Source organism: Chenopodium quinoa, unplaced genomic scaffold, assembly GCF_001683475.1.
Source record: "Chenopodium quinoa cultivar QQ74 unplaced genomic scaffold, ASM168347v1, whole genome shotgun sequence".
Taxonomy (NCBI): domain Eukaryota; kingdom Viridiplantae; phylum Streptophyta; class Magnoliopsida; order Caryophyllales; family Amaranthaceae; genus Chenopodium; species Chenopodium quinoa.
In genome coordinates this window covers 1913936-1986024 of record NW_018742412.1, presented here as the reverse complement: position 1 = coordinate 1986024, position 72089 = coordinate 1913936, and the positions used below count along the sequence as shown (strand labels likewise).

The 72089-nt window shown below is 39.2% G+C and overlaps 3 protein-coding genes and 1 long non-coding RNA gene across 5 annotated transcripts; 1 reads left to right on the top strand and 3 right to left on the bottom strand.

Moving 5' to 3' along the window:
- The first annotated feature begins 33422 nt into the window (after nucleotides 1-33422).
- Nucleotides 33423-35653, top strand: LOC110706427 (F-box/FBD/LRR-repeat protein At1g16930-like). The gene is made up of 2 exons (XM_021884351.1): nucleotides 33423-34284; nucleotides 34692-35653. The coding sequence occupies exons 1-2, from the start codon at nucleotides 34249-34251 to the stop codon at nucleotides 35424-35426; spliced, it is 771 nt and encodes a 256-aa protein (XP_021740043.1). The 5' UTR covers nucleotides 33423-34248; the 3' UTR covers nucleotides 35427-35653.
- Nucleotides 35654-42985: 7332 nt separating this feature from the next.
- On the bottom strand, nucleotides 42986-46240 carry LOC110706414. 2 transcript variants are annotated; one of them, XM_021884337.1, is made up of 5 exons: nucleotides 46047-46240; nucleotides 44316-45604; nucleotides 44012-44218; nucleotides 43597-43828; nucleotides 42986-43495 (listed from the first exon to the last, which is right to left on the bottom strand). In XM_021884337.1, exons 2-5 carry the CDS (start codon nucleotides 44832-44834, stop codon nucleotides 43413-43415), a joined length of 1041 nt encoding a protein of 346 aa, XP_021740029.1. In that variant the 5' UTR covers nucleotides 44835-45604; nucleotides 46047-46240; the 3' UTR covers nucleotides 42986-43412. The 2 variants fall into 2 exon arrangements, with proteins under 2 accessions (XP_021740029.1, XP_021740036.1); XM_021884344.1 differs by having other exon boundaries at nucleotides 44316-44422.
- Nucleotides 44947-45543, bottom strand: LOC110706588 (putative F-box/LRR-repeat protein At3g18150). The gene has a single exon (XM_021884527.1). It carries the CDS (start codon nucleotides 45541-45543, stop codon nucleotides 44947-44949), a length of 597 nt encoding a protein of 198 aa, XP_021740219.1.
- Nucleotides 46241-59222: 12982 nt separating the features above from the next.
- LOC110706405 lies at nucleotides 59223-63015 on the bottom strand. The gene is made up of 3 exons (XR_002508341.1): nucleotides 61375-63015; nucleotides 59858-59979; nucleotides 59223-59650 (listed from the first exon to the last, which is right to left on the bottom strand). It is a non-coding gene; the product is annotated as an uncharacterized LOC110706405 (long non-coding RNA).
- Between the last annotated feature and the right edge of the window lie 9074 nt (nucleotides 63016-72089).

Here is a 72089-nt window from a genome sequence, read left to right as displayed (position 1 = left end):
CCACTTCCTCCACTCTCTTTCTAACCGTCACTTCTCCTCTTTAATTATTGCTACACGCTTCCCGCTTCCCAAAATTACCACACAATTCTCGCGCTCTCTCTCTTCTTTTTCTTTCTTGTGCAGAAAACTCCGGCGATCTTAAGGTGGTGTGCTGGTGATCTTGAGCTCTTGATAACTTCTGTTAACATGTAATTACTTCAATTTTTCCTTTACTTAGTTAATTTGGGCGAAATGTCAAGCAAAACACCCAAAATTAGAACTAGGTTTTCTCCTCGCGTTGTTGAAAAAAAGGGGAACGATTGATGGCTGGCTTTGCCAAGATGGCGGGTTTTCTTGACACTACTTTTTCTTATATTCCAGGACCGGGGAAGACGGTGGAGGACTGTCCTGAGGGTTTCGTTATATTTTTTAGATACCCTTTCTTGGAAACCGGGATTAAATTTCCATTTTCGCCCCCTAGTTCACTCTTTCTTTGAAGTATTGGGTTTGAAACCTGGGCAATTGATGCCTTTTAGTTGGAGGATTTTTTCGGTGATAGAGGAAGTCACCAAGAATTGGGACGACCCTTTTACTTTGGCGGATTTGGCGGCGGGTTACGAGATTAAGTTGGCGGAAAATGGGTTCGTTAGCTTGTGTAAGAAAGGGAATCGGTTGGTACTGAATACAGATGTAAATGATAGGGGTTGGAGACTTGGAGGAAGTGGTTTGCTTTCGTAAAAAGGGTATCCCTGGGTGTCGAAGGAGAGTGGTTGCCAGAGGGATGGCCGACGAAGGGTAAGTGTTTTCTTTTAGTGTTGACTTCTTAGGGTTAAATTCGGCTAAATTGTTTGATCTTGGTTTTATTTATGTAGAGTTGGACTTGGGTTTTTCTTGAGGCATCGGATGCGTCATTGTCAAAGGTAAATAATTTCTCGCGGTCAACCCTTCATTGAGGACATTTTCTAGGAAGAAGCAAATGATCGGCGAATCGTCGGGGCAAAGACAGGGGACGTCGACGAGCACATCTCAATGGGTCGAAGATTCCGAAGAAACAATGTCAACTCGTAAGCTTGGCGTTTTCTTTTGTCGTTGTTCTTTCATTTATACGTTTGCTTATTGTGTTTGCATTCTTTCAGATTCAGCTGTAGGAGTTTATAGGTACTACGCAACGGAAATAATATGAATCATATTCAATTAAGCACCTAATCCCAAGAATCACATGCATAACACACAAGACACATAATCATACCTTTGAAGCGTGAATTCCACGTAGCTATTCAACAGGCAAATCAGGGAGAGAATAGAGCCCCAAGTGTTGCTCCTCTACTTAGTTCACGAGATTCGAACGAGCCGTCCACCAATACTAGATTGGTCAAGTGATTGAGGAACTGAAAACCGCGATCACCACCTTTTCGGACAACCGACCACCACGAACCACCACCACCACAAGACACCACTGGCACCGAGGAGGAGGAGAGAGCCGTGAGAGAGAGGACTTTAAGAGGGGTTGGGTTTCGTGTTTTCTAATTAGGGTTTGATCAATAGATCAGTAAACTGCATTCATGCAAACCTAGGCACCTAGTCTATTTATAATCTCATTATAATTAGACTAGGGCACGAAGCCCAAAACCCCTTCTAATCCTCCATATGGCCGGCCACCTAGAGTGATGAGGCCCATGATGGGCCTCGTCTCTAATGCTCGATCTAGCCCCTTTGTGTGACCTTATAGGATCCGTCCAATTGGGCTTTGGCCCATTTTACTAGTCCAAAGATCGTTAGTACCTCTAGCTATGGAAAAACGACGACCCAAATGTCCGGACTTAATTATCTCCATAATTTGATCCATTTATATATCTAGCTAGTAATTGCACACGATGAAGACATAACTCCTTCAATCTCCCACTTGTCTGAGACAAGGGTGCAATATTCAAATTCCTTAAGTCAATATATGTGTCGATTTGATAATATGATTGCATCACATGTCGAGATCATATTAATCTACAAATATTTTCTTAAAATCTGAGTTAGAATTACAAACCAAATGATTACTGTGTAATGCATTTGAACGCGGCCATGTATTTTCTGAATTCTCCCTCTTCAAGCGGCTATGACACATTTCCTAATTTAATAGGTAGACTCTATCCATCTTGTGGCAACAAGGCTCCTACTCAACTTTTGAAATAACCAGGAAACACCCTTTATAATCTCTAGTTACGGCTAGAGGTTTGAGTGTACCATAGTCATAACATCCATTGAATGAAATCAATGTTCCACTCATGTCAAAGGAATCCACTAAATATATCCGGAAGCTCTATACTTGAACTTCAAAGTAGGTCAATAGTTCGATCATGCATCATTCATGCATATCCAAGTGATTGACCGAGCATCATTATGCCCCTATAGCCCATGAAACTGCGCTATCCAATCAATCTTACATGCTAGTTCATTTATTGAAATCATTTATGTCCACTTTAATGATCTCGAACTAGGAAATTTAATAATGAATTTTTGTTCATCTGTGGGGTTTCAATTCAACAGGTCATTAACCTGATGAGCCCATCAATTCATAATTATTTTGGACATTTTATTTAATTTCCAAAACCAATAATTAAATAAGAGAAATAACAATTTCTGTTTAAACATAATTTTTGCAAATTGATGCATTTCTCATGTAATATGTTTTCTCAAAAACATACACAACTTAAATTACATAACTTGCTTCAATCCTAAGACTTTAATATGACTCTCACACTTTAGTCTATGGAAGGGGTTTGGTGATTTCTCACTCATAATAAAATTTGCACAACATGACCTTCCACTGGTCAATGATCTCATAATTGAGGTGATATCTCATATCCTTTGTTTGGATTTGTGATGTGACCCTGACTCCTTTGTTCTTGGGCAAAGGTGATCTGTTAGTTACATGACATTCTTATCCGAACTTCCTCTCTAACTATCTTACTATAGTTTAATACACATATTCAGATATTGGGTATGCAACAGTGCTCTGCTTTGAACTTTTCAAGCTCACTTTCCTTCTCCATCCAGACACAAGTATGCATTTAGATCATCATCTAAAATCATCTTGCCTGTTTGGAAAACTTGCATTCGTGTAACCTTTTGATAATTTAAATTACCTTTTAACAGAATAGCTAGAATAATTCCTTTTAGCGCTTCTTAAGTACTCAAGGATATGTTCTTGGTAACTCTCCGTATGCTTATTCTGTATTTGCTTGAAACTTGTCACATATACACAAGTCATATGTAACAACTTGCTTTGTACATTTCATGGCACATATAGTGGACATACAACTCAACTCTATTAGCTTTTGAGGCACTAAGTTTTACTGAGTGTAATACCATAATACATGGGAAGATATCCTCTCTTAGAGTCTTGCATCTTGAACTTGACAAGAACCTTATCAACATAAGTCTCTTGATTAGGTCCAATCATTCTTCAAGATTCACTTCGTGGATTTTGATTTGATTCCCAATATATACTTAACATCTCCTGAGTCTCTCATATAGAAACAATCTTTCTAACCACTGCTTGACTTATTCAAGCATTGATATATCATTTCATATGATCTGTAGGTCAACTACATACAAGACTAGAAGACCAATTGCTCCCACTAAACTTCTTGTCTCTATAAGATTCCTTTTCGTTCTTCCAAGGGAAACAAACTGTTTGATTGCCTAATCAAAACGAATGTTCCAACTCCCTGATGCTTATTTCAATCCTTAAATGAATTTCTGAAGTTTGCAAAACTTTCTAGGAATTTCTAGAATTCAAAGCTCTTAGGTTGTATCATATACATACCATCCATCAAGAACATTTCATGAAAGTGATTTTGATCTCTACACCTAGAATAATCCGAATAGGCTTACACAACTAACAGGTTTGATCCCATTTGTAAGACTATCATGGACTAACATATCTTTTACAGACATGGAGTTCATCTTGGATTTTATGGCTTTAAGCCATTTCATGAGTTAGCACTTGTCCGAAGCTTGCTTGTAGGGCATGGGTTCCAACCATTTCAATAGGAAAATTTTAAAATCCACCCTTTACTAGAATTCCAACAAACTATTTGTTTAATCCTAAGTAATCTACGATAGGTATAAGCAACAATAGAATTATTCTCTTCAACTCTTTGAAGCCTTTCATTCAAGTAGGACGATAGAAGCCTCGCTAGTTGAATTAGCTTGCTTTGACACATGTTTTATCAAATTAGCTGATTTCATGCGCATTCGTCTCTGATGTAGTGTTATCCACATCCTTTTGTTGCTCGTCTTGAATCTCATCGAGATCTAATTTTACTCTCACTTGGCTTTGTAGGAAGACATTTCTTTATATAAAGACACTATCGCGAGCAACAAACATTTTGTTTCTATGCGATTGTAGGAATAATACCTCTGATTTAGGGTTTATTATGCCATCTTTGTAAACATTTTACATAGATTTTATATTCCCTCTATCCTGTTTAGAAAAGATAACATTGGAACATTTCCAGTCCATAACTCTTATGACATCTTTTCAACTACTTTGGTTAAGTTTCTGTTTAGTATATTCGCAACTGTTGTTGTTCTAATGCATATCCTCAAAACGATATTTGTAAATCATTCAAAACTTGGATCGAACCATGGCAAGCAAAGTTTGATTCCTACTTTCAACATACATTTTAATTGTAGTGTTTCTGGATTGTGAATTAATTCACCAAATCCTTTAGATGATCATTCCTTTTGAGTTAGATTTCATCACAACAATCATATTGTGGTGTTAATTTGTTCATCTCAAACTGATTTTACATTTCATTTTGGAATTATGAACATTTTAATGATTCCGACCTTTATTTCATTAAGTAACTATCAACATATTAACTTAAATTGTTAATAAAAGCAATGAAATAATTAAATATCTTGCTAATTCTTGAACTTATGGTGCACACACATCATATGTTTGTGTTTCAAAAGGTCATTTTAGCTATTTTACCATTTCAACTAAAAGGCAACTTGGTCATTTTACCTTATCAAGCATGACTTCTAATTCTCAAGTGATTTATAATTGTTTCGGGGTTTTCTGATTTCCTGCGGGAGAGTTACAATTCCGAGACTGGAACTGGACGCCTGTACCTGCAAAACAAACGGATGCTCCGGATGGTTGGAGATCCGCCTCCGACGGTCAAGTTAGTACTTGATTAAGGAGTAATTAATGCGGAAATTAAAGTGATTGGGTCTCTCTAGGTGAGAGTGTTTAATGTGTGTAATCTGCGTTGTTCGCGTCCTCTCCCTTAATGAGGATTAAGGGAGGTATTTATAACCTCGGGAAACGTGCCAATCTAGGTTTAGATTAACCTTGGGCTGATTGGGCTTCCCTCGGAAGTTGGGCCTAGGTGACCGGCTTCTCCATTAGGCATGGAGTATGCCACGTGTCATGACATAATAAGTCCAGGGTGGACGAATAAGCGTGTGCCACGTGGCAAGCCCTGAGATGTCCAACTGGGGGACACTTGGCAGGACCTGATTGGCCCACGTGGCGCATTCCGATTGGTGGGAGCAAAATCCCCTAATCATTTGCCCCTCACAGGTGGCACATGACTGGTCACGTGTTACCTGTGACAAGTATCGCCCTGTAACAGGCGACGGCCTGCTACAGGTGTCACTCGGCGAGAGGCCGAGAGATTCTCCCGCCAAAATTTTGAATTCTGAAGTGACCCTTCGCCTTCTCACTTCGCCTATATAAAGGAGTGTTGACTTCGGTCATTTTCACACTTGAAAACTTTGTGAGAGAACATTCGGACCCCTGAACTTGCTCTGACATTTTGGACCCTTTCTGCCTACCGCCTGCTCTAACAAGCCGACTGCAAAGGATTTTCAGAACTTCATCAATCGTCACTCGTTCAGGTAACCGTCGGTTCTCTTACTCTTAATTTTCTCTTTACTTTATTCTTTTTTGAAATGGCACCACGGAAGCACACGACACGACCTAGGTTAGTGATCAGCCGGTCACCGGGGACGGCTGAATCTAGGACTAGGAGTGCCGCCTGCCCTTTTCTGGACCCATCTTTGCCCTTTATACAAAGTCCGACTGTATCTGTGTCTATGCAGAACATGATGGCCAGAACAAAAAAGACTGCCAGGATCTCAAACTCAGACGGCTCCTCCCACAGGGTGCCGATTAGTGAAACATCTGACCAGGCGTCAGATGTGGAAGTGAAACAAAGCGGCTTGAAAGCCGGCAGTTCTGAGGGAGGAGTCAAAGTGACCCCTTCCCATTTTACAGTTGACAATTCTACATTCTCTCCTTCTCCTTTTAAGGAGAGGAGGCGGGCCCCTCCGGGAGAGGGGAGAAGTCGTCCTCTTCGGACTCGTCAGAGGACGATTTCGAGTCTAGCTCTTCTGGCCATGCTTCTCTGGACACAGAAGAGAAAAACAGTCGCCTACAAGAGGCGAGGCTTTCTCACGCAGTTGAGAAGGGGACGATTGGGCGAAGCCATCCGCCTCTCACCGAGAGCAAAATACCCCCTACTACTGCACGGTACCTCGGGGCCGGATCACGGCCATGCAAGAGAAAGTGGAGAGCTTTATCGCAAACCACACAATGGGCCCCGACTTTTTAGTGTTCGTGCCGGATCCTGAAGACACAGTCGTCTGGCCGGCTGGTACCAGTTATGATGGCGCCTGCTTTGGCTGCTACGAGGCGGCCATCAAGGCTGGGCTGCGCTTCCCACTACATCCGGCTGTTCAGCGGATCTTGGATGGGTATGAGTTGGGGTTATGGAAGTTAGCCCCGAACTCTTGGGTCAACGTACTCGGCTATGTGGCCGGGTGCGAACTGCACGGGGTGGAGCCGAACTTCGAGGCTTTCGCCCACATTAACTACCTCAGCCGGACCCCTAAGGCAGGCGGTACCGGCTGGTATCAATTGACGAGCCACAGGGTCTACCTCATGACGAGAGGTAAAGCAAACAAATGGAAGGACTAGCGGAGCACCTTCCTTATCATTGAGAGTTCAGACACAGAGCTGAACAAGCGCTTCAACAGGTGGAACAGGGATCTGCCCCTTCTTGCAGGCGGCCGCAGCATGCCGCCTGTTCCCCCGAAGGCTAAGAAAGAGATCCTAGATAAAGGACTCTTCAAAGTAGAGTCGAAGGTGAACTCTACTTCAGGGGTACGAGAGCAAGTACCCCTGCACTGCGTCCCGAGCTTTAAATGGCTCTACGACAAGTACTTTTTGGCCGTCTGTGGCCTCAGCAGTCGGTGCTTAAGAGGTAGCCGGCCTGTCGAATACTCTGTTGTTCCATGCATTTCTTGTTATGACTTTTATTAACTTTGCTATTTGTTTTTGCAGCGGACGCCATGAGCAAAATTACCGCCTCCAAGACTGCGGCGGCCATGTTGCGGGCCTCCATCATGCAACAGTCTTCAACCGACTCCCCAACAAGGGGGCACCCTTGGTGGGCTTCAAACCTTTCACCCTTTTTTTGGAGTTGTGTTTATGCATATACTGACTCTTTTCTTCTTTTTTAGACGGGCGCTCCAAGAGCTTCTTCTTCCCAACAGCCGGACCCCAAGGCCCGGAGGACGACTGTTGCGAGCTCTCCTGGTTCTGCCAGGAAACATGTGGCGGCTGAGAATAGCCGGCCACTTCTTCTAAAACTCCAGCTGGGCCACCTAGAAGTATGAAATTGTCCTTGTAAATTTTAGACTTGCTCCCTCCTTTACTAGGTCTAATCCGTTTGTTTATGCTTGATGCAGCCGGCCCTCAGGAGCCTGACTTGGTCGAAGTGGCCAAGTCTATGATCAAAGCCGTTCCTCCAGCTGAAAGGGAGGCGGTCAGGGGTGTCGGCACCCTTGACCTAGACGGGATTGCAGGGGTCCTTGCTGAGGTATACTTAGCATATTTTTGAGTATTTGAATTCCAGGACGCCTGTTTTCTTTTTTGTTTGGAAACTGACGCCTGTTCCCCTTTTTACTTAGGCCCTGCTCCGAGTGAACGGCCTTTGTAAGCCGCTTGACCGGAAGAACAAAGAGGTAAAGGCTGCAAAAGCTATGGCCGCCTCTGACTGTGATAAGGAAATGTTTCAAATTGCCCAAAATGAAGTTCTGACCATTGATATTCTTTATTATCAGGCGCAGGCTACCGCCGCTATCCGGGCTCAGTTAGAGGCGGCCCAGAAGAGGAATAGCGAGCTGGAGGCGACCATCAACAACCTCAAGGCCGAGCTGATACCTCTTCGCCAAAAGATGTCCTCATACGAAACCTTGGAGAAATCCTTGGCGAGCGTAAAGGTACGCCTGGTGACCCAGGAGAAGAGTCTTACTCAGGAGCTCTCGGAAAAGGCCGAGCAAGAAAAGAAAGAGCTGGTCCGGGAGATGATGGAAGACTCTGCTCAAATCCAGCGCATGACTTGGGGCCGCTTCTTCCCCAATGCCGACTTCGCCTCCTGGGAAAAAACGTACCGCCAGTGTTCTGATAGATATAATCAAGAAATCCTGGCGGCTGCTGAGGAAGAGGCACTGGAGGAGGAGGAGCAGCCGGTGGTGGCGCTTGTGCCTCTTGGGGGTAATACATCAAAGAAGGATGCAGCTGAAGCCGAGTTCAGCAAAAAGAGTGCTGACCAGGAGGCAGCTGCTAATATTGAAGATCTGCCCCCTTCATAAGCTTTATGTCTTCTTTCCCCAGCCTGCGTGCCGTTTGTTTGTATTTACCCGGCCAGGGGGCCGGGGCTCTGAATATTTTGCCGGTCTTTAATGACCGGCTTCTTTTTAATGAATTTTTTTGTTTTGCTTCAAATTTGTTTAAGTATTGAATATTCTGATATCCAATTGTACACTATACCGACTGTTTTACATGGCCGATAGTTGAAGACAGGTACGGACAGTTAGTCACGCCGCCTATGCCCCTGGACGACTGGTTGTCTGTTTCCAGGCTAGACGATCAGTCGGCCATTTATCCAATCGGTATTCGAAACATTTTAAAGACTGAATCCCCTTTAGGCAGGCGGTCCTGTCATTTTGTAAAATTAACCAAGTAGGAAAGTGGTTTCCTACTTGTCATGCTTTTAGGCTAGAGACTTTAGGCCGTCTAGGCCGACTGTTCCCCGTCATATTTAATCTAGTGTGACCAAGTAACTGAGTAGTAGAGGTATCAAGCGGTGAGTACCGGTTGTTCCCCTTTATTCGCCAATGTTTGTTGGCTTTTAACTCATAGGTTGTTAACCTAGCAGGAGTAGTGGTTGAGAGCCCCTGTTTGCTAAAAACAGGCGGACGACTCATACCTTTTAGGCTCCATACTAAGTTTGAGAGAGTGACTATGAGTTAACTTTGGTGTTACTCAGTCGCCGTCACTCCTGCTTGAGTAGTAAAGGTACCGGGCGGCGGAGGCCGGCTGAACCTTTTGATTCGCCAATGTTTGTTGGCTATTAACTCAAGAGGTACCCCCTGCATTTATCCCAAGTAATATAGGCGGTCATCTGACTCAGATGTCAACTGCTACCACTGGTTTGGTTAGTGATAGAGTTATCCTTGTCTCAAAAACGGCTACGTGGTTGCCCTTGGGGACAGTCGTATAGGTGACGTGTAATTAATTTATAGAGCAATGTTCCACCCAAAAGGGAGCTTCTCTCTGCAACGAATTTCATCCGGAGGGATGCCGCCGGACGCCTGCTATGATGTTGGGACAGGTCGTATTAGTTTAAAGATTGGATCAGTTGGCTTGGCGCCCGGACTTATCATTCGGCTTGTGGCCTTGGTTAGTTCTAAGTGAACGTAGGTGCTAAGTAAGAGGAGGGTAGCCGCCTATTTAGGCACAGGGTCGGCCAGGCCCTGATCATTTTTAGCTAAGTATAAGGGGGGTGGCTGTGTGCTTTGGAACCAGTCGACCCTCTTCTATGGAGAGTAACCGACTATATATCCAGACGGCATGCCCCTTTGGTGATAGAGTAAAATATTCAATGGAGAGTAGCCGACTGTAAAGGTACAGGCGGCATGCCCCTCTGAAGATAGAGAAAAATACTCAATGGAGAGTAGCCGACTGTAAAGGTACAGACGGCATGCCCCTCTGATGATAAAGTGAAATACTCAATGGAGAGTAGGCGACTGTAGATGTATAGGTGGCCTGCCCCTCTTAAGTAAGAATAAAAATTAAACATGGAGAGTAGCCGACTGTTTGTCAGTAGGCATGCCCCTCTTAAGTAAAAATGAAAACTGAGTATGGAGAGTAGCCGACTGTTTGTTAGTAGGCGTGCCCCTCTTAGTACAAAATTGAATATTAAGTATGCAAACTTTTATTAAGTAGCCCTTGACTATTTATATCATTCAAAAGAAATATTTCTTAAGATTATCTACATTCCAAGTTCGAGGCAACGGTTGGCCGTCTGGTGTTTCCAGACGGTAGGTACCGTCCCTGACCTCTTCACAGATTCGGTAGGGTCCTTCCCAGTTGGGAGTTAGTTTGCCAGACTCATTAGCCCTTCCAACTGCTTCCATTTTTCTAAGTAAAAAGTCCCCCACTTTGAGTGGACGCCTGTGTACTTTTTTGTTGTATGATCTAGTCATTCTCAGGCGGTAAATTTCATGGCGCAAGACAGCATTGCCCCTTCTTTCAGGAAGTGAGTCTAATTCCAGGCGCATGGCTTCCCAGTTTGCCTCTTCGTCATATAACATTACTCGAAGAGTCGGCTCGTAGTGTTCTATTGGAAGAACAACTTCCGTACCATAAGTTAGGAGGAATGGAGTTTCTCCAGTCGCCCCTTTTTCAGTCGTCCTAATGGCCCAGAGAACATGTGGTAATTCATCCGCCCATAGGCCGCCTGCTCGTTCAATCTTTTTCTTGAGACCGTCTGAGATGATTTTATTAAAGGCTTCTACCTGGCCGTTTGCTTGTGGGCGGCCGACAGATGCAAAGTGGTGTGCAATTCCTTGGTCACCCAACCAGCTTTTGAGAACAGGCGTCTCAAATTGGGGACCATTATCAAAAACCATAGACATGGGAACCCCGAACCGAGTGATGACATTTTTCCAAATGAATGAAATTACATCCTTCGTCTTGATTCCCTTTACAGCCTCCGCCTCTACCCATTTAGTGAAGTAGTCGACTGCAACAAGTATGTACCTCCTTCCGCCTGTAGCAGGCGTATATGGACCCAGAATATCCATGCCCCACTTAGCAAACGGTAGTGGGCTATGAATGGTAGTGAGGTCAGTAGCCGGGTGGTGAATTAGTCTGCCAAACCTTTGGCACTTGTCACATTTTTTCACCATCTCCATCGCATCTGCTTCTAAAGTAGGCCAAAAGTAGCCCTGCCGCCTTGCCCGTTGAGCAAGCGTCCTACCGCCTATATGGGAAGCACAGTAACTAGAGTGAAGATCATCTAGTATCTCTCGCCCCTTTTCTGGAGTAACACACTTTAAGAAGGGTTGAAGGTACACCCTTTTGTGAAGTTCTCCCTTTATTATTTCAAAACTGGTTGCTCGTTTTTTCAGTGCTGCCGCCTGTTGATGATCATCCGGCAGGGTACCATTTGTCAGATATGCCCTGATTGGATCCATCCAGGTTGAGCTTCTGTCTAAGATTCCAATAGGGTCTTCCTCAATGCTTCTCCTCTCCATTACTTCCCAAAAAACAGTTCGAGGAGTATCACAGGAGGCGGATGATGCTAATTTTGAAGTGCATCCGCCTGGTTGTTTTCTGATCTCGGCACTTGGGTCAGATGGAAATCCTCAAGGGAGCCGACTTCTTGTCGGACCGCCTATAAATACTTGATCATGGCCGGATGGGTTGCTTCGTATTCGCCATTGTACTGACTCTATCAATTGTGAATCGGAACAGGCGTCTATTTTTCTTGCCCATGCCGCCTTGCACATGCGGATTCCGGCTAGTAAAGCTTCATATTCTGTCTCATTGTTTGAGGCCTGAAAACTGAAGCGTAGAGCATACTCGTACCTTTGGCCCTCTGGCGACTGACATATGACGCCTGCTCCACAACCATTTGAAGTAGAGCTTCCATCCACATATACCTTCCAGACTTGGTCTGGATCTCGAGAATCAGGGAGACGAGTCATCTCAACAATAAAGTCAGCAAAGGCTTGCCCCTTCACTGCTTTTCTAGGCTCGAAAGTAACTTCGAGGCTCTGTATTTCTATGGCCCATTTGATCATCCGGCCTGACGACTCCATGGTGGTCAGTGGCCGCTTGATAGGTTGATCTGTATACACGACGACTGCATGTGCCAAAAAGTAGGGCTTCAATTTTTTAACAGCCATGAAGAGCGCAAGACCAAATTTCTCCACTAAAGGATACCTCAACTCGGCATTTTTTAGTACATGGCTGACAAAGTAGACCGGTAGCTGACAGCCGTCTCTTTCAGCAAGAAGAACAGCGCTTAACGCATGATCAGAGACGGCCAAGTACATGTAGAGTACTTCTTTGGGCAAAGGGATGACCAGCCTCGACAAGGAATGCAAGTGAACTTTCAATTTCTGGAAGGCCGCCTCAGCATCCGGCCCCCATTCAAACCTTGCCTTCTTCTTAATGGCTTGGAAGAAATATAAGCATTTGTCGCCTGATCGGCTTAGAAATCTTCCCAAGGTCGCCAGACAACCTGTTAACTTCTGAACCTCTCGGACGGTACGAGGCGACTGCATGTCGATGACCGCCTGCACCTTCTCAGGGTTCGCCTCTATTCCTCTCTGATTGATAAGGAATCCGAGAAATTTCCCAAACTCAACTCCAAATACACATTTCTTGAGATTGAGCATGACATGGTGCCGCCTGAGTGTGGCGAAAGTTTCTCGGAGGTCCGACAGATGATCTATCTGAAGCTTAGACTTGACAATCATATCATCAATGTATGCCTCGAAGTTTCTCCCAATCTGATCAAAGAACACAGTGTTTATCATTCGCTGGAAGGTGGCCGGGGCATTCTTAAGACCAAACGGCATGACCGTGTAACAGTATAACCCCTGATCAGTGACGAAGGCCGTCTTCTCCTGATCTTTCTTCCATAAAGGAATTTGATGGAAACCAGAGTAGGCGTCCATAAAGCTCATCAAAGCATGGCCGGCTGTTAAGTCGACCAGGTTATCAATTTTAGGAAGAGGGTAACTGTCTTTGGGGCACGCCTTGTTTAAGTCTGTGTAGTCTACACACATTCGCCAGGTGCCATTCGGCTTTTTAACAAGCACCACATTTGCAACCCAGCCTGGGAAGTAACATTGCCGAATGAACCCTGAATCAAGTAATTTTTTAACTTCGGCGGCTGCCGCCTGACTTCTTTCTTCGCCATGGTTCTGCTTCTTCTGCCGTACCGGCTTCTTTTTCGGATCCACGGCCAGTTTATGTACCGCCAGATCAGGACTAATGCCTGGCATCTCATGGACTTTGAATGCAAAGATGTCCTTGTATTCTTTCAATAGTTTGTGCAAGTCGTCACCCAGGCCCCTTAGAGCAGTCGTCCCAACCTTGATTGTTCTGTCAGGACGCGAGTCATCTAAGATCAGGTCCGTATGCTCACCAGCTGGCTGAGGGCGGAATTCATCCGACCGCTCCTCTGCCAATGATTGCTATTTTCTGTCTTTTCTTGCGGCCCCTGTCTGGGATGCCTTTCTCTTCTTGCCGCCTGATTCTTGAACAGGCGCACTCTTTTTGACATTGTCAAGGTCTATTTTTCCACCGCTCGACCCAGTGGCCATAACAGTGGGCTTGACATCCGAGAGATAGCACTCTCGGGCCATCCTCTGATCTCCCCTTAGGGACCCGACTGTTCCATTATCCCTCTCAAACTTGAGCAACATAAGAGATGGGATTATAACAGCCTTGGAATTATTCAGGGTTGGTCGTCCCAGAATCATGTTGTAGGCCGAGAGTTCTTCTACTACCAGGAACCGGACTACCATGTGTCGTCCTTCCCCTTTTTCGCCCAGGCGGATGGGTAAATCCACTCGTCCCACTGGGTGGACGACTCCTCCTCCAAACCCTACTAAAGGGTGGGATGTCGGATGTATGCAATCAGTCTGATATTTTAGTTTCGACAGACATTTGCTACTGATGAGATCTGAGGAGCTTCCGGTATCTATGAGGATTCGGCCAACTCTCTGGTTGGCCACTTTACATTCAATAACGATAGGGTCGTCATGCGGCCCTCTTACCCCTCCTAGATCTTCTTCAGTGATGACAATCTCAGGAAATGAATATTTGGAGGGTCGTTCTTGGTGAACGGAATTTACATCTAACCGTCTGATATTGTCTTTGTTGCCCCTAATAGTGGGGCCGCCTCCTGAGAAGCCGCCTGCAATGGTGTAGACGACTGCATCATCTGTATCGGAGCTGTCGGCCTGTTGATTCTTTTTGGCCGACTGTTTTTTCGAGGAAGTGTTCCCCATAGATTTCTTGACATAAGTGTCAAGATCACCTTGCTCAGCCAGGCGGTCCAGATACCGCATGAGACTGATGCATTCATTGGTGTGATGACCAACATCTTCATGATAATCACATAATTTTTCTTGGTTCCGGTTGTTTGCAGAACCCTTCATGGGGACCGGCTTCTCAATTGAGATCCGTCCCTTGATTTCCTTTAGGATAAATTGGCTATCCTTGTTAAACGCATACTTTGGGGAGTATGGTTTGAATTCTTTTTTCTTCTTCTGGGCCGGCTGTTTAGAGGAATCAGCCGCCCAGACCTCTTTTCTCTTCTCGTCTTTGTTTGACGACTGTTTCTGTCGTCCTTCTCTTTTGTCGGACCTTCTCCCGTCTGACTGTTTTACCGTACTACAAAGATCAGTCGCCTGTATATAAGCTTCCGCTTCAATCAAGGCCTCTTGAAGAGTCGCCACCCTCTTTCGGACCAAATCAAATTTGAAGGTCGACCCGTCTTTGAGACCTCTGAAAAAGTCAGTATAGGCTACTTCATCCGGTAACCCTTGAATCTGTATTCTCATCAGGTTAAACCGCCTGATGTAAGAACGAAGCCCCTCCTTCTCGCCCTGCTGAATTGTTCCTAAATCAAGGGTCGTCTTCTTCGCAGGGATGTTCATGGCGAAGTTGGAGGTGAATAAGTAAGCAAGCGTCTTGAAGTTATTTACACAACCAGTCGGCAGGTTGCCGAACCATTGTTGTGCGATTCCTTTGAGAGTCGCTGGGAAACACTTGCACCAAGTGGGATCATCCAACCCTTGAAGGTACATCAGGTTGGTGAATGCCATCAGATTTTCTTCTGGGTTAGTAGTGCCGTCATAGGCGCCTACTAATACATTTTTCACTTTGGCCGGCTGAGCGGCTTCAGTAATTTCCTTGGAGAAGACCGACGGCTGTTCACCAAATCTAAGCAACCGTAGCTGCCAGTCCATAGGTTGGACATTTTTTGCTGCATGTCCACCAAACGGAGGTGGCTGTAAAAAATACTGTTGTTGCGGTACAAACGGTAAGTTTGGTACCGCCTGGTCGCTATGAAAGCCGGACTGACGGGAGGTGCCGCCTGACTGACTCTCATGATACGACTGAGTATGCCTCATCGAGGTATTTCGCAGACTGTCTTGGAAGTATGAAGTAGAGGCCGACTCTGACAATCGGTCACTCTTCTTCTGCTCTAGCAGTAGCCGAGCGTCTGTGTATGTTTTCCTCGACCCGTCCGCCTGAATATGACGAACAGGTTTCGTACTTCCTGGAGTAGGAAAACGGTATTTTGCGAAATCAAGGGCAGGTGGCTCTCACTTCCTAGATTTAGGATGAGGGGTCGCCTCTCGCCCTTGAACTGGCTTCCTCTTCCGTGAAGTGGAGGGTTTCTTAGCCGACTGCTCCTTGTCTAGAGCAGGCGGCTTCTTGTTGATCAACTCTTGAATTTCTCCCTTGAAGTCCCTCATGAAGGTCATGAGTTCGTCCCTTGTGATGGGAGCAGACCCATCAGTCGGCTGCTGCCGAACAGGCGGTGCGCCTGCTGGCTCGCTTCCAGTTTGAAGATGTTCCCGTTCCCTCCTTTCGGTATGACGGGTACGTCGGGCCCTTAGGGTCCCGTTTGAAGCTGTGTGAGCTTCAACTTCAAATTCATTCTCAGTATCGCGATCCGACTGAACTAGAGGATCGTCCAGGGGACGTCTCTCTTCAGGAGCCGGTATAAACGTGGGTGCCATCTCAGAAGTACTCTCCCCACAGACGGCGCCAAAATGTTTCGGGGTTTTCTGATGTCATGCGGGAGAGTTACAATTCCGAGACTGGAACCGGACGCCTGTACCTGAAAAACAAACGGATGCTCCGGATGGTTGGAGATCCGCCTCCGACGGTCAAGTTAGTACTTGATTAAGGAGTAATTAATGCGGAAATTAAAGTGATTGGGTCTCTCTAGGTGAGAGTGTTTAATGTGTGTAATATGCGTTGTTCGCGTCCTCTCCCTTAATGAGGATTAAGGGAGGTATTTATAACCTCGGGAAACGTGCCAATCTAGGTTTAGGTTAACCTTGGGCTGATTGGGCTTCCCTCGGAAGTTGGGCCTAGGTGACCGGCTTCTCCATTAGGCATGGAGTATGCCACGTGTCATGACATAATAAGTCCAGGGTGGACGAATAAGCGTGTGCCACGTGGCAAGCCCTGAGATGTCCAACTGGGGGACACTTGGCAGGACCTGATTGGCCCACGTGGCGCATTCCGATTGGTGGGAGCAAAATCCCCTAATAAATAATCATATAAGAATAAGAGTCCATCCATTACTTTGGATGTGAAAATGGTTTATGTGACCTAACCTTACTTTTTTTATAAGTAAGTTTTACTTTGAATCATCTAAATTTACTTTCGTGATTTACTTATATCAATGTTATAAAACAAAATTAACTCATATCTAGCAAAAGGAAAACAATTTATTATCTTGGTCATTGTAGACACCCATTTGTGTCTCCCCAAAACCAAACCCAGTGATGAATACCTTTCGCGTCGAACCATAATCGAATGAGGTGAAAGAGTGAAAGGTCAAGTGTTGCGGTTAGTTTTTATTAAAAATCTTTCTTTCTGTTTTTGAAAACCCACTCTATTTTATGAAAATAGCCAATCTAGTTTAGTTTGGTCCATGATAAGGGTCCAATAATGGTGAATTTGGATAGGCCTTGAAAATACCTTTTCAACTATATATTATAAGCCCAATTCCGATGAATAATGAGGAAGTTATGGCCAAAATACTAAAGTGGGCCCAAACCGGATTTTACCAACGACCCAATGATCATGAGGAGGGTCCAAAGGTTTATCCTATTCTTAAACTAATTAGGATTGATCAGAATCTTCTATAAGATTCTAAAAGATCTTAATTATCCTTTATTGAAAAGATAAGATTAAGGAATTTGATTTAAATACAAACTTTCCTTTTTTAAACTTTCCTTTTTTTATTTCCTAATTCTATTCGAATTTAAAGATGTTCAAAGACAGTCAGATTTTATTTTTGTGCCTCATAATTTTTATCCAAATTTTATATGGTTGGATAGATCTTGAAATTATCTTTTCAATGATATATTATAATATTAATTCCGAGCTATAACGAAAAAGATATGAAAGAAATACGAAACTCTATCCAAAACTGACACCCTTCCACTATTTCGGTCATATATTTTTATATACAAAATATTTTAATCTGATTCTAATTGCATTAGAAAGTAGACTTCAAGATTTTTCCAATGACATATTATATGACTTATTTGGACTTCTGGATCAAAAGATATGATAAAAACAAAATCCGCAAAAAACTGTCTTGTCGCTGGGCGACAGGTCGAGTTTCTGGCGACAAGGTCGGTTTACTAGCAACAGCGTGGAGTTTTATTCCTTATCAAATTCTATACTTTTCCGTACTATTTTCTTATAAATAGGGTCCCAAAACTCCGTTTTTATTCATTCAAAATCACCCAATTCTCTATTCTCTCTCTCTCTCGAGCAATTCATGCTTTCTTTCTCTCTCTTTCTAAATTAGCTGTTTACAAACACAATACCGCATACACAAGATTGTGAAACACCTAGCCAAGTTCAAAGTTGTCTTCGCCCTAGATGTGAAAGATTTATACTTTTTTGAGGGTTTGGTCCCAAATCCAGTTAAATTTTTTAACTCTTTCAATTATTTAATTTAATTCTTTGATTAATTATTCTCATTGAAGTTTACTAACGCGTGTATTTTGTTATTAGAAAGAGGTACGAGGCATCAAAGTATGTAATTTTATTGCTCTATTCTTGTAGAAAGCATGCTTAGATTTGTTTACTTCCTAGTTTCATGTTAGGATGTTATTTAATGCTTTCTAGAATCATGTTTAGGGTGCCTCTTATCTTTTCTAATATCATGTTAGTACCATGTTAGGTTTAAAGCTTTGATCTTTAATGCTTAGTGACATGCTAGGATTGGTTATTAATCTTGTTAGTATCATGCCTAGGATCTTGCTATTATTATTAAGCTTTATTATTAACATGATTTTGATTATGATGTTTATTATCATATCATGTTGCTTGATATTGTTATTGCTTGATCACGCCTTTTATGCATGTTTAAAGGGAATTTGTACATGAAATCACGCTTAATAAGATAATTAATAATTTAGTTTAGGCTAATATGATTTTAATTCAAGTGATCGCCAATAATAGTTTTATTTGTGCATTAATATTCAACCAACATAGATTAAACAGGTTTAGGATTAATATAATGTTTGCATGTTAGTTAAAAAGAGCACATGAATACGAGTAGAATAAAGTAGAGGCCTATTTTTATAGGGCGAGTCCCTTCTTTTGAAGATTGGATTCGTACCCTCATCACCGAACCCTATTTGGTTCAAGACCTTATGGAGTTGACGATCTCATGGATCGTTAAGGGGTGTAACCTTCACCCTGTGAACGGTTTACAAGTTCCTAAAACTTGTTGGCGACTCTTTTGCTCTATTTTCTTTCCCTTTGGACGCCACCATACTTTGTATGATCACAGTGGGGTTCAAGCTTGGGGTTATAATGCTTGAAATATTCCCTACAATCATGGATCAACATTTGTCTAAGCCAAGTAAAACCAAATCAGTATTCTAACAAAACTGAAATATTGTCTCAAAACGGAAATTGTTCTAAAATCATGATAAACTAATTAGAAAATAAAATTATGAAGCTATTTCTGGCTATTCAAACACTCCTAGTGCACCTTCAAGCTCCACTTCCTTGCTAGCTTCACTTGTTTGCGGTTCATGCGCAACATCATAATGTTAGGCTCTGCAACTTGGTATCACATACCTAAGTGAAAGTTAAAATGTTTATAACATAATGCCTGAGGTTGATGTTCCATTCTTCTTGAGGAAGTCAAGGAATTTCTGGCAATTGCGCTTCCAATGCCCTTTCTTCTTGTAGTAAAAGCATTCAGTTTCACTTGCAGCCTTGGGCTTTGGAGTTGCCTTAGGCTTTTCAGGTGCTGGAGCCTTGGCAACTTGCTTTCCTTTGCTCTTAGCACTAGCCTTTTGTGTAGGAGTTTATAGGTACTACGCAGCAAAAATAATATGAATCATATTCAATAAAGCACCTAATCCAAAGAATCACATGCATAACACACAAGACATATAATCATACATTTGAAGCGAGAATTCCACGTAGCTATTCGACAGGCAAATCAGGGAGAGAATAGAGCCCCAAGTGTTGCTCCTCTACTTAGTCCACGAGATTCGAATGAGCCATCCACCAATACTAGATTGGTCGAGTGATTGAGGAAAACCGCGATCACCACCTTTTCGGACAACCGACCACCGCACGAACCACCACCACCACGAGACACCACCGTGCGCTGAGGAGGAGGAGAGCCGTGAGAGAGAGGACTTTGAGAGGGGTTGGGTTTTGTGTTTGCTAATTAGGGTTTGATCTAAAGATCAGTAAAACTGTATTACTGCAAACCTAGGCACCTAGTCTATGTATAAGCCCATTATAATTAGACTAGAGCACGAGGCCAAAAAGCCCTTTTAACCCCTACATGGTCGGCTACCTAGAGTGATGAGGCCCATGATGGGCCTCGTCCTCTAATGCTCTATCTAGCCCCTTTGTGTGACCTTATAGAATTCGTCTAATTGGGCTTTGAACTATTTTACTAGCCCAAAGATTGTAAGTACCTCTAGCTATGTCAAAACGACGACCCAAATGTCCGGACTTAATTATCTCCATAATTTGATCCAATTATATATATCTAGTTATTGCACACGAAGAAGACATAACTCCTTCAATCTCCTACTTGTCTGAGACAAGTGTGCAATATTCAAATTCCTTAAGTCAATATGTGTCGATTTAATAATATGATTGCATCACATGTCGAGATCATATTAATCTACAAATCGTTACTTGAAATCTGAGTTAGAATTACAAAACCAAATGGTTACTGTGTAATGCATTTGAACGCGGCCACATATTTTCTGAATTCTCCCTCTTCAAGCGGCCATGACACAATTCCTAATTTAATAGGTAGACTCAATGCAATCTTATGGCAACAAGGCTCCCACTCAACTTTTGAAATAACCAGGTAACACCCTTTATAATCTCCAGTTACGGGCATACGTTTGAGTGTTCCACAGTCATGACATCCATCAAATGAAATCAATGTTCCACTCATGTCAAAGGAATCCACTAATATATCCGGAAGCTCTATACTTGAACTTCAAAGTAGGTCAATAGTTCGATCATGCATCATTCATGCATATCCAAGTGATTGACCGATCATCATTATGCCCCTATAGCCCATGAAACTGAATCCAATCAATCTTACATGCTAGTCCATTTATTGAAATCATTTATGTCCACTTTAATGATCTCGAACTAGGAACTTTATATGAATTTTGTTCACCTGTGGGGTTTCAATTCACCAGGTTATCAACCTGGTGAGCCCATCAATTCATAATTATTTTGGACATTTTATTTAATTTCCAAAACAATAATTAAATAAGAGAAATAATAATTTCTAGTTTAAACATAATTCTGCAAATTGATGCATTTCTTTTGTAATATGTTTTCTCAAAACATCCACAACTTGAAGTACATAACTTGCTTCAATCTAAGACTTTAATATGACTTTCATACCTTAGTCTATGGAAGGGGTTTAGTAATTTCTCACTCATAATAAAATTTGCAGAACATGATCTCCCGCTGGTCGATGAACTCATAACTGAGCTGATATCTCATATCTCTTAGTTTGGATTTGTGATGTGACCCCGGCTCCTTTGTTTTGGCAAAGGCATCCATTTAGTCACATGACAATTTGATCCGAACTCCCTCTTTACGCATATTCTGACATTGAGTATGTAACAACATTCTGCTTTGAATTCTCCATCCAGACATAAATATGTATCTAGATCAACATCTAGAATCATCTTGCCTGTTTGGAAAGACTTCATCCGTATAACCTTTTGACAACTTTTTTACCTTTAACACCATAAATTATAAAAACTCCTTTAGTGCTTCTCAAGTGCTCAAGGATTTGTTCTTGGTAACTTTAAGCTTGCTTATTATGAATTTTCTTGAAAACTGCTACATATGTACAAGTCATATATAACATTGCATCTTGCTTTGTACGTTTCATGGCGTATATAATGGACCCTTTTGCAGAAGCATAAGGTACACTATCCATACAACTCAACTCTATTTAGCTTTTGAAAGCACTAAGTTTTACTGAGTGTAATACCATGAGACATGGGAAAATATCCTCTCTTAGATTCTTGCATCTTGAACTTATCAAGAATCTTATCAACATAAGTCTCTTGATTAGGTCCAATCATTCTTCAAGATTCACTTTGTGGATTTTGATTCCCTATGCACTCAACATCTCCTAAGTCTTTCATATAGAAACAACTTCTTAACCATTGATTGACTGATTCAAGCATTAATATGTCATTTTAGATGAACTGTATGTCACTACATACAAGATTTGGAAGATCAATTTCTCCTACTAAACTTCTTGTCTCTACAAGATTCCAATTCGTTCTTTCAGGAAATCAAACTGTTTGATTGCCTAATCAAAATGAATGTTCCAACTCCCTGATGCTTACTTCAATCTATAAATGAATTTATGAAGTTTGCAAAACTTTCTAGGAATTTCTGGATTTCAAAACTCTCAGGTTGTGTCATATACATACCATCCATCAAGAACATTTCATGAAAGTAATTTTGATTTCCACACTTAGAAATAATCCGAATAGGCTTACACAACTAATAGGTTTGACCCTATTTGTAAGACTATCATGGACTAGCACATCTTTACAGATATGGAGTCAATTTTGGATTTCTTGGCTTTAAGACATTTCTTGAGTTGGCATTTGTCCAAAGCTTGCTTGTAGGGCATGGGTTCCAACCATTCCAATAGGAAATTTTTTTAGAATCCACCTTTTACTAGAATTCCAACAAACTGTTTGTTTTAATCCTAAGTAACCTACGATAGGTATGAGTGACAATAGAATTATTCTCTTCAACTCTTTGAAGCCTTTCATTCTAGTAGGACGATAGAAGTCTCGCTAGTTAAATTAGCTTGCTTTGACACATGTTTTATCAAATTAGCTGATTTCATGCGCCTTCGTCTATGATGTAGTGTTATCCACATCCATTTGTTGCTCGTCTTGAATCTCATCGAGATCTAACTTTACTCCCACTTGGCTTTGTAGGAAGACATTTCTTTCTATAAGGACACCATCGCGAGCAACAAACATTTTGTTTCTATGCGATTGTAGGAATAATACCTCTGATTTTACGGTTTATTATGTCATCTTTGTAAACATTTTACGTTGATTTCATAATCCCTCTATTCTGTTTAGAAAAGATAATTTTGGAACATTTCCAATCCATAACATTTATGACATCTTTTCTACTGCTTTGGTTAAGTTTGTGTTTAGTATATTCGCAATTTTTGTTGTTCTAATGCATATCCTCAAAACGATATTATGTAGATCGTTAAATCTTGGATCGAACCATGGCAAACAAAGTTTGATTTCTGCTTTAAACATACAATTTAGTTGTAATGTTCTTGGATTGTGAACTAATTCAACAATTCCTTTAGGTGATCATTTGTTTTGAGTTAAATATATCATAACAATCATATTGTGGTGTTAAATTATTCATCTCAAACTGATTTTACATTTCATTTTGGAATTTTGAACATTTCAATGATTCCATCTTTTATTTCATTAAGTAATTATCAACATATTAACTTAAACCGTTAATAATATAAGAGCAATGAAATAGTTAAATCTCTTGCTAAATCTTGAATTTATGGTACACACACATCATATGCTTGTGTTCCAAAAGGTCATTTTAGCTCTTTTACCCTTTCAACTAAAAGGCAACTTGGTCATTTTACCTTATCAAGCATGACTTCTAATTCTTAAGTGATTCATAATCATATAAGAATAAGAGTCCATCCATAATTTTGGATGTGCAAAAGGTTTTTGTGACTTTAATTTACTTTATTTATAAGTAAGTTTACTTTGAATCATCTAAATTTACTGTTGTGATCTACTTATATCAATGTCATAAAACAAAATTAACTCATATCTAGCAAAATGAAAACAATTTTTTGTCATGGATCAACACTTGTCCAAGCCAAGTAAAACAATCAGTATTCAAAACAAGAAAACCGAAATATTGTCTCATCAAAAAACCGGAAATTGTTCTAAATGTCATGATAAACTAATCAGAAATCAAAACTATGAAGATATCTCTAGCCACTCAAAACTTCTAGTGCACCTTTAAGCTCCATTTCCATGCTAGCCTCACTTGTTTGCAGTTCCTGCGCAACATTCATAATGTTAAGCACTGCAACTTGGTATCACATACCTAAGTGAAAGTTAAAATGTTTATAGCATTATGCCTGAGGTTGATGCTCCATTCTTCTTCTTGAGGAAATCAAGGTATTTCTGGCAATTGCGTTTCCAATGTCCCTTCTTCTTGCAGTAAAAGCATTCACTCTCACTTGCAGCCTTGGGTTTTGGATTCGCCTTAGGCATTTCAGGAGCTTTGACAACTTGCTTGCCCTTGCTCTTAGCACTAACCTTTTGCCCCTTTTTCTTGAACCCCTTTCCCTTTTGGATCATAAGAACTTCCTTCTTAGGTTCCTTAGGGATTTGCTTTTCAACACTAACCAGTATTGCATGCAACTGATTCATAGTCTTTGTAGTTGCAGTCATATTGAAGTTCATAATAAACTGGTTAAAACTTTCTAGAAGTGAGTGGAGAATGATGTATGTTGACATATCATCACTGTATGGGTGCCCCAGTTTCTCTATACTTCGAATTAGGCCGATAATTTTGAAAACATGATCATGAACTATGGTAGCCTTCTCCATCCTACAATCCAGAATCACACGATGGAGCTCTTACCTCTCAACTCTAGCTTGTTTCTTAAACAAAGATTTGAGTTCTTTCATGATTGTATATGCATCCTGGTCCTCAAAACGTTTTTGAAGACTAGGCTCCATAGTAGAAATCATTAAGCAAGTAATAGGCACAGCTCTTTCATGAGCTTCCTTGTGTTTCTTGATCTCTGCCGCAGTAGGATTTTCTGGCAGAGGTCCTGGCAATGGGGTGTCAATGACATCCTCTCTACCTTCAGATTTTAGAACAAGCCTTAGCAATCTTTCCCAAGTGGAAAAGTTTTCTCCTGTCAACCTATCCTTCTCAAGGAATGGTCGCAAATTATAAACATTGTTGTCATTGTGATTACGGCTACCAATCTATGTCAAAATAAGGCAAAGTTTAATAATTATTTTTAATTTAATAATTAAAGTACCATAAACGAATTAATAAGGTAACTTTAAAACACTTTATTCAACAATTAAATGATCCCAATTGAATTTTTAGTGATTCCAAGACCCTTTATTCGTGCAATAATTGACCGGACTTTGGCCCTACTAACACCATTACATTTTCAAGGTGAGTAAACTCTTTGCTGATTACAATTCTTGTAACTCTTGGTTGAATAATTAACCATCACATGTTTAATTATTTCCCTTTGCTTCAATGTTCTAAACTCTTTAGGTAACCTTGTTCAGCATAACCAATCAAAATTGTAAAATTTGTTTTACCCCCACTCCCCAAAGATTAATATGACACCTTGATTTGGCATGACCCATCATAAATATCGAAGGTTTCATCGGGTTTTTGATTGGAAAAGCAATCTCAATATTACTGGGACCTAGATTTATTATGTTGTGATTATTTAGTGAACTCTAGCGCATCATCAATCAACATGAATAAATCTAACATACATAATCTACTAATGCAATAAAATAAAGCATGACATAGTATGGCCCCTTAGTCCTAAGAAAACTAGAAATGAAAAAAATGCTCCCACTTGAATCATCATGGATCTCCATCCACCTTGCTCCTTTGGGCCTTCACTTCATGGGCTTCATTGGACTAACACTATTTAAATAACCATTCTACTTACTTGAATATTAGATTACAAAACTACATCACGATACACAGATCGAATTTAGTTTATAGGTACTACGCAGCGGAAATAATATGAATCATATTCAATTAAGCACATAATCCCAAGAATCACATGCATAGCACACAAGACACATAATCATACCTTTGAAGCGTGAATTCCATGTAGCTATTCGACAGGAAAATCAGGGAGAGAATAGAGCCCCAAATGTTGCTCCTCTAGTTAGTCCACGAGATTCGAACGAGTCGTCCACCGATACTAGATTGGTCGAGTGATTGAGGAAAACCGCGATCACCACCTTTTCGGACAACCGACCATCGCACGAACCACCACCACCACAAGACACCACCGGTGCCGAGGAGGAGGAGTGAGCCGTGAGAGAGAGGACTTTGAGAGGGGTTAGATTTCGTGTTTTCTAATTAGGGTTTGAATAATAGATCAGTAAACTGCATTATTATTAGGGTTAGGTTTCATGTTTGCTAATCTCATTATAATTAGACTAGGGCACGAAGCCCAAAACTCCTTCTAATCCTCCATATGGCCGGCCACCTAGAGTGATGAGGCCCATGATGGGCCTCATCCTCTAATGCTCGATCTATCCCCTTTGTGTGACCTTATAGGATCCGTCCAATTGGGCTTTGACCTATTAAACTAGTCCAAAGATCGTTAGTACCTCTAGCTATGGCAAAACGACGACCCAAATGTCCGGACTTAATTATCTCCATAATTTGATCCATTTATATATCTAGCTAGTAATTGCACACGACGAAGACATAACTCCTTCATCAGCAGTGCAAGGGGTTTGTCGTGGACGAAGCTTGCCTCACCAGGAGCAGGATTTGTGGATGAGTAGATAGCAAGGTCTGGCACCTCAGAAGCAACAACAATCAGGGGCGATTGACAGGACAGAGCATCTTCATGCCCCGTCGCCCCAGAAAACCGTCATCGCGTCTAACCCTATTACACTGTCGCCGTCCCCTCCGCGTAAGCAGCAGAAGATTGACGATGAACCAACACTTCCTAACGTCATAGCACGCTTCCCTGCAGATATTCTAAGTCTTCAAAAGGACAATCGCCATTCTCTTTTTCCTGGTTTGAATCAACTGCTATTTCCGGGTTCTAGGGAGAATTTTCCTGGAACTTCCACACTGGTCATTGCTTCTAAGGCTACTACAACTCACCTTTATGTAAGGGTCTATTTGGTTTTAATTTTTTGCTTGTTGTACTCTGTTTTTGGGTTTATAAAGTGGGGTGTGTTTGGTTAGTGTCTGCAAAATTCTCTGGTGTTGAGGGAGAGGGTGATTGGCCTAGCAAAGGAGATAAAGAGATTGGATAGTGCTGCCAAAAACAGTGAGGCCCAGCACAAGACTACAGTGAATGTCTTCCAGATGGCTAAAAATTAAAGGAGTTGGACGAGACGAAGAAGAGGGTAGATGATTTGGAGGGTCAGTTGAAGGCTCAATCGAAGAAGATGGAGGAAGATTCTCAAAAGCTGCAAGATCAACTGAAGGAGCAAGCTATGCATTTATAGGAAAAAGCTGCAGTCATAACTACTAAGGAAGAGGCTTTGACAAAGATGCAGGAGGAGTTGGCGTCAGTCCAAAAGGAATTGGACGACGCCTTGGACGATTATGCTGAGTTGGATATTGAGGTAAGGGCTAAGCTGATGAAATAGTATCTGGATGGGAAGGCTTCAGAATGGCGTCCCCAAGATGAGATCAACCGTTTTCTAGCCAACGGCGGAACTCTCGACGAGCTGGGAGAGGATGCTGCGGTGGCTTCGACTGCAATTTCGGGGCCTACTCCGTCGATCGTCGTTCCTTCATCTGTCGCCATTGTCAAGACACGACTTCCTGTCGTCGGGGATCAGCTTGCGGAAGGTGCTGAGGTACTGCCTTTGTCCGATGAGGGTGTAGATGACAATGCTCGTGCTGACGAGATCTTCAAGGACGTCGTCGACGGGCTGAACGTCGACAAAGTCGGCATCGTTGACGAAGCTGGTACCGATGTTTGAAGGCCATTATCTGTGATGGTTTAGACTTTTGCTTATGTATTTTGATCAACTTTGCTTTTGCTGAACAAACTTTGCTTTATTTTGTCTTTCGTTTCTGTACTTTGTTCGACTTGAGGGCAAGTGGTTCTTTGACTATCTTTTGTATTTTCGATGTTGCTTTTTATGATAAAGTACTTTTACTTTTTTTTATTACTCTGTATCGTTGCTGTGTATTCTGTGAATTCAAAGTAAAACATAAATCAAAGTTTAATTCAAAAATACGACCAAGTAAAAATGTTAGAAAAAAGATGACATGTCAGGAATTTCTCGAAACAATTTTAAAAAGACTTTGAATAGCAATTTTTATTGATTCTTGAAATATACTTAGACAAAAGAAACTCTTAAGTACGAAAATATTTTTTATAGCTATACAATACATTTGTCAAAGACTTTGTATTTAGTCCTTTCGTTGCGTTGTTTGCCAATGCCCCTTGCGTCCCAGCGTCGGCGCTGAACACTGAAAGTCTAGTTCGTTGTTCAAGTATCGGGTGTTTGGCGTCAAACGTTAAGGTCAGGTTTTGCCCTGGGCTTCGTCATGCTTTGATTGTTTTCGTTTAAACGACAGCTTTCCTCACACTTTTCAAGGATGTCAGTGTAGCCGACGTCTGTTATTTATTTCGTCATCTGCTTCTTCTGTGTACTTGGATTGACCGAATATTTCTTCTTGTTCGTGGCTGTGTGCTCCGTCGATTAGTGTTCTACAAAACCAACATGGTTAAAGTATCGTTGGCCATTGGCACGACCAACGACCCTCGGATGCTTAAGTCAGAACACTTAATGAAGTAAATAAATTAAACGAAGAAAATCAATTTACAGTTGCTAAGATATTACCTTTTCGTCGACGAATACTTTTGAAGTTTTATTAGAAGTAATACTTTCTGAGATGAGTTACGTTCCAACTTCTTGGAACGGAGTTACCTTGCTGGTCAGTCAATCGGTAGGCTTCATTTCCGATGAGTTGAGTGATCTTGTATGGGCCTTCCCATGGAGGAGCGAGATTTCCATCGGCGGGGTTTTTTGTATTCTGCAATGCTTTCCTTAGTCTCCTAGTTGGAAGGTCTTGGCCTTGATATTTTTGTTGAAAATTCTTGCGACGATCTGTTGTTGCGCTGCCATCCTTATAAGTGTTGTTTCCCTCACTTCTTCAGTTTCTTCCAGGTTTCTTTCTTCCTATTTTTTTTTCTCTTAATTTAATCATCTCACTGATATATTATCATTTCCTTCATTTAATTCCTTCAATAAATTGCTGAAAAATCATCAATCTTCTCCCTCTTTCTCAATACCCATCACTTGAATCTCCTTCAACATCCAATTTTCTCGTGTTGGTGTACCCTCCTTAAACTTCACCACTCCACACCATTGTCTTCATCACATCATCCCTACTCCACTCACAAACAATTCACAACACTTATCACCCCTGTTCTCACCGCATCTCCCACCATTACCACAGCAACTCAACACACCAACAACTATGCAGCACTGTAGACACCTAAAAATGTCTCTCCAAAATCAAACCTGATGATGAACAACCTTTCACCGCCATTATTGGTCGGGTTGAGTATTAATCTTTAGAGTGCTTAAATCCATGTTCATTCCCAATACATTTCGTAAACCAATCCAATTCGTAGACCATTTCACCAAACCATAACTTATTTTCCTCTTTTCGTGCCTTTAAACCCAAAATAATTCATTTCGTGTCCATTAAAATAATTCATTTTGTGTCCTTTTTATAAAACGTTTAGACCAGTTTATTTTGGTCCATAATATGGGTCCAATGATTTAATATTTGGATGGGGCTGGAAAAGATATTTCCAACGATATATTATAAGCCCAAATCCGAGTTATAACGAATAAGTGATGGCTAAAATACTAAACTGAGTCTAAACCGAACCTAAGCCCACCTTACCTACGACCCAATGATAATGTGGAGGGTTCAAATGCTTAAATCCCACTCATAATACAATTAGGATTAATTAGAAGCTTCTATAAGTTTCTAAAATATCTTAATTATCCTTTTTGAAAAGATAAGATTAAAGCATTTGAAATTGAATAAAACTTTTCTTTTTGAAAGTCCTAATTCTATTCGAATTGAAAGACGTTCAAAGATAGTCAGATATCATTTTCGTGCCTCATATTTTTTTATCTAAATCTTATATGGTTGGATAGCTCTTGAAATTATCTTTCCAATGATATATTATAATATTAATTCCGAGCTATAACGAAAAAGATATGAGCAAAATACGAAACTCTATCCAAAACTGACACCATCCCACTATTTCGGCCATATCTTTTGTTCTACAGAATATTTTAATCTGATTTTAATTAGGTTAGAAATTAGACTTCAAGAGCTTTCCAACAATATCTTATTTATCTCATTCCAATTTCTGGATCAAAAGATATGATAAAAACAAAAACCGCAAAAATTGTTGTCTATCGAGTTTTATTTAGATTTCATTCGGATCTTATCCTAATTCTTCGACCCTTCTTTTTTCTCTATAAATAGAGGTCATATCACCCCTTTTTCAATCATCGACAAGCTTGATCATCAAATCATTCTCTCTTCCTCTCTTATACACCAAAAATCATTCTCTCTCTCTACACCAAAAATCATTATGTTCTCCTTCTTTAACCTAATTCTAGCCGCCATATTCTTTCAAAACACATCCCTTAAGCACTCCAAGGAGTCCATACTTGACCCGAGGTTCTGTCCTTAAACCAAGGGGTGAAAGGTAAAATTAACTGAGGGTTTTGACCCAATCAACTCTATTTTTTATTTAATTCAGTTTTCATTTGATTTATTTTTATTGAAGTTACTAACAATTTATTCATGATGTAGCAATTCAAGGAAACGTGGAAAGTGAGTAATTAATCTCTTAATTACTCTTATTATTTTTCTTATTGCTATTATCATGATTAGGGTTATGATTTGATTTAACTAACGATATTATGGTTAAATTGCTTCCAATATTAATGTTTATTCTATTATATTTATTGATCACCATATTGCATGTAAAGGGAATATGTAATTCAAAATCACGCTTAATAAGATAATTTGGACAACCGGTTTAGGTTCCTTTAATCTTGTTGTTAATTGAAGTTATCACAAATATTTTAGAATAATGTGTTGCATTAATATTCAACCAATTTAGCATAATAATAGTTTGGAGCGAATTGAATTTTGTTTGTATGCCTTTGAGATCGCAGGAAATACTTTTCACAATAAGAATTGAGTAGAGGCCAATACGGGCGAATGTGACTCCATGACTCACTTCGTACCATCATGCCTGATCCTCTTTTCGTGGTTCCGAACCATATGGAGTTAGTAATCTCATGGATTATGAATGGGGTGTAACCTTCACGGGTCAATCGTTGTTGCCTATCGTTGTCCCTTTATCGTGGTTGCCTTAAATGATCCGTGAACGGTTTACAATTTCCTTAAAAACTTGTTGGTGGCTCCCTACTTTCCTTGTCCCTAATCGTTGTCTCTAATCGTATATGTCAATTCCCACTTCCTATGAGTGCCAAGCATATTCACACAGGCTTAACGTAGGCGCACTTCAAACGATTCCTACAAGCACCAAACCACTCAACCTAGCCAATTTCCACCTCTGACCCCACTTCATCCGCAGCCCTCTCTCCAACTGTAATAGCAGCCCACAAAAAGGAGCTAATTGCAGCAACTAAGCGCTGGGAAGAGTGAATCGCAGCCGCTAAGCGCCGACAAGAGTGAATCACAGCCGTCGCAACTTTTAATTTCAGCCCCAATTCAATTTGAATTCAAAGCCCCAATTTCAGCCCCAATTCGATTTGATTCCATGAACCCTAATTCCCAAATCTACTTATTTACCCCAATTACAGTGAAATTTGGTAGAATTTGGTGAAGGAAAAGTGAATTGAAGTTAGGAGAGCGTGTTTATAGATAAAAATCGGGGGAAAATCAGTCAAAAAGGTCAAAATAAGCTTTAGGTGGGGCCCACAGACAGAAAATCCACCAAATGGGTGGTAATATGAGCATTTATTTTATTTAAGAGGTCTGCAATGGCTAGGGAGAGGAAAGGTTCCTTTTTTTGAGGATACTGGTAATTTAAAATAAAAAAATTAAACTGGTGCTTATTTCGAAATTGGTTATATTTTTGAGTGGTAATTTAAAAATTTTCCTATATAATACTACGTATTAATAATAAATTACGTACGTATGTATAGATATTGAGGATATATTTAGGGAAATAATCTAATCTAACCTAATATATATCTACATAAAGTAGGCATTTCGGGAGCATCCGGCGCGCCACATTAGAAAAGGTATTATTTTGACTAATGCAACTTTAGATTAATAATTTATTTTAGAATTAAAAAATTCACTCGCCACCTAAGAAAAAGTGACGAATAAGATTTAAGAATTTTGCCACCTAGGTAAAAATAACGAATAGTGAACAATTAAAATTTAAATTATTTAAAAAACTAATAATTATCTTTTATACATATATGGATGTAAATCATTGATTGTAAATATCTTTAATTTCTTCCTAGAAAATATTATAAAAATTAGATATTAATAATTTATTCATCGAAACGAATAAAACTAAATCTCATATCACTATGTTTTTCTTTATATATAGAGAGAAATTTAGAAGTTTCCCCTAATTTTTTTAATAGTTAAAAGATTCTAGACGAGACTAGCATTTTGAAACAGAACGAGTATATAAAAAAAAGAATTTGCAAAGGACTTATTTTAACAAATAAATAATATGATTTGTTAGTTATTTTTTATTAAAAAATTAAATTGTCACCTAAGAAAAATTAAAGAATAAGGTTTGGGATTTTAAATTCAAGCACCACGTAAAATAAATAAACCTACGAAAGATAACTTTAGTGTTAAAATTTTTAAAAATAATTATCTTATGATATTGGGAATTTTATCCAAATATCTAATATATGATCTTCATATAAAAAAAAAATCTTAAATTAATAAAAAGACTTACTAGAACCGTGAATCGCACGGGCTTATATCTAGTATGATATATTTGTTTTTTTGTTTTTTTGTTTTTTTTTTGACGGGGATAGTATGATATATTTGTGACAATATTTTATGGCTTGAATATTGGTTATTACTAGAGTGTACCCGTGCAAAATGCACGGGATTTATATTTTATTGAAAGACATTACAAAAATCCAATAACAAAAATATATTTTAAATAGGAAATTTTGTCAAAAACTACCAATTAAAGTACGTGTTTTAAAAACAACTGCCTATTAATTTTTTTTTTTTAAAAGAACTACCACAAAGTTGTAAAAAGTTTAAGTAGCATTACCACTTTAATAATTCCAACTAGAATATTCGGCATGTAGGTTCTACTTTTTACTTTTACCTTATAAAGGTAAAAAGTGATAAAGGTATAAAGGTAAAAAGTGATAAAGGTAAATTATCCTTTATAAAGGTAAAAAGTGATAAAAAGTGAGAATTAAATACCGGAGATTTTAGCCAAAATTGTTAAAGTGGTAGTGCTAGTTAAATTTTTTATATTTTTGTGGTAGTTTTTTTTTTTAAAAAATTTAATAGGTAGTTGTTTTCAAAACACGTGCTTTAATTGGTAGTTATTGACAAAATTTCCTTTTAAATACGTGAAGTTGTTTATGCAACAGTAACTTACTTTTTTATGTGTCTGGATACTTCGTGTAGCTAGCTATTATAGAAGTTACTTTATCAGTGTTATAGGGGTTACTCTGTCAATGTTATAAGGGTTACTCGTTCAGTGTTATTGTTGTTATCTCGCCAATGTTATAAGGGTTATGTATTTTGTGTTATAAAGGGTTACTCCGTCAATATTATAGGAGTTACTCTAGTCTTTTTGTCGCCAAAAAAAAACATACTCCAGTCTGCTTGTCGCAAAAAAAAAAAAAAAAAAAAAAAAAAAAAAAAAACCGTGTTGTCACATAAAAAAGATTATGTATGTATCTTTTGTTTCGATGATTATTGAATTAATAATAAGGTAGTTAACTGATTTTAAAAAATAAAAATAAACAATTGGAAGAATTTTTATAGAGGAAAAAAGTGGAACTTATTGTAATATTAGTGTTTTTAAAAAGAAATTGGGTAATATAATAAAATACTACGATGGTAGTTTTTTTTTTTAGGTAGTGTGTTATTTAGGAAAAATAACAATGGAAGTTTTTTTTAGGAGGGTTTTTTATTTATTTTTTAAAAATTGACAGGTGAAAGTTATTTGTAGGGCAAAAAAAAAAAAAAAAAAATATTGCACCAAATTGTATGATTGGAGTTTTGGAGTGATGTGGTTAAGTGTTGCAAAAATGACTCTACAATTAAATACTTCGTATTAGATTTGTGACTATATAATATCTTTTGGTTGGTTTCTTAATTCTATCTTACGTTAAACTTGTACTCGTATTATATCCATCAATGAAAAATTAAAAACCAAGCATTTGTGTGTTCATTGAATTTTAGCAATAGATCAGACTATCAGAGTATTGGACCAAGCAAGAGTTTGACAATGGAAGACGAAAAAGATCAATTGAGCTCACTTCCAGACGCCATCCTCATCGAAATTCTCTCACTCCTTCCGATGAAATCCGCCGCCACCACCTCCGTATTATCCCACCGTTGGCGCCACCTCTGGACCGGAGTCACCCGCGTTGTTATTGATGCTCGATTAGAATCCACCGCCATAATTGACCACAGTCTACATAAGCTTACATCTCGGAAACTCCACATGTTTGTTCTCAATTTGAACAATTTCTCCGATAATCCCAACCCCAGAGCATCAGTGTCTTGGTTTCGAGAAGTTCACAGCCGAAATGTGGAGAATATCACATTCACTGTACCGCGAGGTGGTAAATGTTTCTACTTTATACCCTCGTTTCTGTTCAATTCTCAATCTCTGGTAACTTTGAATTTACATGGTTTGTTTCGGTGGCCCAAATTTGAGGATTTGCGTTTTCATCTTCCTAATTTGAAAAAACTTGTCATAGATTACCTTGATGATATCCCTCTTTGGTTAGAGATTCTAATTAAGTTTTCCTCACTTTTGGAATATTTGGATTTAGTCTTCCATCTAGATTCATATTCGGATTTGTCTACTTCTGTTGTGAAAATAATCCCTCCCAATTTGAAGTCATTGTCTATAAGTATGGAGTTTTATACACCAAGTTTGATGCTGCGCACTAGAGTATCAATTGATGCACCCAAATTGGCAAACCTTCGAATTGATGATTGCATTTCAATCTATTGCTTTCTCCAGAATCCCACTAAATTAGTCAAAACTTGTATTGACTTGAAGAATAATGGAGATTGGTCGTATTGTGAAGAGGACGAGGACGAGGACGAGGACATGGTGGATGAGGAGAATCTTGGCTTGTTACAAAAAGAATATACTCACCAGATGACCAAGTTTGTTGGAGGATTGTCTAGTGTTAGCAATTTGAAGCTGAAGCAAGAGTTTCATACCAATATCTTCAGACATTGTAGTTCTGCAAATCTGCCAATCTTTTCCAATCTATCCCGCCTTGAAACAGAGTGCCCTATGGATTTGCTGTTTTCTTTACATTGTTTTCCCAACTTAGAGCATCTTGTCGTGTGTCTATGGCCACAAACTTTACCAACACTTGATTTTTCAATGGAGCAAAGCGATTGGTTGCAACCGGATTCTATTCCAGATTGTTTAGCAAGTAAGCTCAAGACTATACAATTAAGTGGAATACAAGGGACCGGCGATTCCCTGAGGGTACTAGCGTATATTCTGAGTCACGCAAATGTTTTGGAAAAGCTTTGCATAGATTTTAGAAGGCCTAATTTCATATATGAACATAAAGAAGCATATGTAGTGTGGAAGGAATGTCAGTTCTGTAGGTCACTGTTTAAACTTCCAAGGAGGTCCTCAACTTGTGAGGTTGTGGTTTCTGGCTGTTATGTCACAGCATCAGGTAATACCTTACAAGACGGATACCTTACCTGTCGAATGTATGTGGGCAAATAGACCTAATATGCGCAACTTGTTTTCCAAATGCAAGCATTCAAGCTTAAGAGTTGCAGGTACTTATTACTAAGTTCCTATTAGTTGTTGTTTTATGCATTGCATATAGTTTGGTTTAGGCTTAACAATGTTTCTAGAAATGATGGATATGTAATTATGTATGTATTTTAGCCTTGCAATGTACTGTTTTTTGCCTCTTTTTGCTATTAAGTTTATATGTTTTTAAGTTCTTTTACTTCTCTTTATGGTTATGGCAATCTTTCATAGTTTCATTTATTGAAGCTGTCTGTAGTATGAACTCTGGAGGTTGTCTTAAGAAAATAATCCAAAAGCTCACTAGTAATTAATCGGTAGAGATTATTAAAAAAGCCTTGCATATTGCATCGTGTCTTTTGCTTACGAAAATTATTGATATACATATTTTCTTAAAATGAAGCTGACAGAGTTTGTGTTCCTATTCAATCTTAACGTTGCTCTTTGTTATATGTTTTGGTCTGAACTATGAGGTGTTTTTTAATAAAAAAAAAAATGGAAAAAAAGAGCATGTTGAGTGCAAACTCTTTTCGAGAAAGCACATGATGGTTTTGTGTTTTTTGATTCTAGAATTTTTTTTATATCTTCTGCTTTGGGACATTTGTTGAAATAATTAGACTTGCTATGATTCTATGAAAGACTTAAGGGGAAGAAGAAAAAGGGAAGATGGGAAAGAGTGAGTTGACCGATAAAACAAAGCAAATTAGAAAAAGGGAAGCAGGGAAAGAGTGAATTTTCTTTATAGCTACAGCTAGTTGCTCTTTGTGCTTAGCTTAACTCAGGTTCAGCAGTTACCTTGACTGCTGGCAACTAAATGCTTCCTTTTTTCCCCCTTTTTTGGGAAGCATGTTTACATTCGGTACAAATTAGAATAACTGCAATTGTTAACGTGGAAAGATCCCTTTTCCTACAATGTACTAATTCTTTTGAGCATGAGAATTAAGAGTAGGAATGATGTTGAATGTAAATCTTGATTGTTCAATATGAGATATTTTAGTTGAATAAATTATTACTCGTACTCTAATAAATAGAACAGAAGTAGTAATAATGAAGAACTTTGAATATTTAGTGAATATGATCCTTGTACGGTTATAATTTTATTATAATAATTTAAGAAATTGCTTGATTTTCAACTTTGTATATGTTTGTACTCTGTATTTAATTAGAAAGTGTGTGTAATTTTTTTGTATGTTTGTACATAATTGCTGCTTTGGAATATTGATGTTGAGGGGATTTTGTATGTGTGATCAATAACGGGTAATAATTAAGCAATCAAGATTAATCACTAGCTATCATTGTATTATTATTTGTTTGATTCTCTTTTGAAATGTTGACCTATGAATCATTTTTTGCACATGTAGTTAGCACATCCAGTTCAAAAAATATACAAAGTATACAATTAGTAAACCGAGCACCTCTTGATATCAATCCCATTGTTCCATTAACGTACGTATTTAACGATGGACAAACAGGTCTTCAGGTAAGTGGTTAGCTGGTTACTAATTTAAACAACTCAAGGTCTCTGTTTTCGAATCTAGAACTGCTTATTAAAGTGAAGAAGTATTAAAATAAATAGTATGGTGTAGTATTTATTTTAATATTTCATCTTTTTTTTTTCCTGTCTTATTTTTTTCCTGTCTTATTTTCCCTGTAACTGAAAAATATTGGGGGAGTAGATGAACTCCTTGTAGCATCAAAGAACTTAGGAAACCATGTAGACCCATGTCTAACCGATGATGGGAGGGAGGCCTTTTATCATTTTCTTTCTTACTACTATAAGTAGGTGGGATAGCTTCTCCTTGCCTTTCAGAGAACAGCTAGGAATTAAAAAGAGGTAGGTTCCTTTTTATTACATTGTATTACTCTAGAGTTTATGGAAGAATGTGGAAGCTTTCAAGTGTAAGAATTAAGGTGTTGTTTGGTTGATGTGGAAATTTAATTCCCATAGGAATTTATACTTCATGGGAAGTTAATTCCTTAATAAATTTCTCAAATGTGTTTGGTTGGCAGTAAGGGAAATTGAAATTCCCATGAAATTTGGTTTACCTAGGGGGGGCTAGGTAATTTACTTCCCATGTTTTGTGGGAAGTTGAAATTCCAATGAATTTCCACTTCCCCCATTTTTGCTTTTTTATGTCAACCAAATAACTACTCATTTTCACAATTCTCATGAATTTCCAATTCCCCCACTTTAAAATGTCAACCAAACAAGGTCTAAGATTATCTTTGTTGGTAGGGAATATAAAGAGTTCAATCATGTAGAATTATCAATTTTATGTTATAATGTCTTTTAATACAAACTAAAATGACTGAATCTTATGCTAAAGATGTTCTTCCTCCATCAGTCCATCCTTTTATGTTTGCCCCATTCCCTGTTTTCTGTAAAGTTGTATTGGGCAAGTAGATATTTTATTCCTTCACTATGTGAGGTAAGAAATGTAATAGAGAGGAATGTTAGGGTCCTTGTTAATAATAATGAAGTGGGGCAATCTTTTGGTGACAAACTAGAAAAGAAAATAGGGTAATCTTTGGGGGACACAGAGAGTATAGCTTAGACTCAAGGAAGGCTTATTGAGTTTAGTAGAGTTGTTCAATCATAAACGATGGTAAAGCATCACTTGCATAAAGAATGGCTATTGTCAGTCTTTTTTATTTTTGTTTGATACACACTTATACATTTGAATTTTAGTTACCTAATGCACTTTATTGCTAGAGTATTATTGGAGAAATATGCATGATGTTATTTGAAATTTGAAGGTATATCATACATGTTTTACCGTTTTACCATACTGTTATTTTAATATCTCATCACTTACAGGCTACGTAAATAGCTCACTAGTTCTAAATCAGCAAAAAGAGAGACCTTAAGTTGCTCGGTTTAGTGACCTCTGGAACTGTAAATCTGTAATGTCAATCAGTTTTAGCTCATATGCCTTTGGAACTGAGGTGGATTTAGTGGAGTTGGCAGTTGGTGGTGAAGTAACAGACTGATTTGAGTCAGTTAGTTGTGAAGGTCCTGTGTGACTCGTTAACTAGAATATCCTAGATTTGTATTATCCAGTTGACTAGTCAACTTGATTTGAAGCTCCTGGTTCACTTGAATGATTGAATTTTCTTAAGAATTTCAAGTATTGGTTGATTAAAAACTTCTTAAGAATGAGCATCTTATATCTTGACTACAATAGATCCTCCCTTAGAAAGTTAGAATCAGGAAGGTGGATGTTTAAGCTTGAGAAGAACCTATGCAGGTGCTACCATTCCTACCAGCATCAGTTTAGTCTTTGCTAAAGCTTTCAACTTTGGATCTAGAACATGCTTGCATCAGTATGGTACAGTGCCTATTTTCATCTAGAAGTTGAAAGATTTCGAAACTTGTACCTTTGTGAAAATTAGCTTCCTTGGGTGTCTATATATTTTATCAAAATTCAAAAGTTGTTTAGTGGGTTCGTGGATGATCAAACTTCCATAAAAATTGGATTAGAGAAATTTAGCGTTGATGTACAAATGGGGAATAAAATAGAATTAGGTGGATAGTGAAATTGCAATTGATAGGTTTTTGAGAAGCTGAATTTCTTCCTTAAATTTTTATGTAAAACTCTGATTTCTGATCTGATTTTTTCGCTTTTAATTGGTTATTACTTCCCTAGCATAATCATTTATGAACATTGAAATATTATTGAACATACAAGTATACAACTACCATCATCAAATAAACCAAAGAAATCTATGTTCTTCAATTGGGATTAGAGTAAGATTGAAATATTATTTTGGAGTTTAGAGCTTAGTGGACTTTGCCACGAAAAAAAAATTAATAATTTTTTTTAAAAAAGCAACAAATATTTCTTGCCAAAATGCCCCCCTAAACCTATAAAGAACATATTTTGGGCACGAAAATCGAAGAATTTTTTAATACCGTTAGATTTAACGGTTTTCTGAACGGTAGGTGGTGAAAAATAATTTTTAGAACTTTATTTGGTGGTAAGATACAACTTTTAAAATAGTAGGTGGTAAAAAACAATTTGTCCAAACATGTTTTTTTGGCTGTTTGACCAAATTGAAGAAGCCAAAAGCCAGCTAAAAAGCTGGTTTCCAAACACCCCCTATATTAGGCAATGGTTTTGCACCGTTACCTTTGCTTTATTTTGTTGTAGAGTCTATAACCCTTGCTCTTATAGGAACTCCTTCGATCTGTTGCAAAAGCATGAGACTCACTTGAGGTCTGCATATCACCAATCACTGCATGGGACTAACTTGAGGTCTGCATATCACCAATCACTGATTTATGCCTCTCTTCTTGTACCAAAAGTCTAAAAGCATGTGTGACTGCTACCATACCAAAGGCTGCATCATCAAAATATTTCCCCTAACCATACCAAAATTCTCATTTTAACTTCATCAAGAATTGAACAATCTTATATGAATTGGAGGGAAAAGGTGAAATAAAAAGAGGTAGGGTGATTTTTTTTAAGTCACATGACAGTCACGTGACTGGTCAACGCCGGTATAAAAAAGTTAAACACCGGAATCCGGCGTCAAGGTCCCTCTAGACAACATAACATACTTATAAGGTCCTATTAGACCACTTTGAACATATAGGTCCTTCTAGACAAAAGAGTGAAGATATAAGTTCCTTCCAGACAAATTTTCCTTTTTTCACTACTATATAATTTAGGTCACTGGCTCACGATCTTGCAAGAAGATGTACCTAAATTCCTCATTGTATCTTACTTCTTAAAAAAAAAAAAAAAAAAAAACTCACACATAACGACAAAAAGGAAAAAAAAAAACAAAAAGGAAATTTTGTGGCAAGGGCAAAAACGGAAATAAACTGTTGTTAAGTAGAAGTTTGCATATTTTAGTAAGGGTTTTAGATTTACATGTTCCATCATTCACATGCGTTTTTTTTACTTTTTTAAAGTAAAATTGTAACACCCCCAAATCTCCCTCTACGGAAATACCAGTATAATACGTATAATTATACCGTAGAGATAGACTTGGGCGTGTTACCGCCGCGTGATTACGCAAGGCTACTCAAAATACTTAACTCAATAACAAAACTTTGCAGCGGAAACTCAACTTTATCTTATTAATACTTATAAAAATAGTAACAGTGTTATGAGTACTCAAAATAAAGAAAAGACCAACATTCCTAAACTAGGTGAAGCAAATCCTGAGACTCTCATATGCTCATTCATGACTCCACCTGAAAATAGTCAACACTGCTTACCATTACGGTAAACAGGGCGAACCAAAACAAATAGGAAATACGGATTAGCAAAATATGCTAAGTACGATAAGTGCAAGATAATGTAAACTCAATTTATTCGCAAACATGTTTTAAAACCAATTTCCAATAAATAATCCAATAATTCCAAAACTCATGATTCAAAACCAATTCCAATGATTCAACATTCAAAATAATTGATAAACCAATTCCTTTAAAAATCCAATTCCTTTTTGAACCAATTTCTTTAAATCCAATTCCTCACCCAAGTGTGCACACCCCCAAGCTAGTCACCTTATATTACAAGGCTATTCTTGAGGAAACACTAGGTCATACAAAGTCCATAGTCTTATCAATAAACCAAATTCGCATAGTGGGATTACCAACATGCTTATAAAGCATTAATAATGATATTTCAATGGTTCAATAATAAATCCTTTTAATATCCAATAATTCCAATATAATTTAAACTCCTTCCACATACTTTCAAAATCAAAACCTTTTAAATAAATACTTGAGAATAAAATCTCATATTAATAACTCTCCAAAATCAATAACTCTTCATTGAAAAAACCTTTTATTTAATTCAACAAACCTTTTAAAAAATCAAATCATTTATTTAAACACGATAAGTAATTCAAACCATTCAAAACATGATTCAAAAATCAATCATTCAAAATACTTTTATTAAAATCAATACCTTCAAACATAATTTATTTCAAAATCATAATTTAAATCAATCACCAATCAAATCATATAAAACATGTTATTCAAACCAATCACTTTCGAAGGTATCTAGCCACCTAACGTACCTTGATCCTTGCTTAGCAAAACATACCAAAAGAACCTCAAGAATATTGATCGAACACACCCTACAAATAAATATAACCTTAATCAATATAAGGTTAACAAATAATCCCAATAATTAAATTAAAACCCCCAACTATATGTACATGAACCTTTTAATTAATTTCTCATAAACATCATTAAAATATGATTTTATATAATTAAAACTACTCATAATAATTTTATATTAATCTCCCATAATAATAATAATAATTGAATAAGAGAAGAGAAGAAGAAAAGATAAGAAAACAAGAAAGAGAGAAGTATTGGATTTGCGTTGGAAAGAATAGGCAGAACTTGCAGAGGCTATAACTCCTTCGATATAACTCCGAATTGGGTGATTTTTGAGCCTAACCTCAAGGATCTTTTGAGAGGAACAATCTTCTGTGAAACGTCAATACCCCAAAAACTGACCAGAAGTGCCCGAAAATTGGCTTCAAAGATAAACGGGATGATTTGTATAAAAAGAAAAGAAGAGAATTGGTGTGAAGAATGTGAGAGGTATGAAGGGGTATTTATAGGCTAGTATGAGCATGAATTATGGTAGGAAAATGTAGGAAGAATTATGGTAATTAGGGTTTAAGAGATTACTTGGAGAAGTGAGTAAAAAATTAAGGAAAGTTTGGATATTAAGGTGATTGTGTATACTTGAATATGGAATGTATGTATGTCATGAAAAATAATAAGGAAATTAGAATTACTTGGGGAATAATCAAGAGGAACAAAAGGCAAGAGAATATGATGATTGGATACTAAAAAGATGGAGAATTAGAATTAAGGAAATTAGGAGATTCCCTTACTAGAATTTAGGAAGATTTTGCTCGGTTTAAGGAATAAAAATAATCGTGTAAATAATATAGAATAATTAAATAAATAAATAATTAATTAAATACCAATTATTCACCAATAATTAACTAAGAAAATCAGATTTTCTATACATAGAAAATCCGAATTTCCTAGCTAAATAAATGGGAATTTTCAGCCATTTAATATAATAAATAAAATATAATTTTGCTTTAATTAATATATCTGAAATATGTAAATAATCCGGTTTTTAAGATAGGATAAATGGATAATAAATCTTATCCAAAATAATGACTAGTTTTCAAAATGCTTTTGGCGCCAAAATTCAAATATTATTTTGGCTCCAAATAATAAATTTACTAAAATACCCTTTTTATAAAATACTTCTTAACTAATTAATTAGAAAATACGTATGAAAATATGGGGTATTACAAAAATCAACCATCATAACTAATACAGTAAGTTTGGATGCTATCTCAATTATTTGGATCCTGAAGGAGATTCGCCAACTCATCCCAACTTTAAGCAAGTTTGCCATTCAGAAGGTGCCTAGACAGGATGTAGATTATGCCCATTTTCTGGCAGGTTTAGCTAGTCGTAGGCTTTTGCTTTGATTTCGTTTTTAGTTCGCTTTGTTAGTTCCTCTTGTCAAAAAAAAAAAAAAAAAAAAAAAAAAAAAAAACTAATACAGTAAAAAGGAATGGAGGGAATTAGTAGCAAAGACATACGGAGTACTTAACAAATGTAGCAAAGTTTACATTATAGTCAGGAAGTTGTTGGTTTCGAAAGCTATTAAGTACACATTAAGAAGAGGATGTTCAATGGATGATGCATGAGTAAACAAAACAGTACAAGTAGTAGTGTGGTTGACTGGTTGCTGACAGCTCACAATGGTGTCCACAATTCAAAAGGGTGTTCCAAGTGTACACAATATCTTGACTTGTACCGCTTGTCAAAAGGGACTTGTAATTTTACAATATATCTAAAGTGAGTGTTACAAGCAAAGTTGGAAGGTTGTGCAGCGATTAGAAGCCCTGCTAGATGGTGATTGCTTGAATAATACTGGTGGTAGCCAAACTGTATTATGAAGGCAATAACACTGGCTGACATAAAGCTTTGGGAACAGGAACAGAGACAACATAGAATAACCGGAAGAGCTTAGCACCTAGCAAAGAAAGGTACGAAGATACTCAATGATCAATATACTCAAGTAATGAAATAAGATGAACTATAGATAAGGTGATTTAGTAAGCAATTTTAGTATACCATGACAATTCAAAGGATTTTTCACTGGGTACTTTAGAGGTTCCTTGGCTTCAATCACCCAATCATCCAAGTAATTAGTCAAGTCGTTCAGGGTCATCGCGTTAAATACAGTATCACTCTCCCAACCTTTGACAGTAATCAGCTTTATATCCTTCAAAGAGTGACGCCAACAGTCAAGATTTTGAGAGCAGTAACAATTCGGTTCTTCAGCCACCAAACATTTCAGTAGCCCCTGCAACATTATTTAAAATTTCAATTCATACTCTGTATTAATAGAATTTTTTTGTCAAAGCATTCATGCACTTCGCAACCATACACAAATACACAATTGAGAAATTGCACAAAGTGATAACTTGAAATTTGTCACTGCAATGCAAACCAATAGAAAGTAAGCAATTAAAAAAAAAAGGCATACCTTCAAATTTTGAGGAGAAAGACAATAAAGCTTGAAAAATGACAGAATCCTAGGACGCAAATTCCAGAATAAGCCATCTAAAAGAGATATATAGTTTATCGTTGATGTTGTCTCAAACAGAAACATAACCAACTTCATATTGTTGAGTTCAAAGAGAGGAAACTGCTTCCCAGTATAGTCCTCAGCATTGAAGGAGATATCCTCACCCTGACAAATTAAGAAGAATATTATCACAAAATAACCAAAGGAATAATTATTGTAATGGAATCAAAATAGCAATTACAAAGTTGAAAGACAGACATACGATAGAATATATCTCAAAAGTCAGATCTTGAATTTTGAAATATCTGAGAATGTCATACAACCTCATGAACCATAAGCTGTCCATATGTTGAAAAAGGGCGGAGAATTCTGCTGTCCGATAATCAGCAACACTGTTTAGGTAAAAGCGAGGTATGGTCTCCCCACCATATTTAAAAGATTGTAATTTAGGTGTATCAAACTCTGCTTCCACTAGTTTCATACAATCTTTAAAACATATCTCCTTGAGAGATTGACTAGAGAGTTTAATAACTTCTTGCAACATGCATCCACCCAAATACAGATGCTCGAGCAGAGGAAAGGATGTAATTAATCTTTGTAGCCACTTTGCATCAATGGGAGTAACCCACAAAGACAAACGTGTCAAATTTTGGCAAACAGAACTAACAATGATTTCACATACCATTGTTTCTTTACTACCACTACAAAAATCAAGTGTAAGTTCTTTTAATGTTTGCACCTCTATTCTAAACCTGTTGGCTTTGAAATTTCTATAAACCATCTTCTCCAGTTTATCATGACCGCATATGTCAAGATTCTCAAAACCCAAACAATAACACAAAGAGAACACTTTCAGTGATTTAATAGAGCGTATAAGATCTTGAATTGTATTCTCATCTATAGACACTCCTAAGATGCAGCTCAACTAAAGAGCATAGCTTAACAGCTTTACTATCAGGAGGGCTACGTAACATGATAGAACCAAATAGATGTAAAACGGTTAATGACTCCATTGTGAATAAAATCTTAGATAGGTCATGAACTCTTCCTTTTCCCGTAAAAATATACAGATTTAACTCCTGCATACGCCTTTTAGCAACCAATTCCATCCACCTATCAACACGAGGGGCCAAAACTTTACTCACAAGGATAATATGGAGATTAAACTTGTTCACACAAAGTTTCTCCTCATGAAATCGAAGCAGTTTCTTATCAATATAGCTCATGAAATTCAGTCTTTGATTAAAAATCTTGCGTCTCTCATCTTTAGGAAGCTCTTGCTCCTTCGGGTTAATTAAATTTAAATGTTTTCCGAAATGCCCTTGAAAACATTCAAGGATGGGGAATGTTTCCCAAACATATTTCCATCTCTTGGATATAACACCCGTTTGAACAGCTTGTTTTGTTGAAAGATAAGACAATATATGGTGAAGAATGAAGTCAGGTAGTTCGGACATTTGATCGATACAACTTGTTTCCTTATCATCCATATTCAAGCAGCGAAATAAATCTCTTAAATTTTAAGTTAAGTGATTCAGACCCCAATAATACCTAGCATAAAAAGAGAAGCAATCAAATCCCAATAATTCAGATCAATAATTCTGTAATCCAAACCAAAATAAATTGGAGACAAGCAAATTCCAGATAAATTAGCAAATTCAAATTATAGAAACACACGCAAATCTACTCCTTAATATCAATACGAGTACCATTTATGTAATTAACGAAGAAGAACACGTATTAGTTTAGCTTGAACTGAAATTGTTATGAAATCAACCAATTAATAATTAGCAATTAACAATATTAGTTTAGCTTGAACTGAAATTGTTATGAAATTTGGGCATGAAATCAACCAATTAGCAATTAATTTACAATATTGTTCATATAAATTATTACAATAATCGAACATGCATAATAAAAAAGCAAAAAAAATCAGAAAATAAAAAAAAAATAAAAAAAATTACGAAATTAAAAGAAAGCTTGAAAAACTTACCAGAAGCAAAATAAATGCAATTAGTCACTGTTACGAAGAGTTGAGTGTAGAAATGTTGGTGGTTGGGAGCGGAGTGTAAGAATTTTTAATAGTCCATACCATGTTCAATTTTTGAGTAGCTTCTGGAGAGCTTTGCTTTAGCTTCTTTGAGAAATTATGGGTATAGAGTAACTAGCTTTTTTTTTTTTTTTTTTTTTTTTTTAACTACATACGATTTACTTGTATCCCTCCGTTTTTAAATACTTGATCCATTTCTTCATGCGTGGAGTTTTAGGAGAAATTGGATAAAGTAATAAAATATGGAGGTAGTGGGGTAGTTGAGAATAAAAAATTAGAAAAAACAAAAGTAGTGGAAGAATGGGAGGAGAGAGAGAATTATGTTGGGTCCACTAAGTGTGAGAAATGAATTAAATATTGTAAAAGCTTTCCTAAAGAAGAAATGGAGCAAGTATTTAAAAACGGCCGGAAAAGAAAGTGCAACAAGTATTTAAAAACGGAGGGAGTATATGAGTAGTAAGAAAAACTGCCCATGGTTTGTTTAATTTTTTTAAAACAATTTTTTTTGGGTATTATGTCATAAAATTTGTTACGTAGTACGAAGTATTATATACCAGAATGACTTGCGTGGACCTGGTCAGCAGTAATATTATTGTGGACCCGAGATTTATACACACGCAACTGACATTATATTGAACATAGTGACCCTTATTTTTAACATAGTAACCTTATTTTTAACATAGTAACTGTTTCGGGGTTTTCTGATGTCCTGCGGGAGAGTTACAATTCCGAGACTGGAACCGGACGCCTGTACCTGCAAAACGAACGGATGCTCCGGATGATTGGAGATCCGCCTCCGACGGTCAAGTTAGTACTTGATTAAGGAGTAATTAATGCGGAAATAAAAGTGATTGGGTCTCTCCAGGTGAGAGTGTTAAATGTGCGTAATCCCCCTTAATGAGGATTAATGGAGGTATTTATAACCTTGGGAAACGTGTCAATCCTAGGTTTAGGTTAACCTAGGGCTGATTGGGCTTCCCTTGGAAGTTGGGCCTAGGTGGCCGGTTTCTCCATTAGGCATGGAGGATGCCACGTGTCATGACATAATAGGTCCAGGGTGGACAAATAGGCGTGTGCCACGTGGCAAACTCTGACAGTTCCAACTGGGGGACACTTGGCAGGACCTGATTGGCCCACGTGGCGCATTCCAATTGGTGGGAGAAAAATCCCCTAATCATTTGCCCCTCACAGGTGGCACGTGACTGGTCACGTGTTACGTGTGACAGGTGTCGCACTGTGACAGGCGACGGCCTGCTACAGGTGTCACTCGGCGAAAGGCCGAGAGATTCTCCCGCCCAATTTTTGAATTTTGGAAGTGACCCTTCGACTTCTCACTTCGCCTATATAAGGGGGTGTTGACTTCAGTCATTTTCACATTTTTTAGAGAGAACATTCAGACCCCTGAACTTGCTCTGACATTTCGGACCCTTTCTGCCTACCGCCTACTTTGACAAGCCGACTACACAAGATTTCCAGAACTCCGTCAACTTCACTCGTTCAGGTAACCGTCGGTTCTCTTACTCTTAATTTTTTCTTTATTTTATTCTTTTTTTGAAATGGCACCACGGAAGCACACGACACGACCTAGGTTAGTGATCAGCCGGTCACCGGGGACGGCTGAATCTAGGACTAGGAGTGCCACCTGCCCTTTATACAAAGTCCGACTGTCTCTGTGTCTATGCAGAACATGATGGCCAGAACAAAAAGAACTGCTAGGATTTCGAACTCAGACGGCTCCTCCCACAGGGTGCCTATTAGTGAAAAATCTGACCAGGCGCCAGATGTGGAAGTGAACCAAAGGGGCTTGAAAGCCGACAGTTCTGAGGGAGGAGTCAAAGTGACCCCTTCCAATTTTACAGTTGACAAGTCTACATTCTCTCCTGCTCCTTTTGAAGGAGAGGAGGCAGGCCCCTCTGGGAGAGGGGAGGAGTCGTCCTCTTCGGACTCGTCAGAGGACGAATCCGAGTCTAGCTCTTCTGGTCATGCTTCTCTGGACACAGAAGAGAAAAACAGCCGCCTACAAGAGGCGAGGCTTTCTCACGCAGTTGAGAAGGGGGACAATTGGGCGGAGCCATCCGCCTCTTACCGGGAGCAAAATACCCCCTACTACTGCACTGTCCCACGGGGCCGGATCACGGCCATGCAAGAGAAAGTGGGGAGCTTTCTTGCGAACCACACAATGGGCCCCGGCTTTTTAGTTTTCGTGCCGGATCCAGAAGACACAGTCGTCTGGCCGGCTGGTACTAGTTATGATGGCGCCTGCTTTGGCTGCTACGAGGCGGCCATCAGGGCTGGGCTGCGCTTCCCATTACATCCGGCTGTTCAGCGGATCTTGGATGGGTATGAGTTGGGGTTATGGCAGTTAGCCCCAAACTCCTGGGTCAACGTACTCGGCTATGTGGCCGGGTGCGAACTGCATGGGGTGGAGCCAAACTTCGAGGCTTTCTCCCACATGAACTACCTCAGCCGGACCCCTAAGGCAGGCGGTACCGGCTGGTATCAATTGACGAGCCACAGAGGCTACCTCATGACAAGAGGTAAAGCAAACAAGTGGAAGGATTGGCGAAACACCTTCCTTATCATTGAAAGTTCAGACACTGAGCTGAACAAGCGCTTCAACAAGTGGAACAGGAATCCGCCTCTTCTTGCAGGCGGCCGCAGCATGCCGCATGTTCCCCCTAAAGCCAAGAAAGAGATCCTGGATAAAGGACTCTTTAAAGTAGAGTCGAGGGTCGACTCTACTACAGGGGTACGAGAGCAAGTACCCCTGTACTGCGTCCCGAGCTTCAAATGGCTCTATGACGAGTACTTTCTGGCCGCCTGTGGCCTTAGCAGTCGGTGTTCAAGAGGTAGCCGGCCTGTCGAATACCCTGTTTTTCCATGCATTACTGTTATGACTTTTTATTAACTTTGCTATTTGTTTTTGCAGCGGACGCCATGAGCAAAATTATCGCCTCCAAGACTGCGGCGGCCATGTTGCGAGCCTCCATCATGCAACAGTCCTCAACCGACTCCCCCAACAAGGGGGCGCCCTTGGTGAGCTTCGAACCTTTCACTCTGTTTTTGGAGTTGGGTTTATGCATATACTGACCGAGTGTTTTTTTTTTTTTTTTTTTTTTTTTTTTTTTTTTTTTTTTTTTTTTTAGGCGGGCACTCCAAGAGCATCTTCTTCCCAACAGCCGGACTCCAAGACCCGGAGGACGACTGTTGCGAGCTCTCCTGGTTCTGCCAGGAAACATGCGGCGGCTGAGAAACAGCCGTCCACTCCTTCTAAAACTCCAATCAGGCCACCTAGAAGTATGAAGTTGTCCTTGTGAATTTAGACTTGCTCCCTTCTAACTAGGTCTAACTCGTTTGTTTATGATTGATGCAGCCGGCCCTCAGGAGCCGGACTTGGTCGAGGTGGCCAAGTCTATGATCAAAGCCGTCCCTCCAGCTGAAAGGGAGGCGGTCAGGGGTGTCGGCACCCTTGACCTAGACGGGATTGCAGGGGTCCTTGCTGAGGTATACTTAGCATATTTTTGGTTATTTAAATTCCAGAACGCCTGTTTTTTTGTTTGGAAACTGACGTCTGTTCCCTTTTACTTAGGCCCTGCTCCGAGTGAACGGCCTTCGCAAGCCGCTTGACAGGAAGAACAAAGAGGTAAAGGCTGCAAAAGCTATGGCCGCCTCTGACTGTGATAAGGCAATGTTTCAAATTGCCCAAAATGAGATTTTGACAATTGATATTCTTTATTATCAGGCGCAGGCTACTTCTGCCATCCGGGCTCAGTTAGAGGCGGCCCAGAAGAAAAATAATGAGCTGGAGGCGACCATCAACAATCTCAAGGCCGAGCTGAGACCTCTTCGCCAAAAAATGTCCTCATACGACACCTTGGAGAAATCCTTGGCGCATGTAAGGAACGCCTGGTGACCCAGGAGAAGAGTCTTACTCAGGAGCTCTCGGCAAAGGTCGAGCAAGAAAAGAAAGAGCTGGTCCGGGAGATGATGGAAGACTCTGCTCAAATCCAGCGCCTGACCTGGGGCCGCCTCTTCCCCAATGCCGACTTTTCCTCGGAAAAAACGTACCGCCAGTGTTCTGATAGATATAATCAAGAGATCCTGGTGGCTGCTGAGGACGAGGCGTTGGAGGAGGAGGAGCCGGTAGTGGCGCTTGTGCCGCTTGTGCCGCTTGGGGGTGATGCATCGAAGAAGGATGCAGCTAAAGTCGAGTCCAGCAAAAAGAGTGCTGACCAGGCGGCAACTGCTATTATTGAAGATCTGCCCCCTTCTTAAGCTTTATGTCTTCTTTTCACGGCCTGCGTGCCGTTTGTTTCTATTTACCCGGCCAGGGGGCCGGGGTTCTGAATATTTTGCCGGTCTTCATGACCGGCTTCCTTTTGTATCTTTTACCCGGCCAAGGGGCCGGGGGTATGAATGTTTATGCCAGTCCTTCGAATTTGTTTCGTTTTGAATTTGTTAAAATTTGTTAAGTATCGAAACTCTGGTATCCAATTGCATACTTATACCGACTGTTTTGCATGGCCGATAGTTGCGGACAGGTACAAGGTAGTTAATCACACCACCTATGCCCCTGGACGACTGGTTGTCTGTTTCCAGGCTAAGCGATCAGTCGGCCACTTTAAAGACTGGATCCCCTTTATCCAAGTAGGAAGGTGGTTTCCTACCTGCCTTGCTTTTTTTATTGTTTTTTTTAAGCTAGAGACTCTAGTCGGTCCAGGCCGACTATTTCCCGCCACATTTAACCTAGTGTGAACAGGCGTTGTATGAACACCTTTTTAGTCTCATACTAAATTTTTAAGGAGTGACCAAGTAAACATGATTGTTACCTAGTCGCCGGGTAACTGAGTAGTAGAGGTTTCAAGCGGTGAGTACCGGTTGCTCCCCTTTATTTGCCAATGTTTGTTGGCTATTAACTCATAAGATACCGACTGTTCTTATCCCAAGTAGTTTAGTCGATTGGTTGACAGGATGGTTACTGCGAACACTTGTTTGACCTGATTAGTCAGTTAAGTGAGGGATAGCCTTGTCCGGGAAACGGCTACGTGGTTGTCTTGGTTAGACAGTCGTATAGGTGACGTGTAATGATTTTATAGAACAATGTTCCACCCAATAGGGAGCTGCTCTCTGCGACGAATTTCATCCAGATGGATGCCGTCGGACGCCTGCTATAATGTTGGGACAGGTCGAATTGAACTTATATTTGGATCAGTTGGCTTGGCGCCTGGTCTGATCATTTTAGCTATGAGCCTTTGATAGTTCTTGGTGAACTGTGTTATGGGAGAGTAGCCGGTTGTATGAAACAAGCGGCGTGCCCCTCTTAAGTAAGAATGAAAAATAAACATGGAGAGTAGCCGACTGCTTGTCAGTAGGCATGCCCTTCTTAGGTAAGAATGAAAAATAAACATGGAGAGTAGCCGACTGTTTGTTAGTAGGCATGCCCCTCTTAGTACAAAATTGAATGAAACATCAAACTTTTATTAAGTAGCCCTCGACTATTTACATTATTCAAAATAAATATTTCTTAAGATTATCTACATTCCAGGTTCGAGGCAATGGTTGGCCGTCTGGTGTTTCCAGACAGTAGGTACCGTCCCTGACCTCTTCATAGATTCGGTAGGGTCCTTCCCAGTTGGGAGTTAATTTGCTAGACTCATTAGCCCTACCAACTGCTTCCATTTTTCTAAGTACAAAGTCCCCCACTTTGAGTGGACGCCTGTGTACTTTTTTGTTGTATGATCTAGTCATTCTCAGACGGTAAATTTCATGGCGCAAGACAGCATTGCCCCTCCTTTCTGGGAGTGAGTCTAATTCCAGGCGCATGGCTTCCCAGTTTGCCTCTTCGTCATATAGCATTACTCGAAGAGGCGGCTCGTAGTGTTCAATTGGAAGAACAGCTTCCGCACCATAAGTTAGGAGGAATGGAGTTTCTCCAGTCGCCCCTTTTTCAGTCGTCCTAATGGCCCAGAGAACATGTGGTAATTCATCCGCCCATAGGCCGCCTGCTCGTTCAATCTTTTTCTTAAGACCGTCTGAGATGATTTTATTAAAGGCTTCTACCTGGCCGTTTGCTTGTGGACGGCCGACTGATGCAAAGTGGTGTGCAATTCCTTGGTCACCCAACCAGCTTTTGAGAACAGGCGTCTCAAATTGGGGACCATTATCAAAAACCATAGACATGGGAACCCCGAACCGAGTGATGACATTTTTCCAGATGAATGAAATTACATCCTTCGTCTTGATTCCCTTTACAGCCTCCGCCTCCACCCATTTAGTGAAGTAGTCGACTGCAACAAGTATGTACCTCCTTCCGCCTGTAGCAGGCGTATAGGGACCCAGAATATCCATGCCCCACTTAGCAAACGGTAGTGGGCTATGAATGGTAGTAAGGTCAGTAGCCGGACGGTGAATTAGTTTGCCAAACCTTTGGCACTTGTCACATTTTTTCACCATCTCCATTGCATCTGCTTCTAAAGTAGGCCAAAAGTAGCCCTGCCGCCTTGTCCGTTGAGCAAGCGACCTACCGCCTATATGGGAAGCGTAGTAACCAGAGTGAAGATCGTCTAGTATCTCTCGTCCCTGTTCTGGGGTAACACACTTTAAGTAGGGTTGAAGGTACCCTCTTTTGTGAAGTTCTCCCTTTATCATTTCAAAACTGGCTGCCCGTTTTTTCAGCGCTGCCGCCTGGTGATGATCATCCGGCAGGGTACCGTCTGTCAGATATGCCCTGATTGGATCCATCCAGGTTGAGCTTCTGTCTAGGATTCCAATAGGGTCTTCCTCGATGCTTCTCTTCTCCATTACTTCCCAAAAAACAGTTCGAGGAGTATCACAAGAGGCGGACGATGCTAATTTTGAAAGTGCATCCGCCTGGTTGTTTTCTGATCTCGGCACTTGAGTCAGATGAAAATCTTCAAGGGATCCGACTGCCTGTCGTACCGCCTGTAAATACTTGATCATGGCCGGATGGGTTGCTTCGTATTCGCCATTATACTGACTCACTATCAATTGTGAATCGGAACAGGCGTCTGTCTTTCGTGCCCCTGCCGCCTTGCACATGCGGATTCCGGCTAGTAAAGCTTCATATTCTGCCTCATTGTTTGAGGCCTGAAAACTGAAGCGTAGAGCATACTCGTACCTGTCGCCCTCTGGCGACTGACATATGACGCCTGCTCCACAACCATTTGAAGTAGAGCTTCCATCCACATATACCTTCCAGACTTGGTCTGGATCTCGAGAATCAGGGAGACGAGTCATCTCAACAATAAAGTCAGCAAAGGCTTGCCCCTTCACTGCTTTTCTAGGCTCGAAAGTAACTTCGAGGCTCTGTATTTCTATGGCCCATTTGATCATCCGGCCTGACGACTCCATGGTGGTCAGTGGCCGCTTGATAGGTTGATCTGTATACACGACGACTGCATGTGCCAAAAAGTAGGGCTTCAATTTTTTAACAGCCATGAAGAGCGCAAGACCAAATTTCTCCACTAAAGGATACCTCAACTCGGCATTTTTTAGTACATGGCTGACAAAGTAGACCGGTAGCTGACAGCCGTCTCTTTCAGCAAGAAGAACAGCGCTTAACGCATGATCAGAGACGGCCAGGTACATGTAGAGTACTTCTTTGGGCAAAGGGCTGACCAGCCTCGACAAGGAATGCAAGTGAACTTTCAATTTCTGGAAGGCCGCCTCAGCATCCGGCCCCCATTCAAACCTTGCCTTCTTCTTAATGGCTTGGAAGAAATATAAGCATTTGTCGCCTGATCGGCTTAGAAATCTTCCCAAGGCCGCCAGACAACCTGTTAACTTCTGAACCTCTCGGACGGTACGAGGCGACTGCATGTCGATGACCGCCTGCACCTTCTCAGGGTTCGCCTCTATTCCTCTCTGATTGATAAGGAATCCGAGAAATTTCCCAGACTCAACTCCAAATACACATTTCTTGGGATTGAGCATGACATGGTGCCGCCTGAGTGTGGCGAAAGTTTCTCGGAGGTCCGACATATGATCTATCTGAAGCTTAGACTTGACAATCATATCATCAATGTATGCCTCGACGTTTCTCCCAATCTGATCAAAGAACACAGTGTTTATCATTCGCTGGAAGGTGGCTGGGGCATTCTTAAGACCGAACGACATGACCGTGTAACAGTATAACCCTTGATCAGTGACGAAGGCCGTCTTCTCCTGATCTTTCTTCCATAGAGGAATTTGATGGAAACCAGAGTAGACGTCCATAAAGCTCATCAAAGCATGGCCGGCTGTTGAGTCGACCAGGTTATCAATTTTAGGCAGAGGGTAACTGTCTTTGGGGCATGCCTTGTTTAAGTCTGTGTAGTCTACACACATTCGCCAGGTGCCATTCGGCTTTTTAACAAGCACCACATTTGCAACCCAGTCTGGGAAGTAACATTGCCGAATGAACCCTGCATCAAGTAATTTTTTAACTTTGGCGGCTGCCGCCTGACTTCTTTCTTCGCCATGGTTCCGTTTCTTCTGCCTTACCAGCTTCTTTTTCGGATCCACAGCCAGTTTATGTACCGCCAGGTCAGGACTTCGAATGCAAAGATGTCCTTGTATTCTTTCAATAGTTTGTGAAAATCGTCACCCAGGACTCTCAGAGCAGTCGTCCCAACTTTGACTGTTCGCTCAGGACGTGAGTCGTCTAAGATCAAGTCCGTATGCTCACCAGCCGGCTGAGGGCGAAATTCATCCGACCGCTCCTCTACCAATGATTTCTATTTTCTGTCCTTTCTTGCGGCCCCCGTCTGGGCTGCCTTTCTCTTCTTGCCGCCTGCTTCTTGAACAGGCGCACTCTCCTTGACATTGTCAAGGTCTGCTTTTCCACCACTTGACCCAGCGGCCATAACAGTGGGCTTGAGATCCGAGAGATAGCACTCTCGGGCCATCCTCTGATCTCCCCTTAGGGACCCGACTGTTCCATTATCCCTCTCAAACTTGAGCAACATAAGAGATGGGATTATAACAGCCTTGGAATTATTCAGGGTTGGTCGACCCAGAATCATGTTGTAGGCCGAGAGTTCTTCTACTACCAGGAACCGGACTACCATGTGTCGTCCTTCCCCTTTTTCGCCCAGGCGGATGGGTAAATCCACTCGTCCCAGTGGGTGGACTCCTCCTCCTCCAAACCCTACTAAAGGGTGGGAGGCCGGATGTATGCAATCAGTCTGATATTTTAGTTTCGACAGACATTTGCTACTGATGAGATCTGAGGAGCTTCCGGTATCTATGAGGATTCGGCCAACTCTCTGGTTGGCCACTTTACATTCAATGACGATAGGATCATCATGCGGCCCTCTTACCCCTCCTAGATCTTCTTCAGTGATGACAATCTCAGGAAATGAATATTTGGAAGGCCGTTCTTGGTGAACGGAATTTACATCTAACCGCCTGATATTGTCTTTGTTGCCCCTAATAGTGGGACCGCCTCCTGCGAAGCCGCCTGCAATGGTGTAGACGACTGCATCATCTGTATCAGAGCTGTCGGCATGTTGACTTTTTTTGGCCGACTGCTTTTTCGAGGAAGTGTTCCCCGTAGATTTCTTGACATAAGTGTCAAGATCGCCTTGCTCAGCCAGGCGGTCCAGATACCGCATGAGACTGATGCATTCGTTGGTGTGATGACCAACATCTTCATGATAATCACAGAATTTTTCTTGGTTCCGGTTTCTTGCAGAACCCTTCATGGGGACCGGCTTCTCAATTGAGATCCGTCCCTTGATTTCCTTTAGGATAGCTTGGCTATCCTTGTTAAACGCATACTTTGGGGAGTATGGTTTGAATTCTTTTTTCTTCTTCAGGGCCGGGTGTTTAGAGGAATCAGCCGCCCAGACCTCTTTTCTTTTCTTCTCATCTTTGTTCGACAACTGTTTCTGTCGTCCTTCTTTTTTGTCGAACCTTTTCCCGTCCGACTGTTTTGTACTACAAAGATCAGTCGCATGTATATAGGCTTCCGCTTCAATCAAGGCCTCTTGAAGAGTCGCCACCCTCTTTCGGACCAAATCAAATTTGAATGTCGATCCGTCTTTGAGGCCTAAAAAGTCAGTATAGGCTACCTCATCCGGTAACCCTTGAATCTGTATTCTCATCAGGTTAAACCGCCTGATGTAAGAACGAAGCCCCTCCTTCTCGCCCTGCTGAATCGTTCCTAAATCAAGGGTCGTCTTCTTCGCAGGTATGTTCATGGCAAAGTTGGAGGTGAATAAGTAAGCAAGCGTCCTGAAGTTATTCACACAACCAGTCGGCAGGTTGCCGAACCATTGTTGTGCGATTCCTTTGAGAGTCGCTGGGAAACACTTGCACCAAGTGGGATCATCCAACCCTTGAAGGTACATCAGGTTGGTGAATGCCATCAAATGGTCTTCTGGGTTAGTAGTGCCGTCATAGGCGCCTACTAATACATTTTTCACTTTGGCCGGCTGAGCGGCTTCAGCAATTTCCTTGGAGAAGGCCGACGGCTGTTCCCGAAGTCTAAGCAACCGTAGCTGCCAGTCCATAGGTTGGACATTCTTTGCTGCACGCCCACCAAACAGAGGTGGCTGCAAAAAATATTGTTGTTGCGGTACAAATGGTAAGTTTGGTACCGCCTGGTCACTATGAAAGCCGGACTGACGAGAGGTGCCTCCTGACTGACTCTCATGATACGACTGAGTATACTTCATCGAGGTATTGCGTAGACTGTCTTGGAAGTCTGAAGTAGAGGCCGACTCTGACGATCGGTCATTCTTCTTCTGTTCTAGCAATAGCCGAGCATCTGTGTATGTTTTCTTCGACCCGTCCGCCTGAATATGACGAACAGGTTTCCTCTTTCCTGGAGTAGGAAAGCGGTACTTTGTGAAATCAAGGGCAGGCGGCTCCCACTTCCTAGAGTTAGGATGAGGGGTCGCCTCTCGCCCTTGAACTGGCTTCCTCTTCCCTGAAATGGAAGGTTTCTTAGCTGACTGCTCCTTGGCCAGAGCAGGTTTCTTGTTGAGCAACTCTTGAATCTCTCCCTTGAAGCCCCTCATGAAGGTCATGAGTTCGTTTCTTGTAATGGGAGCAGACCCATCAGTCGGCTGCTGCTGAACAGGCGGTGCGCCGGCTGGATCACTGAGTCTAGTTTGAAGATGCTCCCGTTCCCTCCTTTCGGAATGACGGGTGCGTCGGGCCCTTAGGGTCCCGTCTGAAGCTGTGTGAGCTTCAACTTCAAATTCTTCCTCAGTATCATGGTCCGGCTGAACTTGAGGGTCGTCTAGGGGACGCTTCTCTTCAGAAGTCGGTACAGACGTGGATGCCATCTCGGAAGTACTCTCCCCACAGACGGCGCCAAGATGTTTCGGGGTTTTCTAATGTCCTGCTGGAGAGTTACAATTCCGAGACTGGAACCGGACGCCTGTACCTGCAAAAAGAACGGATGCTCCGGATGATTGGAGATCCGCCTCCGACGGTCAAGTTAGTACTTGATTAAGGAGTAATTAATGCGGAAATAAAAGTGATTGGGTCTCTCCAGGTGAGAGTGTTTAATGTGCGTAATCCCCCTTAATGAGGATTAATGGAGGTATTTATAACCTTGGGAAACGTGCCAATCCTAGGTTTAGGTTAACCTAGGGCTGATTGGGCTTCCCTTGGAAGTTGGGCCTAGGTGGCCGGTTTCTCCATTAGGCATGGAGGATGCCACGTGTCATGACATAATAGGTCCAGGGTGGACAAATAGGCGTGTGCCACGTGGTAAACTCTGACAGTTCCAACTGGGGGACACTTGGCAGGACCTGATTGGCCCACGTGGCGCATTCCAATTGGTGGGAGCAAAATCCCCTAATCAGTAACCATATTAAATTTGTATAATGTTTAACATTATTGTAAACTTGAATACGACGTTATGACCCTAATTTTAACATAGTGACTATATTATTCATATTGACCAGTTATAAAAATATTTCATTAAAAGAATTAATAAAACAACCATATATTACCAAAATAACTTTTATATCATCATAGTGACCTTATTTTTATTATAGTGACCTTTTTTTTTATTAATAAAACAACCATAGTTTCTCTAATATAAGTGGTCCACAATAATTAATGTGAACCAAGTTCATTTAAGAATTTGTAATTTTATACTCCCTTCGTTTTTAAATACTTACTCCATTTCTCCATTCACAGAGTTTTAGGAGAAATTGGAGAAAGTAATAAAATATAGAGGTAGTGGGGTAGATGGAAGAATAAAAAATTGTAAAAAGCAAAAGTAGCGGAGAGAATTAGAGGAGAGAGAATATAAAATTAATAAAATATGATTTATGTTGTATTTTAGAGAATTGAATTAAATATTGTATAAACTTTCCAAATAAGGAAATGAAGCAAGTATTTAAAAACGACCGCAAATGGAGAGTGGAGCAAGTAATTAAAAACGGAGGGAGTATTTATGAATGATGCGTAAGACCATCTCTATTGGTGAAACCCAGCAATTTTGAGTATTGAAATACAAAGAGTTGTTAAATAACCTCCAATGATGATACACTAATACCCAATCCACTTCTCAATTTAGCAACTCATGTGAAGTCTAATTTCCCAATAATGAGACTCTCTAAAGTATACTGATGCCCTTTTCAATCTATAGCCCACCAAATCCATATTCTAAGATCATCTCCGATGGTGAGACTTGACAATTTTTTTTAGGAGAGAGAGTATTTTTTGCAAAGGACATCAATAAGTTTATAAGTTGGTATCTAAACTTAGTAACTCCAAAATAAAGTTGTTAAGTTTAGATACTCAACTTTGAGTCTCATTTGACAAAAAGCGTGGGTCCTTTATCAATGTTATAATATATTTTGTAATTTATTTAAGTTTTATTTTGTGCCACGAGTATTCACGTGGCAAATAAATCCATTGCCACAAATATTAATGTGGCTAATAAATTATTTGCCACAAATTCTACAGTGGCTAATAAATATCATTGCCACAAATATTACAGTGGCTAAATAGCTTGTTTGCCAAAAATACTACCTTCGCTAATAAGCTATGATTCAATAAATTTTACTGTGGCTACTAACACTAGTAGAAAATAGCAATTAGGCACCGATTTTGCATTTGTTCACCCAAATTGATCAACTGACTTAGTGCATATATACACATAAAACTTAGATATTTTCATTAATAGCTTGTAAATATACACTGTTCATCCAAAAAAATGAAAAAAAAAAATGTTTAAGAGTACACTACAATTGAAGCAGTAATAATCAACAAGACAGAAGCAGAAGCAATAGCAATGTTCCAACAGTAGTTGTAGCGGCAGCAACAGCGCCCAAATACAGCAACAGTGGCAAACCCTCGAGCATCTAAAACATTTTGCTTTCTCTGACCATCCTAAGCCACTTCTACTTCTGTTATGAATGCATACCTCTTCAAATATTTTGGCAAATAGTGATAGAGCAACAGGAGCATTAAAGATTCCAGCACATCCACAAGAACATTCTTTCTTCCACCTCTCATGAGGACCATTATCAGTCCAAGATAATATTTTTACTCCCACTAGTTGCTGCTGAAACAAGTGCCTGCATGTACAACCAAAAGGTACAATCAGAGCACGCAAAGAGCAGAAAATATGACAGAAATTCATGTCAAAGACACAACAGAGCAAATTTCATGGTTTTCTTTGCTTGATTAGTCGTAGCAAACTACACACCCTATCTAAAATCTCACCCTAAAAAAAAGAAGAATTTTTTTTTAATTTAATTCATTATTGATTTTAAAGCACATACTATGGATAACCCTTTTTGGAGCACTACTGGAAGACTATAGTTATGTGGCTGCAAGCCTCTTTGGAAGAGAGAGTTCCTTTTCAGAGCAAGGGGTTGAGGAGTCACAGAGGCTGCTACAGTCCCTGATAAATTTAAAAGGAGCAAGATTAATAATAAGTTCACATCCCCTCTCAATTAACTTTTTTCTCATCAAACAATTTCATTGTAATAATCGGTTGAACTAAAATCGCAAATCATCAATCACGCGATTTAGCATATGTTGCATTGGCAAGGATAATGGTGATTGTCAATATTCACCCTTCACCACAATTTAATTTGTTTCAGAACACATTATATCAACAAAGGTTAAAAACTCGCAAAGTGTAAATGTGAAGGCACCAATTTCTACCATCAATTGCTCATCAACAACCACTTATATCACATATGACCATAAATTATATTCAAAATGCAGATATACATATAACAAACATCCATCACCAAATTCAGGAAACATAGATAATTTGATTAAAAAAAAATAACAAAATTTATTAAAAAAAAAAAACAATTTAGATTTTATAAAGATACGAATTGTGAAAGTACCTAAAAAAAAATAAATACTAACTCATAATGTTCCAGATGGGATTCCTAGGCGTCTTTTCAGTCCAAATCCATGGTCTCCTGGTGCTTATTCAAATTGGACTATCATCAAGGAGTTTATAGTGTATTCTACTTGGTTTTCTGGTAAGCATTCTATCCCAGGATTTAATCTAATTTCTTCATGATGTTTGAAGTAAGATTTGACTTTCTACTTTAGTTTAAAGTTTTATAAAGCTTATTTTTATTTGTCAAATTGACATTCCACAGGTCATATTTTGTGGTCTTATAGGTATACCCCCCTCAAATGGAGTCGTTCCTCAATCTCCCATGCATACAAGAAGCTTGGCTTCTCTCAAACACCGGGTATCATTCACTCATGACTTGGCTAATAGTGATACAACTACAAACAATATTTGAAACCTGTTTATATGAAAAGCATTTTCTTTGTGACCATCGATCAACACCATTGCCTACTGAAGCTGGAAATATGGACTAGCATGAGTGCAGGATAATAAAAATGGGCCTAAATACAATGACAGGCTGCTATATAATTTATTTATTTTTTTCAAATAAAGCATACAGGACTAGTTAGAATCACTTCAAGTTGGGCATTCACAGGGTACCTTATTAACGTGACTATATATTGTTATAAATGTAAATGGCTTAATTTGTTTCCCAAATATTGGGAACCAAAAACAACTGTTATGCAGAAACCTCAGTTAATTTTGAACCTGAAATCAACAAGCATCTCATATTCTCATGCATGAGTAGAACTCCCACATTTATACAAGTAGATTTTCAAATCTAAGAGATGCGATTCTAAGATGATTTAATGGCTTTTGAAACAGCTTATAAGGAACAAGCTTGTAGCAGCATAAAGAGATAGCATACAGAAGAATTCAAACTTAGGTCAGTTATACAGAAACATTCAAGACGCTTACCAAGATATGCAGACGCTTCTTGTCTATCAGATACCATATTCTCTGGTAAAATAGCTGACCTAAATTTGTAATTAGTATTACTAATACGGATTATAGTGTTGCTTCCTTTATGTTGAACTCAAAACTCCTAACAGGGACTTAAGGAGTTGAAAGAATTAACAGTTCAGAAGTTCTCAGAGGGTGGCAACATTGACACACCAGTTGAATAGTTGATGAAACTGTTTTTGATGTAGACAACCCAATTAAAAGAAGAAAAAAGGGAATTTCACCTTTAAAATAGAATTGCAAGTTCAATCACGCAAAACTAAATTGAAATAAACTCAAACACAAATCATACAAAATGAAACACAAAGTTAGCAAATTTATATATATAAACAAAATTCAAAAGCTGTTTCACCTATTTACTCAGAAAAAAATAGAATTTTGGAGGAAACAGGATTCATCAAAATTAACCGCTGAACAATTTGCATCAATTTAACCCCGAGAAATCAAAGCATTTAACATGAATAATTGGACTAAAAAAAGCCCCGAAAAAACACAAAGCTAAATAAACCAGAAACCCTAACTTGAATTTGATTCGAATTTTTTTTTGCTTGAATTATGGCATGAAACCCCTGAAATTGGTTCGAAATTCAGTCTGGAATTTTCGATTTTCCTCGAATTAAGGCTGCATATTTTCGATCTTGAGGAAATTTCATTCGCATTCTACCTTATTAATCGCAAAAATTTAATCCAGGACTTGCAGACGATGGTCGAGGATGATGTGTCAAAGGCCGTGAAATGGAGGAAGGCAATCAGGCATGGAGGTGAGGAAGTCGTGGAGGTGATGAGGAAGATGGAGTCATTGAGTACTTGAAAAACTTTGAGATGAGAGAGATGAAGTACAAGAGGTGTTTTTTCTTTTTTTTTTTTTTTTTTTTTTTCTTTTTACGAGAGATATAATACAGTGATTTTGAGAGGAGAAAGATGAAGCATACGCATAACTGCATAAGTGGGTATTACCATTTACCTCATTTTCTTCAATAAAAATAAAAATAAAAAAATTTACCGCATAGTCACTACTTCGGTAAAAAAAAATTATGTAATAGCCATAGGTAGGTAGTATTGCCGTATTGAACTATTGGGGTAAGAATGAATGACTAAAAAAAAAGGAATAAAAATAATACTACTAATCAAAATCAAATGCAAAATCAAAAAACCGATCAAATGAAAAACGCTACCATTGAATTTTTTGGGCACCGATCTTCATTTAACGGATTATTTATGTCTAATCCGATTTTTATTTATTAACCACATTTTATTGGGGTTTTTTTCGGTCTACGCATCCACTAAAAATTGGTGTCTTTCTCTATAAGTCTTTTTTCTTTTTTCTATTAGTATAATTCCATAGCAACAAAATCGAGTTCAGTAACTATAAACAATAGTTCACTATATGCGTTTAGGTGAACCCTAAAATGAGTGTTTGAGAATAAAATTAAGGATAAAACCCTAGATTGTGAAATTGAATTGGATGATGACAAAAAGAATGGAAAACTAATGCATTGCTTTGGTGTCATTTAAGTTTTTTCAACTAGTGATTAGTGATCTTTCAAAAAAAAAAAAAAAATAAAAAAAAAAAAAAATAAACTAGTGGTTAGTGATATCACTTGTAGTCATTGTTTGAAAAAAAAAAAAAAATCACATAAGTGTACGCTTATCATGGGAAAAAACTATTCGTAACACATAAGTAAAGTTTGCCACGGGAAAAGAGCTACTCGTGGCACAAATGTAAAGTTTGCCATGAGAAAAGCGCTATCCGTGGCACAAGTGAGATAATTGCCACGGGAAAATAATTGTCCGTGGCATAAATTAATCCTCTTATTTAGGTATTGTATTATAGTTCATTTTTCCCGTGGCTAGATGAAATTATGCCACGAATTTGGAATTCCAGTGGCATAATTCGTGGCACAAGTGATGATTTGTTGTAGTATCACTTCAGTTCTATTCAATTCGATTCCTAATTTCCTTCTCTCATAAACAATTTAATTCAGCTCAGTTCAGTTCAACAATTGAAAAAAGTCCCTCGGTTCAAATCATTTCAGTATAGTTAAGCTCAGTTCAGTTCAGTTCAGCTCAGCTCAGCTCAGTTCAGTAAATGAGAACATGACCTAAGGCTTACAAAGTTAGAGCCAAATGCATTGCTACAACCAGGTCTGCCTCAATTTGAATCAAGCCCTCTCCAAAACTAAAATATTTTATAGTCTCATATTCAATTACACACAGGGTTGAGCAACAACACTGGGACTCTCAGACTGATTGCTTTGGCTAAATACTGCGAAAAGCTCATTGGCCTGACTACTTACGAAAGAAAATTGCGGTAAGTACTCAGTTTACCCTGCTTATACACATTTTCAATGTATTTTAAAACACCCCCATGAGTCGCTCTTTAAACCAAAGCGACTCAACCAGACAGTAAACTACTCTATATAAGAGTACTCAAAACACATTATTACCCAAACTTATAGCTTGTAAATCAATGACCAAGACAATAATCTGATGGGAAAAAAATAGCTATAGGTAGTTTTGCTATACTATATATTTTACAAAAGTATATATAACTGTATTCTTATGTTGTCCTAAATGGCTTTTATTTGTTACATTCAAACTTCAGTTTAGAGAAGTGGTAATTGATACTTGACAAGGTAAAGTCGTATCCCCTAATCAAAAGTAAAAACCTAAGTCCTCTAACTAAAGTAGATAGGGAAGTAGGGTCGAACTCCACAGGGAAACAAGTCTTTTTATTCCTAATTAGTTATTATAATCTAAATTATCTAAGTAACCAATATTTTTGGGAATAAATTCTATACCACGAAGAATAAGTTTATGGAGAAAAGAAACAATAATAAGGAAGCCTAGGGTCGCTGGTTCACCAACAATTAATATTCCGGGATAGAGCGAAGTAATTAATAATTAACAATGCACAAATAACATGATTAACAGGCTCTCGCAATTTATTAATCAACATAGATCTAACAGGCTCTCGCAATTTACTAGATCTAAGTTCTTATTGAAAATAGCCTTTGATATTAAATTAACATCTGCTCGATTCATCAATTCAATATAGCTAAACATTCACAATCAAATTACATCTGCTCGATTCATAATCTAATTGCAAAGAATTAAAACAATTCAATAAGAAGTTATCATGCAATATCAATAATCAATATTAACAAACTATCCCTTCATATTAATTATGGATCCCCATAAACCCTAGAATGAAACTACTCACGCATCATCATAACTAAACCAATCAAGTAAATAAGTAAAAGCATAATCAAGGAAGCAAATAAAATAACTGAAATTAAAAGGGAAGAAATTATTACCAAAAAGAATTATGGAATTAATGGAATAATTAAGAACAAAAGTTGAGAGAGAATTTAAGAGAGAGAAAAATACTAAGTAGAGAGAGAAAGTCTAAGAAAGAAGGTAATCTAAAAATTCCGTACAAAATCGTATTTAAACGTTTTCTAAAACAATTAAAACTAAACTTAATCAGGTCTTCTAAAAACGCGCGCCCGATCGGGCAAAGGGCCACCCGATCGGGCGCGCCTTTTTCTTCACGTTCTTCCCAAGAAGCATCGCCCGATCGTGCTAGATGCTCGCACGATCGGGCGCGCCTTAGCATGCACAACACTATGGTTTTCCGCGCCCGATCGGGCTAGAGGTTGCCCGATCGGGTCTTTGCTCCCCTTGAGGCTTGGACTTCGATTGGGCTAGATTTCTCGGCCCAATCCGGATTTCCTCTCGGGTCTTGAATACTTGGTCCAAATGCCTCGGGATCCCAATTACTGAGCCTTTAATCACCGGCTCTCACCGATCCTAGGCTCCAAAAGTGGTCGTGTCCTTCTAGCTTCCGTAGTTGATCCATAAAGCCCGGGAAAATTCTCCAAGAGTGCAATTTCCTGTAAAATACAACTAAAACTACGAAAACACTAGAACACACAAATTAGTAATAAAAGTGGTTCGAAAGAGCCAAAAACACTACTAATAACGACCAAGGGACGGGGGTAAAACACTATATAAAATGGACATATCAAATTCCCCCAAGCCAAACCTTTGCTTGTCCCTAAGCAAAGAGCTCATCAATGAACATATAAAACATACTTCACCCCAATAATCAAATCAAAAACCAACGATTCAAGGCAAATCTAATGAACATGCTTCAACATCAATCAATCTTATTCATCTAATCACCCTTCCTCCCCAACAATTGTCAAGTAGAGCAAACCACAAGAGCATATAGAATTCAAGACTAGTGCTCACACACTCAACTCTCATTTATGTGGCGAGTAAAAGATGTACTTGATCGCTCTCCAACCAACCCCTTTATTGTGAACAATGCCCTCCCAACTCACACTCTCGTGTGTATAAAAACATTGAACGCTCATCCTACTAGTCGACTCGAAATATGCCAAGTCATAACTTGCATTGACAAACAACACTTTCACATTTACATAACTTCATGCACAAGGTCGGAAGATCTTTAAAGCTTGTAATGTAAGGCTAGGGTAAAGGTAGGATAAATTTGGGATTATGTGAGAGAAAAGCTATGCATTAAGGGAGCCAAAACCTAATAAACCCATGATCAAAATAACGATGATCATATATCTCCATCAACATAACCAACTCCAACAAAAACCACCAAATACAACTCTAATCATCATAAACAATCCCAACACTTACAATAATCACTCATAAAAATACGACAATGTAGAACTTTGAGTGAAAAACAAACTTTAAACTCATTCTTTTTTTTTTTCTTTGAACAACCTTCAAATAGAACATTTTGAGCATTAAAATTTTTCTTTTGCTTTTTTTTTTTTCTTTAACCCATATTGGAAATTTCAACTTTGAAACACAATATCAATATTTTCCAATCAAAAATCAAAGAACAATAACTCTTCTTTTATTCCCACATTGTGCAAATAATATGCACACCACAACTCCCTCACCTCACCAACTAATAGCTCCCCCAAGCCAAGCTTGGGACTAGTAACCAATGGGGCTCATGAAAGGAATAGTGTCCTTTGAACAAGTGTATTATTCTGATAGCGGGTTCAGAATTATTAGAAAGCTAATATATTCAGTAAGGTCAAGTGATCGGAATGCCTGGGTGGAGGCCGCTTCCGATCAGTAATATTAATATAATTAATATTACAGCTTAATCTTGACTGAACCCTTCGGGTCACACCCAAGCAAATATATGCGAACCAACTCGACGAATTAATTTGGAAGAAATTAATTCGTCGCCCGAGTGTTAAATAATTAGACGTCGGTAATTCGAGCTTAGAGCGTCGAAACCGATCGTCGGAAGTCGAGTCTAAATAATAAAAGATGAGACGCGCAAAATAATAATAAATCAACAATATTCTCGAAAATACCCCTAGCATCGGAGTGCCCCGAGCATCCGAATGCTAGGGGCAAGACGAGCCGGCACACCGTGCTGCAGCCACGGCCAGCCGCGGCTAGGCACATCAGCAACCGCGCCGCGCCACGGCAGTAGCCGCACCACGGCAGCAGCCGCAGCCGCACCACGCCACAGCAACAGCAGGTGCGGGCTGGGTGCGGGTTGGCTGCGGGCCGGGCTCGGGCTTGGCTCGGGCCATAGGGCCGTGTATAAGGGGAAGGTTGGGAGCAAGTGGGTTGCCATGTGGCACAAGGTGAGGGAGAGAGTGGAGAGCAAGTTTGGTCCCCATCTCCAAGTGGTCCTCACCTACTCTCTCATGTATGTTTGACACTTGTTGATTTATTACTAGTTTGCTTAATAATTTTATTTTAGCTTTAAAATAAAATGAGAAAAATCTCATTGTCCCACATTGATGGGAGAGATTTTCATACTCCATCATTCCCTATAAATACCCAACTTTGGTTATAGGAAATGATGCTTAAGTGGGAGTTAAAAAGAGCATTCCATAATATTGGAAAAACTCTTAAACTCATATAACACTCGGGTTTTGGTCGGACCTCTCTAACCCCCAGGTAGTAGACCTTAAAGTTGTGTTCGCCTTTTTGTGGGTGGATACCGTTGGAGGCGCGGCGCTTGACGTGCTCGTAGCTTTCAAGTAAGAGCCCCGGTTTTTGGGCGAAGCTCGCTTCGAGGGTAAGATTCGTTATCTTTTCTTAGTGATTATTTATTTATGCTTTATGATTTTAATTATTGCGAGTGGTTCCTTGGGTCGGGGTTTGTTTCCGCGGTGAGTCGGACTCACCAAACCCCAACAGCGGTATCGGAGCCCCGCTCATTTATTTTTATAATCATGTTTTTCAAGGTTTATTTTGGCTTAATTTTCTGGTTTAAGTTGTTAATTAGATTAGTAGCTCGGTTTTATTTATTTTAATCCCGTTTTTAATGTCGATTTTGGCCCAGAACTCAGATTTTCGCCCAAGACTAGTGAATTTTGGGTGGAAAACGTGTTCTGGAAAGGTTTTTTTCCCTAGAGGGGGCTGTGATTTTAGCCAAATTCTGACCAGAAATGCTTTTTTCGAGGGGGTTTTCGTTTTTGACCAAAAATTTTAAGTCTTTTCTAACCTTGAAATTAATGGCATAAATTGTTGATTATATGGTTGATTATTTGCATTATTTTCTGCAATTTTATGTCCCCTTAAAGCACACTTACTTGGTAGTATTTGATGCTTAAAGGTTGATTTATTTTCACATAATTGCAAACTAATTGCTTTTTAGTGTGAAAGTTTTAATTTTGAGGCTTCCATAAGTGTTAAAAATTCAATCTTTATTTGTGATAAGTGATTGAAACTTTAAAAACCACTAAATTCAATCTTTATTTGTGATAAGTGATTGAAACTTTAAAAACCACTAAATTCCATGTTATTTTGTGTTAAACTTTGATGTTTTAATCATTTTGAGTTGATTGGAAACATAAAGTTTCGATTTTTGTGATAGAAATTTGGTTATCTTCATGTTGGAAGATATAATTTTCAAGGATTCACAAAATTTAGATGTTGGAATTTTCATTTGAACATTAAAGTTCATATTTTTTCCAACTTCCCTTTACTTTGTCAAATTCTCAAGTTTAATTTAAATTGATTAAATTGAAAGTGAGAAATTGCCTCAATTTTATGTTGCACCAAGCTAAACCAATTTAATTAAGAATGGTTCTTGGAATTATTTTGGTTATTTGCACTTTAAAAATTTTATTAAGTTAGACTTGTTTAAAATTTTATTTTGCTCTCTAAATTAGTTCTAAAATTAATTTAGAATTAATTATTGTTGTCTTGCGAAAAGGGATCAAATCCCGAGGTCGTGGCACGCAAAACGAGGCATTGCATCACCTTGGCGAGCCGGGCTGCATAGCAGCCCATATGTGGCAGCCAAGGTGGCAGCACCGCCTTACTTGCGGCCACACGCGCGGCAGCAGCCACGAAAGGCAGCAGCACACGCGCGGCAGCAGGTGCGGGCTACAGCAGCCACGCGCGGCTGTGCCGTGGCAGCAGCTTGCGGCCGTGTGCCGTCGGCCGTGTGTTCGTGGTCTTGGCGTGTGTGTATACTTGGTGCGGTGAGGTGGCTAGCCATAGTAGGCTTGAAGTTGCTTATTTTGCCGTTTTACTTATTTTAATTAACTTTGTTTATTTTAATTAAAATTTTAGGAGGCTAGGCCTCGGTTTTGAGCGGCATTGGCAAAATTTCATTTTGACAAGTTTGGGTGCTACCGACTTAATTAATTGGATTAATTAAGGAAATGCGGAATTTAGTGGGAGCTTCAATTATTAATGACGTAATATATAATCGGTTAAACAACTTTGACTAGTTTTAATTAGGCGTGTTAATCGGATTAACCACCTAGATTAGTTACTAGTGCGCGCGTTGTTTAAATGCATTTTACTTTGTTTTAATTTGTAAATTGCATGGGCCATTCACAAATAGTGAATGGATGAATGGAATATATGTATATATTCTCTCTCACAGATTTTATGAAATGGCAACTAGTGGGACCCGACTAGGATAGAAAATACGGACTACGTGCCGTTATGTATTTTTGTAAATCTAAATACGGTCTACGCACCGTTAAGTATTTTTGTACTTTAATATTTAGATTATTCCTAGTTGTAGACACTAGTTTTTGCATAAGTTTGGTTAAGTCTTGAAGACGGCGTATCTTGGAAGACAAAGCCTCGAATTGCAAATGAAGACCTTTTGAAGATATGAAGATCTCAAGGGGTCATGCTAGTTGCCAATATGCATCTATAATTTCGATTTATATTTTATGCTTATATATATGTGTGAATTATTCGTTAGATGCATGTTTAGGTTTTCTTGATGTTGCGATGATTAGTTAAGTTCACTTAAATCAACCAACATAGAAATCCTAGGTCCCTAATAATATTGAGTCAAACTTGCCTTTCCAAACAACACTTATTAACCGAACGAGAGTGATGGTAGGCTACGCCAAAGCGAGGTGCCATCACTTCTCCAAGGGGCATAAGGCACACCGGGTGTGCACGTTGGTTTTGGTTTAACTCATCGGTATGGGTGAGGAGTCCTCACATACCGTGGAAAAAGAGATACATCGTCGAAGATGCATTAGATGTGACGATTATCTAACCAAGAGTGGCTTAGAGCCATTAGCAAGGCAATGCTTACCCAAGAAGATTGAGTGTTTAAGACAAGCCAAAGCATGCTTAACCAGTCTTTGTTTCTTCGGATCTTGGAATCGCCTTATTTTCGCCAAATAGGGACAATTATTATGCGTAAATAAGACGTTTAATAAGATTGAAGTTTGCATGAATGCTATTAAATTTCAAACTTATTATGTTCTTGATAAATGGTTATACTTAGCACTTATATTTATAGTATTCTAAATCAAATAATATTGTTTCCATGATTGGTAAAGGAAATCCTTGAGAATAGTTCTCAAAGAAAGGAAAAGCATTTCTAAAATGCAATTCTCATGAATGACTTTTATAATTAAGTCCGAAAGGACGGTTGGACATCATGTATTCAAAATACTAGGTAGTTTTGATAAAACATGAGGTATTGAGTTGCAAACTCAAGATTGTCAATGTTTGACAACCAACGTATCTTTTCGCATCACAATTGAGTAGGACTCATTGATGTAGTAATTCGAGTAAGAATTAATGGAAAAGATGAAACTTTGTTTAAACGGCGCACTAGGTGCTTGATTATGCCTAACAAAGTATAAGAGTCAAGGTACTTAAAGAAATGATTCTTAAAGTAAGATTATGAGATATTGTATGATAAGAAATATAGGAAAGAAGGAACGAAGAAAAGGATTAGATTTCATTTCAACTCATGAGTTCATGTTATTGTAGTTAACTTAGCAATTCGTTATCTTCACAAGTATCGGATACTGCTTGAGTGTTCCACTATGTGAGTGACCTCAAACTATTGAAGTTAAGCTAAGTTATCGACTTACAAGCTTAGAATGAAGCAAGAAGAGCTACATCAGTTGTAAGGTCGTATGTTTTGTTTAAAGACCTTTTAAGCCAAAGGCTGGAACAAGTAATGGTTATTATGTTCCATAATCAGCATCTGATCCGTTTACACACATAATGACTCACATTCAAATTAATGAGCAATAGTTGCGAGATTTATTTGAATGGGATGGTTATCCAAGCGTTGAGTTAAGAATGCTTGATTATAAACAAACATTTCTCTAACATGATAAACTCACTAAGTTCAAGTCATGGGCTTGATTTGCGTTCCAAACATCTTTAGCAATGTCACATCGACAAGAACGTACTCAAGGCTCTATTAAATAGGCTCTTGATAGTTGCTTGAATTGGAATCGTTCTAAGACAAGAAAGTCTTACTTGTTGAAACCGACAAAGCAGAGAGCTATTGTTCTTGGTATAGACAGTTGACTCCGAAGGGTAAAGAGGATTCAATTACTTCAATGTTTCACAAAGAATTTGAAAGGATATGGCTATATTCATCAAATGTGAACAAACTTGACTTGAGTAGCTCAAGAGTTTAGTGAAGTACAGAATCGACTTGGCAAGATATCAAAACGTCTAGATTAGATCGAGCGATGTTTGCTTGAGCCAAGCGTGACTATCTCAAAGTTATGAATGGAAATTTTCATAAATAACTCCACAAAGAACATAGTGTGTCTTCACGGAGACCTCGATATCATTTGGAAATGACTCGAACAATGATGGTTCACAACCCTTCCTATAAAGTTCTTAAAGATTTACACAAATGACTAATGTTACACTAAACAATGTGTCGAAACTAAGAAAGGACGCCATATTCAGTTATGGATAGAAATAACTTCTAAAAGTCTTTTCAAGTATATGTCTAAGGCTCTTAGTCTCAGTAGGAGTTCACTAGCTCAGTGGGAGCAAAGTGGCTCAGTGGGAGCTAGGTGACTCAGTGGGAGCTGAATGGCTCAATAAAGATTAAGATAGCTCAAGTAAGAGCTAACTGTTTGTTTCACAACGAACTTTTACCCAAAGACAATATACATGTCTCTTTGTAAGCATTCAAGTGAGACTACGGGTATTACCTCCACATCCTAATTGAGAACAAAAATTGTTTGTTGCTCTAAGTAGTGTCTTTCTGGAAAGTAACACGTTTCCAAAACGACAAGTGGGAGGAAAATGAACTCGATGACCATCGATCTTAGCAACAAACTAGAACTGAGAATCTCGGAAGACCTTAAAGGACTTCGTGATAATGCTTGATCAAGAATACTCAA

Excerpts from the sequence above, each read along its gene's own strand:
- LOC110706427 (XM_021884351.1), top strand. The coding sequence starts at position 34,249 with ATGTGGAGAATATCACATTCACTGTACCGCGAGGTG. Across the intron at positions 34,285-34,691 it reads ATTCACTGTACCGCGAGGTG|AATCCCACTAAATTAGTCAA; the intron begins GTAAATGTTTCT and ends TGCTTTCTCCAG.
- LOC110706414 (XM_021884337.1), bottom strand. The coding sequence starts at position 44,834 with ATGGTTTATAGAAATTTCAAAGCCAACAGGTTTAGAATAGAGGTGCAA. Across the intron at positions 44,219-44,315 it reads CTTTTGAGATATATTCTATC|GGTGAGGATATCTCCTTCAA; the intron begins GTATGTCTGTCT and ends TTAATTTGTCAG. Across the intron at positions 43,829-44,011 it reads TTTCTCCTCAAAATTTGAAG|GGGCTACTGAAATGTTTGGT; the intron begins GTATGCCTTTTT and ends ATAATGTTGCAG.
- LOC110706588 (XM_021884527.1), bottom strand. The coding sequence starts at position 45,543 with ATGGATGATAAGGAAACAAGTTGTATCGATCAAATGTCCGAACTACCT.